The 72,089-nt window shown below is 38.2% G+C and overlaps 2 protein-coding genes and 2 pseudogenes across 2 annotated transcripts in view; 3 read left to right on the plus strand and 1 right to left on the minus strand.

Moving 5' to 3' along the window:
* The window catches only part of LOC114036015, a 12,373-nt pseudogene extending 11,882 nt beyond the window's left edge, over nt 1-491 (minus strand).
* Nucleotides 492-14,275: 13,784 nt separating this feature from the next.
* On the plus strand, nt 14,276-36,689 carry LOC114036053 (glyoxylate/hydroxypyruvate reductase B-like). The gene is made up of 7 exons (XM_027852436.1): nt 14,276-14,605; nt 19,670-19,763; nt 28,969-29,353; nt 29,966-30,137; nt 30,982-31,160; nt 33,221-33,317; nt 36,059-36,689. The coding sequence occupies exons 3-7, from the start codon at nt 28,972-28,974 to the stop codon at nt 36,213-36,215; spliced, it is 987 nt and encodes a 328-aa protein (XP_027708237.1). The 5' UTR covers nt 14,276-14,605; nt 19,670-19,763; nt 28,969-28,971; the 3' UTR covers nt 36,216-36,689.
* A 17,694-nt stretch (nt 36,690-54,383) lies between these two features.
* Nucleotides 54,384-54,953, plus strand: LOC114036075 (annotated as a pseudogene).
* A 5,582-nt stretch (nt 54,954-60,535) lies between these two features.
* The window catches only part of LOC114036049 (glyoxylate/hydroxypyruvate reductase B-like), a 21,316-nt gene continuing 9,762 nt past the window's right edge, over nt 60,536-72,089 (plus strand). Inside the window, exons 1-2 of the mRNA XM_027852432.1 lie at nt 60,536-60,791; nt 71,371-71,755. Coding sequence (XP_027708233.1) covers nt 71,374-71,755 — 382 coding nt within the window. The 5' untranslated portion in view covers nt 60,536-60,791; nt 71,371-71,373. The remainder of the gene's footprint in view (nt 60,792-71,370; nt 71,756-72,089) is intronic.

Raw genomic sequence — 72,089 nt, forward strand, 5'->3', positions numbered from 1 at the left:
CAAGGGAGGCTTCCTTGAACTCCTGGGGGATAATCTCCTCTTGCCACATAACCTGGAAAATTTCAGTCAGCTTCTGTATAAGCAATGGAGCCCCTGCGTTGTTTGTAAATCTCAGCTGGAATAGAATCAGCACCAGGCACTTTGCCACATGAGAGGAGCCCAATGGCATTCCAAACCTCTTCTTCAGTTGGAATTTCAGCTAGGGAGGGACTGACTTCAACCTGAGGTAAACAAATGGTCAATGGCTTCAGCATTGATTGATGACAGACTGTTGAGAACACTATGGAAGTGTTCAGTCCACCTCTCTGGGATCATGTCCTTATCACTCATCAATGTAGCTCCATCAGCACTGAGTAATTGAGATGCACCATAGGTGTTTGGCCCATAAATAGCCTTCAGGGCATCATAAGAGCACTTTGGATTGTTACTATTAGCATAAAACTGAATTTCATCGGCTTTCTTACTGAGCCAAGAATCCTGCATCTCTCCAAGTTTTGCTTGTACTTTACTTCTGATGGAATTAAATGCTGCCTTCTTAGAGATGGATGAACTATCCTGCTGGTACATATAGGTAGGGCAAGGCTGGAGTCAGCTCTAACTAGCTTGTGGGAGTTGACTTAAATTTTCAGTATGAGCATTTACACCTTGGAAATCAGCAAATGCTACAAATTAGGTGATGATTAATTGTTTGTTGATTGTATATACTTAAGAAGATTAGAGAAAATGTTAATAATGCAGATTAAACTTCAAAGTGTCCTGTGTACATTTTTTTTCTTTTTGGAGAGTCAGTTGTTTAACATTTACCAACACATTTCTGCATTTAGGATTTTTCTTTCTGTTATTGACCTTGGTGAGATGTATGGCTAGATGTGGGACCTGGTTCAAAGGACATAAAGTTTTATTTTTTTTTTGAGATAATTCCAAATTGTTTTCCAGAAATGATCAGTGCAATTCATAAGTCTGATGGCAACATATTAGTGTGCCTGTATTCCCATAGGCCCTAAAACATTGACTGTTTCCATTTTTTATCATCTTGCAACAATTTGTTCATAGTTGTTTTGCATTTCTTTCATTATTAGTGATTTTGACTCATCTTTCTTATGGTTATTAATAGTTTACAAATATTCTTTTGAGAAGTGTTCATTTCTTTGACAATTTAACCTTTGGGAAATGGCCCTTAGTCTAATACATTTCTGTCAATTTTCTATGTATCTTGAATATTAAAATATTTAATGTAAAGATTTTCTCATTACAAAGATTTTCTCTTATATTGATTTTGTTCAATGTAAAAGTTTTTCAGTTTTATGTAATAAAAATAATTTATTTTACCTTTTATAATCATCTTTATGAACTCTTGCTTGGTAAAACATTATCAAATAGTCAAAGTTGTAAAATACCTCCTCCTATTTTTGTTGTTGGTTTTTGGTGTCATGATTTCATATTTAGGTCAAGTAACCATTTGGAATTTACTTTCTTTAAAAGATACTTGCTTTAACATGATAGTTTCAACCTAATTTCTGCAAACTACTTTCTGATTTAGTTTCAGTAACTAATAGAATAACAATTAGGTCCCTCAATCAGTTGTATCAATATCCAATTATTCTGGGGGCAGCTCGGTGGCACAGTGGATAGAGGACTGACCTTGGATTCAGGAGGACCTGAGTTCAAATCCGGCCTCAGACACATAACACTTACTAGCTGTGTGACCCAGGGCAAGTCACTTAACCCCATTGCCTAATCCAAAAAAAGAAAAAAACCAACAAAAAAAAAATCCAATTATTCTCACATCATTTTGAAATATTTAAGGACCTTATTCCATACAGACACATATCCAGTAACAGACAGATGACTAGGCCAGTACCCGTTTATTAAGTTGTTGAAGATGTAGAAAGGAATATAATCGTAGGCTGAATAGCTCAAATCTTAAACATAGATTTTATTATAGTAGCTCAGATGTATCCCAGCCTTAGTCTATGGGATAATGATTCAACATTATTCCCATATCATTCAGAAAGAATGTTCTATTCCAGGGACTTACTCTTTCATATGACTATGTAGGAGTACTAATTTACCTAATTGTTTGGGATATGGGATGACTACACATTCAGATTGAAAACAGCAAGATTTCACATACTTGCATTGTGCTCACATCTTTTACTGACCACTTGCTTTGATTACAGAAATTTGCCATAAAAAGGAAAGGCAAGTACATGATTAGATAAAACATCACCATTTTCTAACCATGCAGTATCAATTCCACCTCATAGCCAAACTTGGGAATAGTCAGGTGGGAAACATTTCTTTTCAAAGGAATGTGGAAACTAAGCCAGGAGGATACCATCCTAGGCTGTCCTCTCAGCTTTTCCAGACAAAGACCTCCACCTGTAACATTCACATTCTCTCTGAGTAGCTTGTGGCATTTCTCTCATATGATGGATTATTGACTGTTGATTATTGATGGATTTTTATGATCCATCAAACAACTCAAAACACAATTCTTTATAGTCCCCAAAGTTTTTACCTCAGATGGCAAGTTTCACTAATCAAAAATTTACCAGGCCTCATCTCAAATTTAAATTTGTCCTCGTGTAAAAGTCAATCACTAGAGATCATTTCTATATACTTGCAAATTCTCAGCAAGCCAAGTGCCTTGTTTAGGAACTCCACAACCCAAACAAGCTCCTTAAAGCTGCTGTGGGCTGTACTTTTTGGCTAGCCCTGAGGACCACTCCTTTACACACACACACACACACACACACTCACACACACGCACACACACACCAATTAGAGAATCAGCATCTTATGATTAACATGTTAAAACTACAACTTTAAAAGAGTGGGGTTGGGGGCAGCTAGGTGGCGCAGTGGATAGAGCACCAGCCCTGGAGTCAGGAGGACCTGAGTCCCAATCTGGCCTCAGACACTTGACACTTACTAGCTGTGTGACCCTGGGCAAGTCATTTAATCTCATTGCCTAGCCAAAAAAGAAAAAAGAAAAAAAAAAACAAGAAATTAAATGGGAATTTAAAAAAAAAAAAAGAGTGGGCTTACCCAGTTTGGAAGATGGCTAGCTTCTTTACTTTGACCCATTCCCTTCTCTCCCTTGCAGCTGCTGAGAGGGGTGGGGTTTGGGGTGGGGGGCGGTGGTGAGCAGGATGTGCTGAACCTGGGTGATGCTTCCAGGCTTTCTGGGTTGTCCCAGGACCCAAGGCCATTGCCAGTGGGGCCCACACTGTAGCTGCTGCCCCTTCCCCTCCTTCCTTTCACCAGGTAGGGGAAGATGAATTTGCAGTTGGGGGAAAGGGTAAAACTCTCTTTTCCTAATCTGATTTGGAATGAGAGGGTTTAACAGAAAAACTCCATGACTGTTTGCAATCCTCCAACTAAATTACCCTCTTGACTCAGGGGGAGGGAGTAGGGAAAGGGAAAGACAAGATTGTAAGGAGGTGTTTCAAAACTCCCTAATGATTAATCTCAAAACTTTCGGAAACTGCTAAGAAGTTTAAGCTGTCCTAACTTTTCACAGCCTGGTCAGAGCCAGTCCCACTGAGTCCAGCTTCTAGGATCTGGTGGCCAGGAGGCCAGGACAGAAGGGGGATCCTGCAGGCACGGATGTGGGAACAGAGAGTCTTGGGGTGTAGAGGGAAGGGAGTACTTGCAGTTTCCCTAATTTCCTAGCGCCAAGAAAATCGACAGAATTAGGCATGTGCTTCCAGATAGGGTGTCCTTCCTCTATGCTGTGGAAGGTGTGCCTAGGTCCATGGCCTCAAACCCCTAGTCTGAGAGTCTGTGAGGTCAGATTGAGGGCAAGACAGCATTATAACTGTCTGACCTAACGGGATCTGAAAGGTCAGGCCCAAAAAGCACCTCCAAGCATTCCTAGGTGCTTGGAAAGTGACCCCAACTGCAGGGTGAGAAAGGGACAGGGAGAGGGGGGAGGCTTACATGCCTTTCAATCTTGGCCGGAAAACAGTTATAGTTATAACAACACAGGGCCCAGAGACCCTAAAACTGGGGCACAGGGACCCCCAAAGAAAATCAGGTGTGGAGGCCCACCTAACTGCCTCCCCCAACGTCCCATAGGGGATGTGATATTTGTATAGATAATATTTGTAATTCATGAGACCTTTGTCAGTATTAGGGTAGTTGGAGGGGGAAAATATATGTATATTTTTATATATCTATATATGTTTTATATATCTTTATATATTTTATATATCTTTTTATCTATTTTTATATATCTATATTTTGTATATCTTTTATATATCTATACATATTTTATATATCTATCTATGTATATAGATAGATATATGGCACAAGGTGAGTTGAAAATGAAGGGGTAATATCTAGAGAATAAAATTAAGGGGTGAAAAAGGATTATACTGGGAGAAAGAGAAAGGGAGAGGTAGAATGGGATAAAAAAGACAAGAAGAGGCTTTTACAGTGGAGGAGAAATGGGGAAAGGTGAGAGGGAATGAGTGAATCTTATTCTCATTGGATCTGGCTTAAGGAGGGAATAGCATACACACTCAACTGGGTATGGAAATCTATCTTATCCTACAGGAAAACAGTGGGGAAGGGGCTAAGAGAGGGGGGGGATAAAGGGGAGGACAGGTTGGGCGAGGGGGTAATCAGAAGCAAAAACCTTTGAAGAGGGTCAGGGTCAAAGGAGAGAATAGATAAACAGGGGCAGGATAGGATGAAGGGAAATAGAGTTAGTTTTTCACAACATGACTACTATGGTAGTGTTTTGCATAACTGCACATGTATAACCTGTATCAAATGGCTTGCCTTCTCAGTGAGAGTGGGTGGGGAGGGAGGGAGGAAGGGAGAAAATTTGGAACCCAAAGTTTTAAAAACAAATTGTGCCGGCCGCGCCATACCCTCTCCTCCTATAAGGAGCAGGCTGCCAGAGTCATACTCACTCACAAGTCTTCGGTCCTCAACCAGATAAACACACAGAGATGAGCCATCGGGAGGCGCCAACACCAGAGCTTTATTCAGAGGCCATCACAGCAAGCCATCACAGCAAGGCCAAGCAGCAAGGCCAGAGCAACAGAGCAGGAGCCAAGAGAGAGAGCGAGAGAGCGTGATCTGACCACGCTCGTTCCTAAATACCTACCTAGCCCCTCCTCCCCAGCCCGCTTACTAGCCAATGATTGTAGGGTCAGTTACCGGAAGGGGCTGTCTGAGTTTAGCACACCAAGGGGGAGGGAGTGATGTAGGAGGCTAGGACCGGATACAGGAAGGAGGCGTCTAGGATTAGTGCATAGACAGAGTACGTGACCTAGGAAGTCAGGAAGGAGGCGTCTGGGGTCAGTGCTACACAAAGGGACCCAGAAAGTCAGGAAGGTCACAGGAAGGAGGCGTCTGGGGTTGACGTTGCATTTAGGGAGGGGACTAAGCAAAGGGAATTCGTCCTCTGCCGTCCCACCCCCACGTGGCACCGCCCCTTGCCTCAGGAGCACAAGCTCTGGCTACTTCCTTGCACCCAGCTTATCTCACATAGCACTGCCCACTGCCTCAGGTTTCTCCATACCCAGCCCATCCCAGTTCACCACGACTCTGCCTACCACAGCCCCTGCCTCGACTTCCAAAAATACCCAGATCTTACCCTAATCTTGCCACAGCGCCCACCTGGTAGTTGCTAACATAGACAGTCCCTCACAACAAATGTTAAAAATGGTTTTCACATGCAACTGGGAAATAAGATATATAGGCAATGGGGTATAGAAATCTATCCTGTCCTATAGGAAAATAGAAGGGGAAGGGGATAGGAGAAGGGGAGGAGTGGAGATAGAAGGAAGGGCAGATTAGGGGAAGGGGTATTCAAAATGCACGACGTCCTGGGGTGGGGGGAGGGACAAGATGGGGAGAAAATTTGGAACTCAAAATCTTGTGGAAGTGAATGTTGAAAACTAAAAATAAATAAATTTATTTATTTTTTAAAAACAATGAAGAGTGAAATGAGCAGAACCAAGAGAATGTTTTATGCAGTAACAGCAATATTGTTTTGACAACAACTTTGAGCAAATAAGTCATATTGGCTATTATAAATACCCAAATTAACTACAAAGGACATGTGAAGGGAGACACTCTGCACCCAGGAAAAGTCCCTTAGCATTGGCCATTCATTGTGTTGATCAAAGTTCTCTTTCAAAGTTATTTCTCTTTATAATATTGTTGTTATTGTATGATTGTTCTCTTGGTTCTGTTCACTTCATTCTGCGTCAGTTCATACAAGTCTTCCCAGTTGTTTTTTGTTGTTTTTTTTTTGGTGAGGCAATTGGGGTTAAGTGACTTACCCGGAGTCACACAGCTAGTGAATGTTATGTGTCTGTGGCCAGATTTGAACTCAGGTCCTCCTGATTCCAGGGTCAGTGCTCTATCCACTGTGCCACCTAGCTGCCCCCCCAGTTTTTTTCTGAAACCATTCACTTCATTATTTCTTATAGCACAATAATATTCTATTAAATTCATATGCCATACTTTATGTAACCGTTACAATTGATAGGTACCCCTTCTAGTTTCTACATAGTTACTTGTCACCACAAAAAAAGTTTACTACAAATAAAAATAAAATAAAATAAAATAAAAAGAATTTCTGCCCTAGTTGAAAATTAATGACAAAGACTAACCCACAGAATGTGACCTTTGTAAAAATCCAGAGAAATTGCTCTGTGGTCACCCATGCATTTTCCACCTTCACTGAGACAGTTTCACAGGCACAGGCCTCATTCTTGAAATTGAGAGAGCTAGAGAAAGCAAGGGTTGTAAAGAAATCCCATTGGCTTCCTCACCTAATAGACTTGTTAACAAAAAAATCATAAATCTTAGAATTAGGTTGACTTGCAGTTTCATCTGCTGGTCTGTAGGCAGGGACTGAACTTTGTACTCATTCCATAAGCACTTATTAAGCCTTGCTATGTGCCATGTACTATACTACACAACTGGGAAACAAATAGTAAATACCTGGGATTTGCACAAAGTTTGTTTTTAATAAACGCATATTGAATAAAAGAAGGAAGCCTCAAGGAGATTAGTAACAAAAGTCCTAAATAGGGGAAAATATGAAGACAGTTTGCTGGACTACCATGTATGACTACATTTGGACCATACATTTAGTCTTTCCAACTATAGTGTGATTTTTTTTTTATCTGTAGTGTTTGCTAACTTGCTTTTAACAAATATTTATTAAGGATTTGCTATGTTCAAAACAATGCTGTGTCCCAGGAATCCAAAGGCAAAAAGTGAGCAGGCACTTGAACATACCTTCTAAGGGGAAAGACAATGTATGTATAAAAATACATACATGAAAACACATATATATGTCTATTTATATGTGTATGCTTGTATATATTAATTATATGTTTATACACACACACACATACACATATACACACAATTAATAGGTTCAGGGAAGGAGGATGCCAGCAGCCAGAGCTATTAAAGTGGATAAAGCTCAGAACTTAAATCAGGGAGTTGTTGTTTCAGTCATTTTTCAGTTGTGTCTGATTCTTCAGGACTCCATTTTGGGTTTTCCTGGCAAAGATACTGGAGTGATTTTTTATTTCCTTCTCCAGCTCATTTTACAGATGAGGAAACTGAGACAACAGGGTTAAGTGACTTGCCCAGGGTCACCCAGCTAGTAAGGGCCTGAGGCCAGATTTGAACTCAGGAAGATGAATCTTTCTGACTCCAGACCCAGCAGTCTATCTACCGTGCCACCTAGCTGTCCTGTGCCTGGCCCATAGTGGGTACTGTATAAATCCTCTTTCCCTCTCCAACATCCCCTTTCTGATTCTAAGGCTAACTCTCTATCCAATATGCCATGCTATTTTTCTTTTTCCTTTTTTAAATTGGTCATATTTTCAAATGTTTAATTCTTTTTTAAAAATTAATTTATTTTTAGTTTTCAATATTCACTTCCACAAGATTTTGAGTTCCAAATTTTCTCCCCATCTCTCCTCTCCCCACCACCCCAAGATGGCATGCATGCTAAATACCCCTTCCCCCAATCTGCACTCTCTTCTCTCACCCTGTCCCTTCTTTTACCCCCTTCCCCTTCTATTTTCCTGTAGGACAGGATAGATTTCTATACTCCTTTGCCTGTATATCTTGTTTCCCAGTTGCATGTGAAAACCATTTTTAACATTCATTTCTAAAACTTTGAGTTCCAAATTCTCTCCCTTCATCCCTCCCCACCCACCTTCATTAAGAAGGCAAGCAAATCGATATAGGTTATACATGTGTAGTCATGCAAAACACTTTCATAATAGTCATGTTGTGAAAGACTAACTGTATTTCCCTCCATCCTATCCTGCCCTCCCCCGGTTCATTCTATTCTCTCCTTTGACCCTGTCCCTCTTCAAAGATTTTTGCTTCTGATTACCGCCCCCAACCTGCCCTCTGTTCTATCATGCCCACTCTCTTATCCCCTTCCCCACTATTTTCCTGTAGGGTAAGATGGATTTCCATACCCAATTGAGTGTGTATGTGATTCCCTCCTTAAGCCAAATCCAATGAGAATAAGATTTCCTCATTCCCTCTCACCTCCCCCCTCTGCCTCTCCACTGTAGAAGCTTTTTCTTGCCTTTTTTATGTGAGATTATTTATCCCATTCTACCTCTCCTTTTCTCCTTCTCCCAGTATAATCCTCTCTCACCCCTTAATTTAATTTTTTAGATATCATCCCTTCATATTCAACTTACCCTGTGCCCTCTGTCTATATATATTCCCTTCAACTACCCTAGTACTGAGAAAGGTCTCATGAGTTATCAGTATTATCTTTCCATGTAGGAATGTAAACAGTTCAACTTTAATAAGCTCCTTATGATTTCTTTTTCCTGTTTACCTTTTCATGCTTTTATTGAGTCTTGTATCTGAAAGTCAAATTTTCCATTCAGCTCTGGTCTTTTCATCAAGAATGCTTGAAAGTCCTCTATTTCACTGAATATCCATTTTCTCCCCCTTAAGAATTACATTCAGTTTTGCTGAGTAGGTGATTCTTGGTTTTAATCCTAGTTCGTTTGACCTCCAGAATATCATATTCCAAGCTCTCTGGTTCCTTGATGTGTAAGGTGCTAAATCTTGTGTTATCCTGATTGTGTTTCCACAATACTTGATATTGTTTCTTTCTGGTTGCTTGCAATATTTTCTCCTTGACCTGGGAGCTCTGGAATTTGGCTATAATATTCCTAGGAGTTTTCCTTTGGGGATCTCTTTCAGGAGGTGGTTGGTGGATTCTTTCCATTTCTATTTTACCCTCTGGTTCTAGAATGTCAGAGGAGTTTCCTTGATAATTTCTTGAAAGATGATGTCTAGGCTCTTTCTTTGCTGATGGCTTTCAGGTAGTCCAATAATTTTTAAATTCTCTCTCCTGGATCTATTTTCCAGGTCAGTTGTTTTTCCAATGAGATATTTCACATTGTTTTCTATTTTTTCATTCTTTTGGTTTTGTTTTAGAATTTCTTGATTTCTCCTAGAGTCATGAGCTTCTATTTGCTCCATTCTAATTTTTAAGGAATTATTTTCTCCAGTGAACTTCTGGAGCACCTTTTCCATTTGTCCAATTCAGCTTTTAAGGCATTCTTCTTTTCATTGGCTTTTTGGACCTCCTTTGCCATTTGGGTTAGTCTATTTTTTAAAGTGTTATTTTCTTCAGAATTTTTGTGTCTCCTTTAGCAAGCTGTTGACTAGTTTTTCATAATTTTCTTGCATCACTCTCATTTCTCTGCCCAGTTTTTCCTCTACTTCTCTTACCTGATTTTCAAAATCCTTTTTGAGCTCTTCCATGTCCTGATATCAACTCATATTGTTCTTAGAGCTTTGGATGTAGGAGCTTTGACTTTGTTGTCTTCTGGTTGTACTTTTTGGTCTTCTTTGTCATCAAAGTAAGATTCTATGTTCTGAGTTTTTTGCCTCTATTTGCTCATGTTCCCAGTCAATTATTTAACTTTTTAACTTTTCATCAAGGTAGGCCTGTGCTTCCAGTGTGGAGAGTGTACTGTCCCAAACTTCCAGGGTTTTGTGCAACTGTTTTCAGAGATACTTCTAGGGACCGGTAAATTTTCAGTTCTTCCAAGGTGGTATAATCAAAGGACAGGTGTTTTCTCCTTTCCTGGCCTTTGCTCTGGTCTGTGAGTGACAACAAGCACTCTTTCCTGCCTTGGAACTGTGAGGAGGATTCCCACTCCACCACACTAGAGCTCCTCCTTGCCCCAGGGACTCCTATGACCTAGATCCAAGCATAGGCAAAGCAAGAGAATCCTGCCTGCCAGCAAAGAGATCCCTGCAGTCCACCTCTGATCAGCCACTTGATGCCCCCACCATCTGTGGGCCAAGAGCTCTGGAAGCAACTGTTGCTGTTGTGGCTGCTGCCCTCAGGCTACACTAGGACCACGCTTCTCTCTCACCCAGGTCTGACAGACCTTTCTCACTGACCTTCTAAGCTGTCTTTGGCATTTGTGGGTTGAGAAGTCTAGAAACCACCACAGCTCCCCATGACTCAGTCCCCTGAGGCCTGCTCCGGGTTCACTGAGGCTCGTCTTTGTCTCTGTGGCCCACACTGAGCTGTGCTCCTCTCTCAACCCATCACAACAGACCTTTGCCATCAACCATCCAGGTTGTCTTGGGCTGGAAATTTGTTTCACTCTGTCTTTTTGTGGGTTCTGCTGCTCTAGAATTTGTTTAGGGTCATTTTTTACAGGTATTTGGAGGGGTTTGGGGGAGAGCTCAAGCGAGTCACTGCTTTCACTCTGCCATCTTGGCTCTGCCCCTGCTATTTTTCAATATATAGATAGCATCTTAAAATTTACAGTTGTACAAGTATAAGTAAGGTAAATTTTGGTGTGTGTAAGATGGATTTTTTGTTACTCTTTCTTAGAGTTTTCTTCCCAGGATCCATAGCCATAACAATCTCTACTTTACAGGTATTAGATATGATTTCTCATGATCATGTTCAGTTTCTATTGTGCAGTCACAGTAGGTATAGGGATGAAGTAATGTAAAATTCTGAGGCTCTTGCTGGCAATATGCCTTCTTTGTCTGTTGCCCTATAAAGCAAGTGGGTGCTGGTCAGTGAGTGGGGACCCCCTTAGGGGTGAATGTGTTTTTTACTTAAAGACATTTAAATTTTTAAAAAAGCTTTTTTTTTTGGTGAATTTGACAAACACCAAATACTTTGGGCATTTCCATACACACAGTAAAACAGGAAAAAAAAGAGTTATACATGGTACTGTGAATGGTTATTCTGTATAGCTTCCTTTTCTTTATAAACATGAACTTCATCTGATACATTCAAAGCTGTCCTGATTACCTCTGATTTTTCTACCCTGCCTTCTTTCTATTCTCTTCTGTGTCTTTTTAAAAAAAAATTCTTCAATGAACCACTTTAGTTTTTCTTTTTCTTTTAATGATTAACTTTGAATTCTTCCCCTTTGACCTCCTCCCAACTGAAAAAAAACCCAAAAAAAACAAAAAAACAAAAAAACAAAAACAAAAACAAAAACCAACTCAGCAACCCTGGTAAGAACTAAGCATAGTGAAGCAAAACAAATGCACTGTATGATGGGATTGTTGTTTGCCGGTACTTAGCACTATATTTCTATGAACACAGTCAAGATATATTAGCCTTTTGAAAAATTATAAAAAGACACATCACACTATTGCCTTATCAAGCTGGCAATCAACTGGAACTGGGAAAGGAAGCTTAGATTTTTTCTTATGAACTCTTGACAAGCTACATGTACTTCATTCACACTGTCTTCTAGAGTTGATTTGTTGCACCTAAATGCAAGCCTTTACACATAATTCTTCAAAGTAATACCAGTTTTCACTCACTGTTCTATCTTTTGAGGTAATTTTTTTTTGGGAGGGGGTTAGGCAATGGGGTTAAGTGACTTGCCCAAGGTCACACAGCTAGTAAGTATTATGTGTCTGAGGCTGGATTTGAACTCAGGTCCTTCTGAATCAAGGGCCAGTGCTCTATCCACTGAGCAACCTACCTGCCCCTATTTTGAGGTAATTTTGAAGACGATGTGGTGTATTAGACCTTGATTTGGGAGCCAGAAGTTCTGGGTTCTAACACTGGCTCTCACACTAATTCATCCTGTGTTCTTTTCTTGGGCTGCTAGTTACCTCATCTGTAAAATGAGAATGTTGTACTTGACAGTCTTTAGAGTTCTGTCTGGTTCTAAGATTCCCTTATCACTCCATGAATCAAATAGAATTTTCTTGTATTCTTTTTAAATCTTCCTATGAATATAAAAAAATGAAACTATAGCATAATTTAAAAAAAAATCAAACCTGAATAATGTTAATGCATTTGTATTTCAGATCTCACTCTTTCTTAAAGAATGTTATTTTAACACATCATATCACATAATCAGAACTTATCAATTCCTCAGTCTCATCATGGAAGAATTGATTGAAAGCCTTCTGGCACTCTCAGTGGCCTTCCTATTCCTAATGAAGTACATGTTAAATGATTTGTTTGGGTGGAAAGATCACAGTGATGAAAACGGGACAGACTGAACAACAAAGGTTTATTTTTACTTTGTATACTTTATATCTGCTAGGCATACAGGCATCAATCAGCAAATTGGGGCCTCAGGATGTAGATATCTTCAAGGTGATATAGCAGCTAGTTAGGAGGAGAGTAAGAAGTCCATCTCTTTTCCCACTAATAACTTCATAAATCAAATGTCCATCAGCATCCAAGTGAGCACATAGCAACTGAAATAACAGATTAGACCAGGGGTGGAGAATCTAGGGCCTCCAGGTCTTTGGATTCAGCCTTTTGACTAAGCCCAAATTTTACAGAAGAAATCCTTTTATTAAGGGGATTTGCTCTTTGAAGTTTGGATTGAAAGAGCAGTACTTGAGGAGCTAGAGGACCACATGTCGCCTGAGGCCACAAGTTCCCCAACCCTGGATTAGACCCTCCCTAGTTCCCTTGTTAGCCAACCTTGAATAAATCCAGAAATGTTACTATTTAATGTTCCAGTCCACTTCAGCTGAATACTGAGCCAAAAGTTGTCAGAGAATTGATGTGGAAGTGGAAGCAGCAAATAACATCTTCCTTTTCATCAATGACCATGCTGAATCACCAAAAAGGAAAGAGAACTTCCAACACAGTCAGGGAGAAGTCTTTTCTTATACAAAAAGGGAAAACTGGTAATTCATCTTCGGAGTTGCTGTTCTACCACCACCCCAATTCCTGACTTGGATTTGGAAGGATGTAGCCTCCCCCTAGCCCTCCTGCAACCTTACTTGGTTATACAGAATAATCTTTAATCATTTTTGGATGCATAGGCAGAGAGATTTAAGAATGTAACATCAGTAAGCAGAGATACAATGAAACATTTCCCTTATCAACTAGGGGCATAGCCCTTCACAAATGCACACACACTATCAGTGGGAAGAGTGTTATGTTACTGAAGCTTGGGCTCATACCTAGGGAACACCTGGTCAGGGCAACAATGCTACTGGGAATGTTATTGTTATTCACCTTTCTACATTGAAAAGGACCAATCACATACCAAATCAAGGTCTCAGACACCACATTGTCTGTCACCCCAGTCTAAATCCTATATATTCTAAACCTTCCAGAGCCTGGAGGAGAGGGAGCCACATCTCCTTTTCAGCTCACTATCCTCTACCGAAAGACCTAATAAATTTCTTTCTAAAACTATTTGAGATTTTGGGGTTTGTTCTCACAAACAATACATATTTTCTTCCCATTTTTTCTTTTTTCCCCTTTTGGACAAGAATGATTAAGAGATTTTTTTTTGCAAGAGTACATATATTTCTAACAAGTTTTCATTTTGTTGCCTTCTCAATAGATGTGAAAGAGGGAACGGAATCTGGAACTAAAAATAAAAAAATTGAACTTTTAAAAAGAGAGAAAAACTGTAAAAGTGCTATTTCAGTTTAAAGCCCCGAGATGTTTTATAACTCTCAGAAAAGTAGCAGGTGACCTCGGAGCAGCAGAAAGCCTCCCTTGGTGGGCTTTAAAAGCCCTCCTGGATTTTCTTCTAGGGCTGGTCTGTCTTGAGTCTTTATTTGAAGGGTTGGGTAGAAAGCTTTCCATCCCCAACTGGAGCTCAAAGCAGTGAGAAATTAAGCAGTGCGTCCACTGCCTCACAGCCTAAATCTGTGTCAGAGGTAGCCCTCCCTCCCTTCCCCTCCGCGCCCCGCCCCGAGCCGCCCTCCAAGAGAACAATTTGTTCCAAGGCCAGGAAGGCACAGGAGCTGCAGGCACTTACAGCGTGGTCAGATATCTAAGAGGCCGAGGTCATCCACTGCATCCCATGCCATCGCCAACCTTCTGGACTTCTGTCTTGCCACTGGACTTGGATGACTTGAAGAGAGAGTGAGGCTGAGGACTTTGTGCAATATCAAATGTGTCAGAGGGAAAACCTTGAATCCCAGTCTTCCTGACTGCAAGGGCAGCTCTCTACCCCCTGCACCCTACATCAGCGCCTGAGCCGAGACAGACCGAGACCTGGACTGGAGAAAGAAAGCATCTCCACCTGGGCCTGGAAGAAGAACTCAGCAACACTGTAGCTGTTTGTAACCTGCGAGCACCACCCTCAGCCCCAGGGTGGGTCGCTAGGCAGAACCCACCAGTTAGTGGAGGTGGAGCCACCAACGGAAGTGGTGTATATGAAGGAGGCAGGGAATAGGCCTGGGTGGGCAGGGTGGGGTGGGGAGAGGTGCTGACCCCAGTGTGGCCCTTTTGGTAAAGGGCCTGTTGACCTCTGTGGTTTTGGGAAGTGGCCATCACGAGCTTGCCTCATTTTCTCCCTTTCATATGCCATAGAATGACTGGAGTGGGAACGTCTACCTGGGGGAGACAGAGCCAGGGGCCAGAGAAGGGAAAGGAGATAAATTGAAGAAGGGGGAATTGGGAGGGAAGGGGAGACCGAGGATCTGTGCTGGGGGACATTGGCGCAGAGCTAATGGCAAGAATTTAGGGCGTGGTCGGTGTGTGCTTGTGGGCTTCTGGTCCCACTGGTTGTAGTGTATAGACAGTGGATAGAGCTGGACCTGGAGGCAGGAAAACCTGAGTTCAAAGTCAGCCTCAGACACAAAACTGTGTTCAGTTTCTTCATCTGTAAAATGAGGGGGTTAGACTTGAGGACCTTTGGGGTCCTTGCAACCATAAGCCTATGATCCTGTATCTCAATTGGGTCATTTTAGGGATATGTTTAACAGGAAAGGAAAATTCAGGAAATCCCCAACTTCCTCTAAATCAAACATTTTTGTGTCCTGAATGGAACCCTTTCTGGTAAATCCTGTGGACACCTTCCCAAAATAATTTTTATTAAAGTTAATTTTAAATGGCTATACTACATAAGATTATAAAGAAAGCCAATAAAATACAATTATCAGAATATTAAAAAACAAAACACAAGTTAATGGAGGATCCCAAGTTAAGAATTTGTGCCCTAGTTGAAAATTAATGACAGTCTAACCCACAGAATGTGACCTTTGTAAAAATCCAGTGAAATTGCTGGGTGGTCACCCATGCATTTTCCACCTTCACTGAGACAGTTTCCCAGGTATAGGCCTCATTCCTGAAAATGAGAGAGCTAGAGAAAGCAAGGATTGTAAAGAAATCGCATTGGCTTCCTCACCTACTAGACTTGTTAACAACAACAACGAAAATCATAAATCTTAGCTTTAGGTTGACTTGGAGTTTCATCTGCTGGTCTGTAGGCAGGGACTGGAATTCTGTACTCATTCCATAAGCATTTATTAAACCCTGCTATGTGCCATGTACTGTGTTAAAACAACTGGGGATACAAATAGTAAATAGTTGGGATTTGCACATGGTTGGTCTTTAATAAATGCGTATTGAATATAAGAAGGATGGCTGGAGGGGATTAGTAACAAAAGTCCTAAATAGGGGAAAATGTGAATACAGTTTGCTGGGCTACCATGTATGACTGCATTTGGACCACACATTTAGTCTTTCCAACTACAGTATGATTTTTTTCTGTAGCGTTTGCTAACTTGCTTTTAACAAATACTTATTAAGGATTTGCTATGTTCAAAACAATGCTGTGTCCCAGGAATTCAAAGGCAAAAAGTGAGCAGGACTTGAACATACCTTCTAAGGGGAGAGACAATATATGTATAAAAATACATACATGCATACACATATATGTCTATATGTGTATGTATATTAATTGTATGTATGTGTGCATGTATACATATAATATATGCATGTATATATATACACACATGAGTATATACACATACACACCTATACATACAATTAATAGAAGGTTCAGGGAAGGAGGACGCCAGCAGCCAGAGATATTATAGTACATAAATCTCAGAACTTAAATCAGGGAGTTGTTCTTTCAGTCATTTTTCAGTTGTGTCAGATCCTTCAGGACTCCAGTTGGGGTTTTCTTGACAGAGATACTAGTGGTTTGTTACTTCCTTCTCCAGCTCATTTTACAGATGAGGAAATTGAGGCAAACCTCTTTAAGTGACTTGCCCAGTGTCACATAGCTTGTAAGTGTCTCAGGCTGGATTTGAATTCAGAAGGATGAGCCTTCCTGATTCTTGGCCCAGTGCTCTATCCACTGTGCCACCTAAATGCCCCAAATCAGGGCGACCTGCTTTCAGATTCTTCATATCAGTATGACATTGGACAAATCAAAGAACTCTCAGCCTCAGTTTCCTTTTCTGTAATAATGGAGAGAGTAATAATATCTACCTCAGAGTTATTTTGAAGATCAAACAAGATAACATATATAAAGAATTATGAAGATCGAGTAAGATAACACATAAAAAGTACTTTTGAAAAACCTAAAGTGCCATGTAAATTCTAGTAATTATTTTCAGGAAAGGCTTCATGTAAAGCAGTGGTTCTTAACCTTTTTTGTGTCAGAGATCCCTTTGGCAGTCTGGTGAAACCAATGAATCTGTTTTCAGAATAATGTTTTTAAATGCACTAAAATACATGGGAATACAAAGGAAGCCAATTATAATGAAGTACAGTTATCAAACTATCTAAAAAACAAGTTCATGGATCCTGAATTAAGAACCTTAACTTGGAAATTGGCATTTCAGCTGAGTCTTGAAAGAAGCTAGGAGTTCCAGGATGTGGAGGAGAGGAAGGTTTGTATTCCAGGTATGGAGGACCAGTATGGCTAGATCAAAGCATATCAAAAAGAAAATAATGTGTAAGAAGAGTGAAAGGTGAGAAAGGGTCAAGGGTTTTAAATGACAAACTGTTTACATTTATTAGCGGCCAAAATGATTTTCTAAAGCCAGGTCTGATCATATCATCCCACCTGCTCAAAAAACTTTGGTGGCTTCCTGTTGCTTCCAAGACCAAATAGAATTCCACTGGCATTTATAGCCCTTTGCAGTCTGGCCCCTTCCTACCTTTCTAGTCCTCTTATACTTCACTCCCCTCACCTTATTCTATGATCCAATTACATTGGCCTACTTACTGTTTCTCCCAGTGACACTCTATCTCCCAATTCCATGCATTTTCACTTTCTTCCATGCTTAGAATGCTCTCACCTCTATGTCAAAATAACAGGCCTCCTTCAAGCTTCAGCTCAAATTCTACGTTCTTCAGAAGGTCTTTCTCAGATGCCTCCATCCCTCAGTCCCTTTTCTCTGAGATTGATGAGGAAACTGAGGCAAACACGGGTAAATTACTTGCCCAGGGTCACACAGCTGGTAAGTGTCTCAAACAGGATTTTAACTCGCAAGAATAAGCCTTTCTTACACAAGGACCAGCACTCTACTTCACCAGCTAGTTCACTAATGGCTTCCTCTCTTAAATTACCACCCCTATATTTCTAGATATATCTTTTACGTACCTAGTTCCCTCGTTAGAATGGAAGTTCCTTAAAGGTAGACACTGTTACTGCCTTTCTTTGGATCCTCAGTGCTTCCCACAGGGTTTGACCTATATCAAATGATTAATAAAGGCTCGTTAATTGTCTGACTATGCCCACTTTGCAACAAGACTTCATTCCAGACTTGAATTTGGAAGAATGTAGCACCCCACCCCATGTCTAGAACCCCTGCAGCCTTGGTTCGTGATGCAGAATATCCTTTAACCATTGTGGGGCACATAAGCAAAGGAATTTAATAAAGTAACATCAGTGAGCAAAGATGCAATAAAACATTTTCCTGATAAACTTGGGGCCTCCTCCCCCATTAAATGCACACACACTATCTGTGGGAAGAATGTAGGCCATATGAGGAGAGGCATCTCCCTAGAGGACACCTGGTCAGAGCAACAATGTTACTGGGGATGTGGTTTTTTTGAGACATTGCTCCTCTACATGCTGTCAAGCTTTGTCCTCTTGGACCTGTGATTGTGGAACTTCTGTTTCCTTTCAGTGTCACTTAAAATCATTGGCTATGGTCCTGTCTCTTCTTGACAAGAGTAGGCTCTGCAAAAACATACGAATTTGTTCCTTCCCTTGGACCCAGCTACTAGATCTATATTCCTAAGATATCGAAGAAAGAAGAAAAGACCCAGATGTGTAAAAATATTTAAAGTAGTTCTATTTTGTGGAGGAAAGGAATTGGAAACTGAGGGGATGCCCACCAATCAGGGAATGGCTGAATAAGTTATGTTATATGGATGTTATGGAATACTAAATGTGATGTAAGAAATGATGAAGGGGATCAGTGATATGTGAGTTTTGGAATTCTCTCAGAAATAGTATCAAGATTGATGTCACTTTCATTAATTTCATTTTTTTTATCAGCTTGTTTAGACTATTTGGGTTAGAATTACTATAATTTCAAGCAGTGTCTTCTCATCTGTATCTTAGAATCATAGAAGTTCATTTTTCTTCAAAAAGCAACAAAGTAAAGGTTTGGGGCTTTTTTATTTTAAGCATATGATTCAAGACTGATTTATTTCTCTGACTTAGTAGTTAGTAATAAAAAAAATATGTTTCATTTGTGGAAAATTGTGGTTGGCGATGTTGCTTCTGCATATCACTCAGTCAGGGGGTGGAAGCCTATGTGACAACATTGGAGTCAGTTTAAAATGGGAGGGAATGTGAGAAATAGCTAGTTTTCATTGCTACAAAAATGTAATCTAGGGGCTAGGTGGAAGTTGAACAAAGGAAGTCATAAAGTAGAAGTGGTGGGTGAATAGACTAACCAGGGAATACTGGTTCTGAGATTAGGTATAGATTAACATACTCACATCCCAAGCAGAAGGGGTGTGGGTATACCCAAATAAGGGCAGAGATTCCCAAATTGTGGTGAGTGGGAGGTGTAAACAGGGCAGAGACACATATGGGAAATTAGGCGCTTTCTATAGGCTGTAACCTCTATAGTACCCAGCCAATGGGGAAACAATGGAAGGAAATTTGAATCGAGAAGAGGGAATAAAAAGGTGTCTATCTGTCAACACAGATGCTCTCACATGCACGCTCTCTCATGTCGGATGTCGGGCCTTCCCAGGCCGGTAATAAAGCTTCTCCCTGGTTCAACGATGGCTCTGTGAAGTTGTGGTGAAGCTAACACATTCACTGAAATAAAGTAGTAGTGTTTGATAATGATCTTTTTGCTACGTGATAGCCTATAGTTTCAAATCCTTCCCTCTCACAGTCATTACTAGAAAACTTCTTTAATATAAACCTCTTCTCTTGTTTTTCTCCCTCAGTTTATTTTCCTCTTTGGATAGAAACTTTGCAGTGTCATCAAGTAAACAGCATCTTTAAGAACTCTGAAGTTCTTGAAGACAATTTCAACAAAAGGTAATTTTCTTTTCTTTTGTTAAATTCTTAAATAATTTTACAAATAAGAAAAAAAAGGTTAATCTCTAAAGCAGTCCAAAGTACAAGTTACAATCATCAGTATCATATGTTTAAATACCTAAATTATCATTTGATTAAGCCAAAAAAAAGTGTAAATTCTTTTTTTTTCTAATTTTGAAGTATAGGTTTTAACAATATAGTATAGTCTCACTGTTCTTACTTTTTTACCTTTAAAAAGTGAAAGTATTTACTTTTGTATGTTATTTATCTCAAGCCTATTATTTGGCAGCAGTTAAGAGAACATTGTTGTGTAGAAGGAAATGGCAAACCACTCCGGTCAGTATCTTTGCCATGAAAACCTCAAATGGGGTCAGGAAGAGTAAAACATGACTGAAAAGACTGAACAAGAGCATTGTTTACCTAGCAGAGACACTTTCTGTCCTAGAAGGCAGATTGTAAAGTATGAAAGCCTATAGGATAAAAGGAGAATTTGGAGTAAAGTACGTACTAGACCTTTGCTTAGGAAGAGACTTCTTAAGCAAACATGGGACAGAGGTAAGCATAAAAGACAATATAAACAATTTTCTGAATAACATTTTGTTTTTTTCTCAGTTACATGTAAAAATAATTTTTACCATTCATTTTTAAAAATTTTGAGTTCAGTTTTCTCCCTCTCCTCCCCTTTTCCCTCTTTGAGACAGTAAGCAATTTGATATATGTGATACATAGGCAGTCATGCACAACATTTTTCTGTATTAGTTATGTTGCAAAAGAAAGCACAGACAGAAAAAAACAGGAAAAAAAGAAAGTGAAAAATAATATACATTCAGACTCCTTTCTTTCTCTGGAGGTGGATAGCTTTTTTCATCATGAGTCCTTTGGAATTGTCCTAGATCATTGCTGAAAAGAGCTAAGCTATTCACAGTTGATCATCACATAACAAAGAGTTTTTCTTACACTAAAATGGAAAAGCTTTTACATGAACCAAATCTGTGCAGCTAGAATAAGGGAGACAATGCTATTTGTAAAATGAAATCTTTGCATCAAACATCTTTGGTAAAGCCTAAGTATCCAAGACATGTAAGACCAACAGTTATTCTCCAACAAATAAATGACCAGAAGGTATTAACAATTAAAAAATACTAGAAATGGAAACTATTGAAATCTGGTTTTGTTTTGTTTTGTTTTTATTAATGTTGCTAAAATTTTTTTTAAAAAATTGTTTTTGGGAGCCAAGATGGCAGAGTAAAAGCAGTGACTTGCTTGAGCTCTCCCCCAAACCCCTCCAAATATCTATAAAAAATGGCTCTAAACAAATTCTAAAGCAGCAGAACCCACAAAAAGACAGGGTGAAACAAATTTCCAGCCAAAGACAGCTTGGATGGTTGATCAGAAAGTTTATATTGTGCCGGGCAAGGAGAGGAGCCGCATGCGTGCGCAGGAACAGGCCACAGCAAACCGAATCATGGGCAGCTGTGGCGGTTTCCAGACTTCTCAACCCACATACACTTAGAAGGTCAGTGGGAAAAGTGTTTCTACAGTGGGGAGGGGGGGGGGGGGGGGGGGGGGGTCCCAGCCCCATTCCCTGGGGCGGTGCCTGCTTCCTGAGCTTCTGGCCCACAGGCTGAGGGGGAATCCATTGGCCAATCAGAGGGAGATTGCAGGTATCACTCTGCTGGTGCAGGATTCTCTTGCTTTGCCTTGCTTGGATCTGGGTCACAGTCCTGGGGCAAGGAGGAGCTCTGGTGTGGTAGAGCTTATAGTGGCTGTGGAGAGAAACCCTCCTCACAGTTCCAAGACAGAAAAGAGTGCTCATAGACCAGAGCGCAGGCCAGGAAAGGAGTAAACACCTGGCCCTTGATCATAGCACCTTGGAAGAACTGAAAATTTACAAGTCCCTAGAAGCATCTCTGAAAACAGTTGCACAAAACCCCTGAAGCTTGAGACAGTACATTCTCCACACTGGAAACAGACTCCTACCTTAACAAAGGGTTTATAACTCAAGTAATTGGCTGAGATCAAGAGCAAGCAGTGAAAAAAGAGTCAGACTATATTATCTTACTTTGATGACAAAGAAGATCAAAACATACAACCAGAAGAAGACAACGAAGCTCCTACATCCAAAGCCTCCAAGAAAAATATGAATCGGTCCCAGGCCATGGAGGAGCTCAGAAAGGATTTTGAGAAGCAAGTAAGAGAAGCAGAGGAAAAACTGAGAGTGATGCTAAAGGAGACCCAAAAAAATACTGAAGAAAATAACACCTTAAAAAATAGCCTAACCCAAATGGCAAAAGAGGTCCAAAAAGCCAATGAGGAGAAACCCTAAATTGGCCAAATGGAAAAGGAAGTCCAAAAGCTTACTGAAGAAAATACTTCCTTAAAAATTAGAATGGAGAAATTAGAAGCTAGTGACAATTTAAGAAATCGAGGCACTGTAAAACTAATCCAAAAGAATGAAAAAATAGAAGAAAATGTGAAATATCTCATTGGAAAAACAACTGACCTGGAAAATAGATCCAGGAGAGAGAATTTAAAAATTATTGGACGATTTGAAAGTCATCATCAAAAAAAGAGCCTAGACATCATCTTTCAAGAAATTATCAAGGAAACTCCTCTGATATTCTAGAGCCAGAGGGTAAAATAGAAATGGAAAGAATCCACCAATCACCTTCTGATAGAGATCCCCAAAGGAAAACTCCTAGGAATGTTGTAGCCAAATTCCAGAATTCCCAGGTCAAGGAGAAGATATTGCAAGCAGCCAGAAGGAAACAATATCAAGTATTGTGGAAACACAATCGGGATAACACAAGATTTAGCAGCTTCTACATTAAGGGTCAAGAGGGCATGGAATATGATATTCTGGAGAGCAAAGGAGTTAGGACTAAAACCTAGAATCACCTACCCAGCAAAACTGAGTATAATCCTTCAGGGTAAAAAATGGTCATTCAGTGAAATAGAGGACTTTCTTTTCTTTTTTTTTTTCTTTGTTTTCTTGTTTTTTTTGGGTTGGGCAATGGGGGTTAAGTGACTTGCCCAGGGTCACACAGCTAGTAAGTATTATGTGTCTTAGGCCAGATTTGAAGTCAGGTCCTCCTGAATCCAGGACCAGTGCTCTATCTACTGTGCCACCTAACTGCCCCGAAATAGGGAACTTTCAAGCATTCCTGTGGAAAAGACCAAAGCCGAACAGAAAATTTGACCTTCAAATGCAAGACTCAAATGAAACAAGGAAGAGTTAACAGGAAAGAAAAATCATAAGAGACTTATTAAGGTTGAACTGTTTACATTCCTGCAGGGAAAGATGATATATGTAACTCATTAGTCCTTTGTCAGTATTAGGGTAGTGAGGGAAAAAAATTATATCTATGTATAGATAGATAGATAGAGGACACAGGGTGAGTTGAAGATGAAGGGGTGATATCTGGAAAATAAAATTAAGGGGTGAGAGAGGATTATACCAGGAGAAGGAAAAAGGGAGAAGTAGAATGAGGTAAAATATTTCACATGAAACAGACAAAAAAAGGCTTTTACAGTGGAGGGGAAATGGGGGAAGGTGAGAAGGAATAAGTGAATCTTATTCTCATAGGATTTGGCTTAAGGAGGGAATAACACACACAATGGGGCATGGAAATCTATCTTACCTTACAGGAAAATAAGGGGGGAAGGGGATAAGAGAGCAGGGGGTTGATAGAGGGGAGGGCAGATTGTGGGAGGGGATAATCAAAAGCAAACACTTCTGAGGAGGGACAGGGTCAAAAGAGAGAATAGAATAAATGGGGGGTAGGATAGGATGAAGGGAAATATACTTAGTTTTTCACAACAGGACTACTATGGAAGTGTTTTGCATGACCACACATCTATAACCTGTACCAAGATGATTGCCTTTTCAATGAGAGTGGGTGGGGAGGGAGGAAGGGAGAAAATTTGTAACCCAAAGTTTTAAAAACACATGGTAAAAATAAAAAAATTAAAAATTAAAAAAAATTATTTTTGTGAACTTGACAAACACCAAATTTGGGCATTTTCATACACCCACACACACACACATACATAGTAAAACAGAAAGAGATCGTTATACATGGAACTGTGCACTGATATTCTCTATAGCTTCCTTTTCTTTTTAAATATGCTCTTCATCTCATATTTTCAAAGCTGTCCTGATTGCCTCTGACTCCACTGCCCTTCCTTATTTCTGTTCTCTTCTGTGTCTTAAAAAAAAATACTTCAATGACCCGCTTTAATTCTTTTTCTTTTATTGGTTAACTTATTTGAATTTTTACCCTTCAATCTTTCCCTCAACTGGAAAAGAACTCAGTGACTCTTGTAACAAAAATGTATGGTGAAACAAAACAAATTATTGTTGACTTCAGCTAAAAGTGTCTAGTTATACCTTATTTGGTGTCTAGAGGCTATCACCTCTCTTTCAGGAGGAGGGTAGCATGCTTCATCATCAGCCCTTTGAATTTATTCTTGATTGTTTTATTGGTCAGAGTTCTTAAGTCTTTCAAAGTTGTTTTTCTTTATAATATTGTTGTTATTGTATAAATTGTTCTCATTGTTCCATTCACTTCATTCTGAATCAGTTCATTCAAGTCTTTTTTTTTTTTTTGCTTAGGCAGTTGGGGTTAAGTGACTTGCCCAGGGTCACACAGCTAGTAAGTGTATTCAAGTCTTCCCAGGTTATTCTAAAACCATCTCTTTCATTATTTCTTATGGTCAATAATATTACACTAAATTCTTAAGCCATAATTTATTAAGCTATTCTTCAATTGGTGGGCATTCCTTGATTTCTAGTTCCTTATTACAATAAAAATGACTGCTATGAATTTTGTTTTTGATACATGGATTCTTTCCCTCTTTTATCTCTTCAGATACAAACTTAATCATGGATTAACCTTATTATTAGTAATTTGGAACATTTTTTTCATATAGTTATTTATAGCTTACTTTTCTTCTTTGAGAACTTCCTGTTTCTATCTTTTGATCATTTATCCATTGGGGACAAAAAGAGCTGCTATAGACATTTTTGTGTATATGGATCCTTTTCCTCTTTCTTTGATTCCTTTGGAGTATGGGCCTATTTGTGTTATTGCTATGTTAAAGGGTTTATTACAGTTTAGTGATTTTTTGAGCATAGTTACAAATTGTTTTCCAAAGTGGCTGGACCAGTTAATTCACAGTTCTATCAAGAGTGAATGAATATGTCTATTTTCCTGAAGTCCTTCTAACAATTATCATTCTCTTTTTTTTTTTTTGTAATCTTTTCAGTCTGATTGGTGTGAGGTTGAACCTTGAAGTTGCTTTAATTTGCATATCTCTGATTTGTAATAATTTGGAGCATTTTTTTTTTGTAGAGCTATTGACTGGATTTCTTCTCTTGAGAACTGCTTATTCATATTTTTAACCATTTATCAATAGGTGAATGGCTTTTATTCTTATAAGTTTGAATCAGTTCCTTATTTATCTTGGAAGTGAGATCTGCTGATGGGCCATACTCAGTATCTCCCAAACTGCTTTCCATTACTTCCAGCACTTGCTGTTAAATAAGTATTTATCAAGTAACTTGGCTTTGTAGAATATTATGCTATTGTATTGCTTTGCTTTAAGGTGTGTACCTAGTCTGTTCTACTCTTTATTTTCAAACTCTTTATGTAGGTTTTGTATTACATTTTATATTCAGCCTCTTTATTTTCTAGCCATTCTCAAATCCTTTTACTGATTAATGCTTTTTAGTAGTTTGAAATTAGTACTGCTCGGCTCTATTACTTCCCATCCTTTTCTTAATTTCCCTTGAGATTCTTAACCTTTTGTCCCTTTAGCTCATGGGTCAGCCAACCATAGCCCAAGGTCAAAATCCACTTTACCTATTTTTGTAGAGCTAAGAATGGTTTTTGCATTTTAATATCTCTGATGAGATATTTAAGGTACAGAGAATATTGTTATACAAAATAAAATTATAAATTTACATGTGACATAACTTTTTCAAATAGCAAGTTTCCTTGAAGTTCTTCCTCACCCTTTCTTGCTCCATAAGTAATTTTTAAGGTTTTGGTATATAGCCATTTTTAATATAACCATGCCATGATAAAAAAAAATTGAGATAAAAAACACTGAAATTTTTAAACTTAATTTTAAAATTTGAAATTAAAAAATTTAAAAACCATTCTTAGCTCACTGGCCATACAAAAATATGCAGTTGGACAGATCTGTCTGGCAGGTAGTTTGCTGATTGCTGCTCTAGATGAATTTCATCATTTTTCTAGTTCTATAAAGTAATCTTTAAAAATATTTGATTAGTATGGCACTGAATAAACAAGTGAATTTAGGTAACATTTTTATTATATTGACTCACCTTATCTGTGAACTGTTAGTTATTTCTTCAAGTATTTAGGTCTAGTTTTTTCCCCTTAAAGCATGTTTTGTGTTCATATAGTTTTTAGGTGTATTTTAGTAGCTAAAGTCACAAGTATTTTATATGTCATAATTATTTTCACATGGAAGTTCTCTTATATTGAGATTTATAGGTAATATAGGGAATGATGTTGATTTCCATGGCAGCTCAGTGGTACAGGGGATAGAGTACTGAGTCAAGAGTAAGAAAGACCTGATTTGAATTTCTGTCCTCAGAAATTTATTAGCTATGTGACCTTGAGAATGTCACTTGACCTTTGTTCACTGCAGTCTCCTCATATGTAAAATGAAGATAATAATAGTATCTACCTCCCAGGATTATTATTTGGACCAAATAAGATCATCACAATGCACTTAACGCAATGCCTGGCACATAGTAAGACCTGTATACATGTTAGGTACTATTATTATTGTTATTATTCATTTTATATCTTCCAACTTTGCTGAAGCCATTGCTTCAATTAATTTTAAATCAGCTCTTTGGGGCTTCATAGTATCTTCTACAAAAAGCAATAGTTCTCTTTCTTCTTTGCTTGTGTGTATTTCTTTGATTCATTTTTCTTGACATTTTCATGGCTAGGATTTCTAGCCCTGTGTTAAGTAATAATACTGATAATGAATATCTTTGTGTTACACCTGATTTTATTTGAAAGGATTCTACCTTTCTGCATTACATATAATGTTGCCTCTGGGTTTTAGATAAATACTACTCATCATGTTGAGGACAGATCCATTTATTCCTATGTTTTTTAAAGTATTTTTACTTGAAATTGGTGTTGGATTTTTCAGCTTCTGTTGGTACAATAATGTGTTTTTGTTAATAATATTGTATAATATGCTTACAGTTTTTATTATATTGAACCAACTCAAGAATGCGTACTTGGCATAAATCCAAAGCAAGTCATAGCTTATAGTCATTTTATTAGGTTAATTTAGTTGTTTTTTAAAATAACATTTTATTAATGTGTTCTGTTCCTTACATCATAGTTATCCCCAGTATCCTTTCCTTTCTCCTCCCAAAGAGATATTCCATAGAACAAGTAGTATATCTTTAAAGAGTAAAAAAAAAATCAACACAACTGATAAACACACTGAAAAAATCTGAAGACGTGTGTAACATAGATGTGTAACATCTATGGACCTTCTACTTCAACTAAGACATGGGTTGGAAGATGTCTTCATATCTCTTCATTCAAGTCATCCTTGATCTTTATTATTTTGTAATTCTTTTTTTTTTTTACTTTTTGTTATGTGGTTGTTCTTTCCATTTACATTGTTGTAGATATTGTGTATGCCATTTTCTTAGCTCTGCTTACTTCATTCTGCATCAGTTCATGTAGATCTTTCCATGCTTCTTTGTATTCATCACATACATTATTTCTTACAGCACAGTAACATTCCATTATATACATGTACCACAATTTTGTTAGCCATTCCCCAATCAATGGCCATCTACTTTGTTTCTATTTTTTTTCTATCACAGAAAGTGTTGCTATAAATATTTTGGTGTATATGGGGACTTTCTTCTTGTTAATAACTTCCTTCAGGTTGTTTTGGTTTGTATTCCTCTTATTACTGGCAATCTGAAGAATTCTTTCTTATGGTTGTTTGCAATTCATCCTTTGAAAACTTTATGTTCATAATCTTTGATGACTTATCTTTTGAGAAACCATTGTAGGCTGCTTGCCAATATTTCATTTAATCTTGATGTTCATTAGGTTTTTTGGTTTATAGGGGTTTTTTTGCGTGCTTTGTCTCTACCGAGTTTAGTTGTCAATACCATATTTGTATCATAGAGTCTAGAAGGGATCCTTTTCCCCAGACCCTTATTTCTGCAAATAATTGGCATAATAGTGGAATTGTTCCTTGAATGTTTGATACAATTCACTATGAAATCCATCCGATTCTGCCTCTAGATTGTCTCTGTAACTTAATTGATGACACATTTAATTTTTTCTGATATTGAGTTTTGTAAATAATCTAAATCTATGTCTTGTTCTGTTAACTTGCATATTTTGTTTTTGTATTCATCCATTTTCTCTGTTATCTTTTTTTTGCCATAGAATTAGACAAAATAGTTTTTGATATTTTATTTCATCTTCATTTGTCATGAATTCTCTTTATTCACTTTTGATTAAAATAATTTCATTTTCTTTTTAAAACATACTAGTGTTTATTTAATTAGTGTTTTTAAATTTTAAGCAGCTCTTCATTTTATTTATCAACATGATTGGAGCTTTTCTTGCTTTCAATTTGTTAAGCTCTTGCTTGGCTTTCAAAATTTAATTTCAAAAATTGAATGCTCAATCCATAACTTGTGTTATCTACACTAACAGACACAGTTTTCTGTGTTAGTACCATGAAAGCAGTGTAGGACACTGGAGAGATCACTAACTCTGAAGTCAGAGGAAAAAAATAAAGATGATTTTTTCATTAAGCTGCACTTAAAAAAAAGAATTTCTTATTTAAGATATAAAATGTTCTATTTGGTGACTTTTAACACAAGATTTTATTTAGTAAATTTAAGAGACAATGAAAATATTCTTCATTTTAATGGCATGGCTAGTTTTAGAACAGAGAAAGGTCAAGGTGGGAGAAAGTAAAGAACACATGTACACTTAGGGTAGTATGAGCTCCTAGGGACCTCTGAGCTATTCTAGAAATTTTGCTAAAACCTCCAAACAATTCTATTCCATTCTTGTAATTCAGGAAGTCAATGATTAACTAAAAAACACTCTATACTCCTGAAGATTTTTTTCCCTTTACTAGAGAGACCCTTTATTTTTCTCCACAGGTCATGCAAGATCAAAAGCTGCCCTGTGTTTTGATAAATAGTTTTGAAGGACCATCTGGTATGAACGAAGAATACATAAAAGATCTTAAGAAACATTTTAATCTTATCACCATGCGAGAATTTCTTGAAAACAAAATACATTTCAGTCAAAAGATACAAGCAATATATATATGGGGAGGGAAACCACATATTGACCAGGAGCTCCTGCAGAGCTTGCCTACCTTGAAGATTATTGTAAGCCCAGGAGCAGGCCTGGATCATCTGGACCTGAACTTGATTGCCAGCTTTGGTGTGAAATTGGCCAACACTTCACGTGCTGTTACTAACAGCACTGCAGACTTGGGAATGGCCCTACTTCTGGCATCAGCCCGGAGAATATTAGAAGGTAAAATGACCTTTTATGCCACTTAATTTCATGGCAATTGATAACCAGAGAGACTTTATTTGTAAAATAATGAAAAAGTATTTAAACTGATATTTAAAAAATGAAAATTCTTTTCATATTGTCCTGATTCCTAGATAATGTCTTATGAAGTTTATGTAACCCTTCTCAGAATAATGTTTTTAAATGAACAAATTAAAATACATAGGATCACAAAAGAAACCAATTCTACTGAAATAGTTATTAAAAATTTTAAAACAAGTTTCCAGACCCAAGGTTAAGAGCCCAGCCTTTATGTGACAGAAGATTGCTAGTTTAGAACAAATGTTATAATATAACTTTTTTTGCCAGGATATTCTGGTTTATACTATGAGGAAAGCTACTACCTGTTACCAATGTGTGATGGTTTATTTTTTGTTGAAAATTTTGTTTTGTTTCATGTAGAAATGGATGAGTCGTGTATTCCAGAGCATGAGTTTTCAGAACTAATTTTATCAGAGATTGTGCAGCTAGATGCGAATCAAAACTTGTTCTTTCATTTCTTTGTCTTAAAAGCATAATAGAATTGTTTGTGGAGACAGTTTCTTGGCTTACTTTTGCATCTTTGACTTTCAGGGAATGAGGTAGCTACTTCACCAGACACTAAGGACTTTTCTTTTACCTGGATGGGACAAGAAGTTACTGGATCTACTCTGGGAATCATAGGTATGGGCAAGATTGGCTATAAGGTTGCTCAGCGAGCCAAAGCATTTGAAATGAAGATTCTGTACCACAATAGGAACCGCAGGTAAAACTTCCAAAAAATGAATTTCTAAACTTAACTGAAGCTGTGCCTCTCTAAATGAAACCCATGATTCTATTTACTGCCACATCACAGTATAATGATAAAATTCCTCCTATTTCTCCCTCCATAGACCTTCAGTCAGATGTTCTCTCCATCCTTCCCTATTCCAATTCCTGAATTTTCCCTCAAATGTCTACCTTCCTCAGACATATAACACTTACTAACTGTGTGACCCTGGACAAGTCACTTAACCCCATTGCCTAGTCAAAAAAAAAAAAAGGTATATCTTCTTAGTATACAGTATTACTTCTATCCCTCTTTACCTATCCTGTTCCTCCCAGATAAGTGGTTGTAAAACGGAGGAGTATTTTAACAGCAAATCATGTCCTATAAAACTAGTTTTGACCTTGCAGAACTCTTTCCCTCCCACCCCCAAAAGGGTATTGGGAATCCCTCAGTTTCTACAGATAACACTTGAAAAATTGCTACTCTATGTTATCTGTCTTGATGAATATAGGCCGTTTTCGCTCTCTTCTATCTTTATTTTAAAGTCCCTTTGATTTACAATGCACCAACTGGATCTAGGATTTGAACACAGTTTTTCTGACTCTAACTCCAGTTCTTTTTCCAGTATGCCACACTGTCTCCATGCTTCTTTTATCTAATCTGAACTTAATTGGCAGCCCTTAGCCTAAATAATGTTCCTGAATTATTTTACCTTGTTTTAAGTTCCTTTTCAGTGACTTTTTCCTGGATTTTGTTCTTGGTGACTTGAGGTTTCTTTGGACATCTTGGGCTATTTCTGATTAGGAAACTCACTGTATTTTTTCTTGGTTAATTCTGACAGGAAGGTGGAAGAGGAACAGGCAGTTGGAGCCCATTATTGTGCAAAGTTGGATGAGCTACTGCAGCAATCAGACTTTGTAATGCTGGTCGTCAATCTGACACTCCAGACTCATAAGTTGATTGGAAAGAGGGAACTCAGACTAATGAAACCCACTGCTACTCTTATAAACATTGGCCGAGGTAATAGATACTAAAAGATATGACTACCAAAACAATATTTCTTCCTTCACTGAAAAGATGCAGCAATAAATCTCAATAAATCTCTTGCAGTCTCTTGGTTCAAAGTATAACTTAGATCGGTAAACAAGGGAGTTAAAATGTACCTTCTTATATGAATTCTTGATCTTTTTGTGAATGTATTTTAACACAAGTTATTAATAAGTCAAGAAAAAGATTTTTTCAATTCAGATTTTTTTTATACCTTTTGTGGGAAAGAACTGTACCATGTTGGGTATCTTCTAAGTTCAACTAAGTATATGTTTCTCAGTGTTTAGTCATTATTTTCTCAGCAAAATCTTTGTTTTTCTTCCTTAACATTCTTATAATACCTAATTTAAATATCTACACATAGTAGACAAAAGTAAGTCATGGGTTGATTATTGAACTTATAAAACTGAGAACTCTAACAGAGTTTTTACTATAGAGAGACAAAGTTTTGTTGACATTGAAATGACATAATTGAAATGAATGGCAATTGCATGTGTCAATATTAATTTATTGATAATCAGAAAACAGATAGTGGAGTTTAGAAGACAGAATTCTAGGATTGGCTCTGCTATTAACCATGACCCTGAGTAATCTTTGTGCTTTCATTCCTTTATATATATATATATAGTAAAGATAATATCTGGAATTGTAACTCACAAGTATTAATAAAGGTAAAATTTCTTTGGAAATTAAGAATTTCATATTATGAAGACATTAAGAAAAGTATATGACTATATAATCTTCATAATTGTATAAATAAAATATAAATATATATTATATATATAGCATTGTCATTCTGCATGATATCAGTCTTTATGCCTAGTGCCTAGGTGACCATCTTAGGTAAGCAGAAACCTATTCCTCATGGAAGATGCATTAAAGTATAAAGGTTGCTTCCGTAGCAATAGCACTAAACACTAGACATGTAAATAATCTCAATCCTGGAAACTATTATTAGGAGACTATTATTACAACAAACAGAAGAACAATATTTTAAACAATTGGTCTTCAAAAGAAAAGTATCCTTATCAGAGCATCTCACTAAGCTTTCTTACTCTAAGCTTTGGAGTCAGGCATTTACTGAATATTCATTGACATTCAGAAAGAGCATCATGAATCTTTCTGCAAGTCTGTGAAGGTTCTAAGCATAGATGGGACATGGGCATATCATTTTGAACCTAAAATGAAATGAGAGGATCATGATCTAGAGGATTTGGAGTCAACAAGACCTGGGGTTAAATCCTGTCTCAGGGGCAGCTAGATGGTGCAGTGGATGGAGCACCAGCCCGGATTCAGGAGGATCTGAGTTCAAATTCGGCCTCAGACATATAACATTTACTACCTGGGTGACCCTGGGCAAGTCGCTTAACCCGCATTGCCTAACCAAAAAAAAAAAAATCCCGTCTCAGACACTTTCTGGTTGTATGACCCTGTGTAAGTCACTCAACCTCTTTGACCACCCGTTTCAATATCTGCAAAATGAAGTAATTGGACTACATGACCTTTGAGATCTATCCCTTTCAGTTCTAAATCTATGATATTGAATTATCATAATCAGTAGCTGACATTTTTCTAGCACTTTAAGGTTTGCAAAGTACTTTTATACACGTCATCTCATTTTTTCCTCTCAACCTGATTTTGTACATGAGGAAACAGAAAACCCAGAAATTAAGTGACTCACTCATAGACACACACTAGGCAATGTGAGAGAAACTGAATTAAAACCCAAGTCTCATTTCTAAGGCTGATCTTCCTTCCGCTAGAACATTCTTTCTCTCAACTATGTTTTAAATGTGAAGTTCCTCTTGAGTCATAAAAAATATCCTTTTGCACTAAGTTATGTGGCCATACTTATTGTTTTCTAGGCTCCATTTTAAATTTTCTATCACTTGTAGATCCTATGTAATCTAATATTCATGAGTTTTTGTTATTTGGTAAGACATGGATAACTATACAGTTTTAAAGACATTTCTTCTCTATTATATATAGTCTAACTATATGATAGTGACAAAGATACTGTTCCATTAATTCAGGTCAATTGGTTGATCAAGATGCCCTAGTTGAAGCTCTTCAAACTGGGATTATTAAAGCTGCAGGACTGGATGTGACTGACCCTGAACCCCTACCAAGGTAAAAAACAAAAATTAAAACAAAATTGTTTCTGCAGAGTTTTTTGGGGGCAGCGAGATGATGCAGTAGATACAGCTGAATAGAGCTCCGGCCTTGGAGTCAGGAGGACCTGAGTTCAAATCTGGCCTCAGACACATGATACTTACTAGCTGTCTGACCCTGGGCAAGTCACTTAATCCCAATTGCCTCACCAAAAAAACCAAAAAACAAAACACAAAAGTTTTTTGAAAAATAAAAATAGAAGGAAAGTTGCCAAACCATGTTTGAAGATAAAAGTTTTCTTTGGCTGATATCTCACACACAGACTTACAGGGTTTAGAGGTCTTCTAATTCTGGTTTCCTACTTGGCTGCCATCTTTGGGCCTTCTCCAACTTCTTCATGGCCCCGGATCAAATACCTTTTTCCCTCCCTCCCAAATACATTTTCCATCTTTCTTTTTTGTGTTTTCTTCTCCCATCAGATGATTAGCTCTTTAGGGCATGGACTTTCTTTTTATCCTCTTTTTATCCCCAGCACTTAGCACAGTACCTGGAACATAGTAATTAATAAATGTTCATTGACTTTTGACTATCCAATCTCCCACCCAATATAGGAATTCTTCCTATAGCATCACTGAGAGTTATTTGGCTGGCTTATAATTGAATATCTGCAGTGACAGTTTGTTTGATACTCCTATGAGTCAGTCCATTCAATTGTTTAACAGTTCTAATATTTAATTCTAATTAAGTTCTAATATTTAAACAGATTTTTGGCTCAATATAAGAAATAACTCTTGTCACTTCTTCCCAATGGTCCTAGCTCTGCCATTTTTAGCAAAACAAATCTATCATTTCATCTGTATATAGTTCAACTTTCTGAAATCAGATTTTGTGTCTCTAGCCTTCTCTTCTCCAGGCTGACTACCTAATTTCCTCATCTGCAAAGTGAAAATATTTGACTAGATGAATGTTTCTGAAAATTTTTTGGTCTCAGTCCTTCTTTAGGTACTTAAAATAATTGATGGTTATATCTATTAACACCTTACTGTATTTGACACTAAAACTGATAAAAATGATAAAATCTTTATCAATTCGTTTAAAAATAACAATAAACCCATGCCATGTTAACATAAATAACATACTTTTATGAAAAATAACATTTTACAAAACAAAAATTTGTTTTGGAAGAGTGGAATTGTTTTCCATATAATGTCTGACTCAATAGAAGACAACTGGATTTTTATATATGTTTTTGTATTCAATATTTTGTTTTGGTTGCTTCTCACAGATTTGGAGTTGGAAAATGAAGGAGTATTTTAACAGGCAAATAACATTTTAATAGTCAAATAGCTGTGACCTTGTGGATACCTCAAATAGGTCTCAGGAACTTTCAAAGGGTTCTCAGACCACACTTTAAGAACTTCTAGACAAGAAAATCTTTCAGGTCTTGTCTGGTTCTAAGATTGGATGATTTTTCCATGAATCAAATGGGATTTTCTTGAATTTCTTTTCAACCTTCTACATTTTTATCTATGTATCAGTATTAAAAATATAACTACAATTTGATAATAATTCTAAAAGAAACCAATAAAAGTGGTATAGCATTTTTCAATGTAGGGTATTTCAGATCTCATCTTTTGCTTTGGTTTTTGTTTTATTTTGCTTTTTGGTGAGGCAATTGGGGGTAAGTAACTTGTTCAGGGTCACACAGCTAGTGTGTCTGAGTGTCTGAGGCCGGATTTGAACTCAGGTCCTTCTGACTCCAAGGCTGGAGCTCTATCCACTGCACCACCTAGCTGCCACCTCATCTTTTGGTAAAGGTAACAAAATTATGCTAATACCTTATGTGTGTAGCACAACTCTTCAAACTATATGTCTATAATTAAAATTTAACACATTTGTCACTTCCATCTATTGATCTTAGCTTTGCCATCATTAACAACATAAAACAAATGCATTACTTCATCTATTAATACTATAAATATTTGAATTCAGATTTTGTGTCTCTATTTAGTCATTTCTTCTCCAGGCTAATTACCTGCATTCATTTTAACTCTTCCTCAGGTGATAGTTTACAGACCCCTGGCCCTGCTGGTCACCATGTTCTGGTTACTGTTTGGTTCATTGAAGTCCCTCTTAAAATGGGCAGCAAGAACTGAACATGTGAAATGTGACTAGTGTACTGTATGATGCGATTGTTATTTCCCAATACTTAGCACTATATTTCTATGAATACGGCCAATAATGGTATTAACCTTTTAAAAATTATGAAAAGTCCCATCACAGTGTTGGCTTACTAAATTTGTGGGCAACTAGAACTGGGAGTGGAAGCTCAGATTTTTTTCTTATGAACTTTTGACAAGCTACATGGACCTCAACCTGTTTTGAATGGTTCATTTATTGCATTTAAATGCATGCCCTTACATTTAATTCTTTAAATTATAACTAGTTTTCACTCAGCATTCTATGCCTTTTAGGTGGTGGTCTACCAGAGCCTTGACTTAGGAGCCAAGGGTCCTGGGTTCTTGCATTGTGTCCTTATTCTGAGCCTCTAGTTTCCTCATCTGTAGACTAGGCAATCTTTAAGGTTTTGTCTGGTTCTAAGATTCTGTTATTACTCCATGCATCAAATGGAATTTTCTTGTATTCATTTTTAACATCTTATAAATTTTTATGTTCCTACAACTATAAAAATGTAACTACAACAAAATAATTTTTTAAAAAATGGAACCTAAATAATTTTTAATGCATTTGTATTTCAGATCTCATCCTTTATTAAAGTTGAAGAAGGTAATTGTAACACCTCATATGGGAGGCAGAACTCATCAATGTCTTCATCTCATTAAGAAAAATATGGTTGAAAGTATTCTGGCTGCTGTCAATGGCTTTCCTATTCCTAATGAAGTACATCTAAAATGATTTCTTTGGACGGAAAGACCGTAAAGATGAAAACGTGGCAGACTAAATGACAGAGACTTATGTCAACTTCTTATACTTTACGTCTGTTAGTCATGCAGTCATCAATCAGGAAATTGGGGCCTCAAGGTGTAGATATTTTTAGGGTGATACAGAAGCTGGTTAGGAAGAGGGGAAGAAGTCCAGACAATGAAGTTGGAAGAAGTCCTCCCTCTCTTCTCCCAATAATAACCTCATTGATCAAGTGTCCATCTGTATCCAAATAAACACCTAGCAACTGAAATCGTAGATTAGACCCTACAAAGCCCCCTTCTTAGCCAATTTTGAATAAATCTGCAAACATTACCTTTTAATATTCCAGTTCCCTTCAACTGGTTACTACACAAAAAGATACCAGAGCTTTGATCTAGAAATGGAAGTAGCAAACAATGCCTTCTTTCTCATCAATTACCACCAATAAACACTCAATAATGAACAATAATAATAATAATAATACAATAAAACAATAAAAATAATAATAAACATTTATTAAGTGCCTAATGTGTGCCACACTGCTAAGCCCTGGAGATACAAATACAAATAAAAACAAAGACAATTCCTACCCTCAAGGAATTTACAATCTAATGGGGGACTCACAACACTCAAAAAGAAGCTGTGTAAAGGTTCCCAAACTTACTTGGCCTACCACCCCTCTTCAAAAAAAAAAAAATCACTCAGCTCCTCCCTGGAAATTTACTTTTTTAAAAATTAATTTATTTTCAATTATTAACAATCATTTCCACATGCTTTTGAGATTAAAATTTTTCTCTCCCTTCCTCCCCACCACCCTCCCCAAGGCAGCGCACAATCTGATATAGGCTATACATATACATTCCTATTAAACATATTTTCACATTGGTGATGTTGTAAGTAAAAATTAGAACCAATAGGAGGAACCACCAGAAAGAGGAAACAAAACTCAACAGAAGAGAAAAAAAATAGCAAATAATATGCTTTTATCTGTATTCAAATTCCATAGTTCTTTCTTTGGATGTGAATAGCATTTTCCATCACTAGACCTTTGGAGATGTCTTAGATCCTTGTATTGCCAGGAAGGGTTAAGTTTATCTATGTTAGTCATTGCACAATGTGGCTATTATTGTGTACAACGTTCTCTTGGTTCTGCTCACTTCACTCAGCATCAGACTATACAAGTCTTTCCAGGTTTTTCTGAAGTCAGTCTGTTCATCATTTCTTATAACACAATAGTATTCCATTACATTCATATACTACAACTTGCTCAGCCATTCCCCAATTGATGGGCATCCTCTCAATTTCCAATTCTTTGCCACTACAAAAAGAGCTGCTGTGAATATTTTTGTACATGTGGGTCCTTTTCCCATTTGTATGATCCCTTTGGGATATAGCCCTAGAAATGGTATTGCTGGGTATGCACATTTTTATAGCCTGTTGGGCATAGCTCCAAATTGCTCTCCAAATGGTTGGATCATTTCACAACTCCACCAACAATGCATTAGTGTTCCAATTTTCTCACATCTCCAACATTTATCATTTTCCTGCTTTGTCATGTTGGTCAATCTGATAGGTGTGATGTGGCAGCTCAGAGTTGTTTTGATTTGCATTTCTCTAATCAATAGTGATTTAGAGCATTTTTTCATATGACTATAGATGGCTTTAATTTCTTCATCTGAGAACTGCCTGTTCCTACAGGAAGGAGAACTTTTAATACACATCAGGGATGAGACTTCTCTATACAAAAAGGGGAAACTGGTAATCCACCTTTGGAGCTGCTGTTCTACCACTACCCCAATTCCAGACTTGGATTTGGAAGAATGTAGCATGCCACGCTCATCTCTAGCCTTCTTGCAGGCTTGGTTGGTTATATAGGCTATCCTTTAATCAGTTCTGGACACATAAGCAAAGGAGTTTAATGAAGTAATGTCAATGAGGAAAGATCCAATAAAGCATTTCCCATATCAACTTGTGCATACCCCTCCATAAATTCCCATACACTATCAGTGGTAAGAGTGTAGGTCATAGAAGGAGAGGCATATCCCTAGGGAACAGCTGCTGGGGACAACAATGTTACTGGGGATGTGGTCTTGGTTAGATTTTGCTCCTCTAGATACCGCCAGGCTTTGCCCCCTTGTGCATATGATTGTGGAGCTTCTGTTTGCTTTCAGGGTCAATTAAAGTCTTTAGCTATGGTGCTATTTCTTCCTCTTAAGTAAAGTGTCTCTGCAAAAAAGTATGAAATTGTCCCTTCCCTTTGACCCAGACGCTAGGTCTATACCCCAAACAGATGAAAGAGAAAAGACTCAGATGCATAAAAATGTTTATAGTATCTCTTTTTGTGGAGGCAAAGAATTGGAAATTCAGGGGACACCCACCATTTGAGAAATGACTGAATAAATTACATGAATGTAATACAAAACTAAATATGCTGTAAGAAATGATAAAGGGGATGAGCTCAGTGATTCCTGAGTTTTGAGACAGTTATTTTGGAGTTCTTTCAGAAATAGTAGTAGTAATAGTGGTAGTAGTAGTAGTAGTAGTAGTAGTCTAGAGGTTTAGGGGTGCTGGGACCCCCCCCCCAGATCATGACACGGGCCCTATCTGAATGAATTCAACCCAAATCTGTTTCCAGAGATAAGGTTTATTAGAGATAAATCATATAGGCCAAGTGACCCTATAGCCTTGAGTTTCCAAGAAATTAAGCACTCCTGAGACAGTGGACAAAGAAGCCTCCTGGGTAGGGCTACAAATACAGAGATGGGAAAATATTTTAGGGTCTTGGAGGTGAACAACGGCTGGGGTGGCGGTGGCAAGAGTAGCTCACCCAGGAGCTCCCAAACTGTCTCCCACACTTCCAGGGGAACATGGGGAGGTCTGGCACACAGAGGGAAAAGGGAGATGGGAGGCTTAACTAGAGAAAATTGGCTCCCCAACTTCACCATCGGATCCCTTCCCAACAAGGGAGCAGGGCAAGAGGAGAGTATAAGGGAGGAGTGTTTAAACAAATTCTCAAATAGGTAGTGGAAGGGGTATGTTTGGAGACATTCCTTAGTTCTCCCTTCATTGCCCATGACCTGATGGGTCAAGGGGCGAATAGGGCCAGAGTAACTGGTTAAAGCAAAGAACATAGCCAAGATAAAGCGGGTAACCTTACCTTCAGCCTCTATTTCTGCCCAGGGCTTGGCGAGAGAGATGGAGAAAGTGGGAGTGTTGCCAGGACCCAGGCTCCCACGGTTTCCCCTGGTGGTCTAGTGGTTAGGTAACCTAGTGGTTAGGTTACCGCCGTGGCCCGAGTTTGATTCCCAGTCAGGGAACCATATGATGAAGTCTAGAGGTTTAGGGGTGCTAGGACCTCCCCAAGATCGTGAAGTGGGCCCTGCCTGAATGAATTCAACCCATATCTTTTTCCAGCCAGAGAAAAGGTTTATTAGAGATAAATCATATAGGCCAGGTGATTCCAGTAAGGAGGAATGGGCATGAGAAAAGCTCAGCCTCTGGGCATGAGAGATTCTCAGCATTTGAATGGAGGCCAGGGTGGATCTTATATACACTAAAGTAACTTTGGGTGGCCAGAGAAGGGGCTGGGAAAAGGGTCTAGATGAGAATTCTGATTGGAATGTCTAAGAGATTGAATAGACAATGGGAATAGATAATGAAGGGAGTTTGAAAGGCATCTGCATAAGATCAAAAGGTGGGGCTAGGGCTTTCACAGGGACATAAAAAGCTGGCGCCTGTAGACAAATGAGAGCCAGATTCCCTTTGGGGCAAGGGGTGAGGATCGCAGTTTGGGCCCATACCCCATCAGTACCAGGCTTGATGTCACTTTCATTAATTTCGTATTTTTTTTTCATCCACTTATTTAGACTGTTTGGTTTGGAGTTACTATAGTTTCAGGCAATGTCTTCTCATCTGTATCTTACAATCATAGAATCTCATTTCTAACTCTGATAAAAACAGAACGACCAACCACAATTCCAAAGGACTCTTAATGAAACGTGCTATCCACCTCCATATAGAGGTGGACTTAGATTGCAAATTGAAGCATATGTGGGGAAAAAGATTTATTGTTTGGGAAAAAGTGGTGAACTGTTTAAATCTAACCTTATATAATTAAAGACTGGCTTCCCCTAAATGTCACCTGACTCAGGTAACATTTAGGAATGGGGGAGATGGCTAGAAGGTGGTGGTGGTGGTGGTGGTGGTGGTGGTTTATTCCCCTACATCTTGGATCCACCCAAACCATTTTTATTTTGGGTTTCCACACCCAGGACTTGTGATCCACTGAAGCTTCTACTTTGGGTTCCTTTGTGTTTGGGCCTAACCCAAATTTTATTGAATGTTTACATTTAATCATTTCTATCTCAATCTACCTTGCTTTCAAGTTGCCCTGTCTCTTCAACTTTGTTTTAACTGTGTATGGGTGATAATGGAGTAGTTTGCCATTTCCTTCTCCAGCTCATTTTACAGATGAAGAAACTGAGGTAAATAGGGTTAAGTGACTTGCCCAGGGTCACATAGTAAGTGTCTCAGGCTGGACTTGAACTTGTCTTTCTGACTCCAGACCCAGTGCTGTATCCACTGTACCACCTAACTGCCCCAAATCAGGAAGACCTGAGTTCAAATCCCACCTAACTCACTCCCCTATCCAATGAGCTCCACGATCAAATAACAGGTTTTCTGCTGGACATTTAGAGCTCTTCACAGCTGACTTCTTTTTATCTTTCTCGACTTCTTTAAATTTTCTACCCTCCAACCACTCTATCATCTAGCAGCACTTACTTGCTATCCCTTGAATGTGACACCATCTCTACTTTCCTTTGCATCCCTTTGCATGACACTGGCTGTGCTCCATACCCACAATGTTCTCCTCTGCCTCTTAGTTTCTTTCTTTTAAAATCCAGCTCAACTACTAACATGTGCAAGAGGCATCTCCCAGTTCATTGTTGTTGTTGTTGTATTTTGGAGTCAATTGGGGTTAAGTGTCTTGCCCAGGGTGACACAGATAGTAAGTATCTCAGGCCAGATTTGAACTCATAAAGACAAGTTTTCCTGACTCCAGGCCCACTGCTCTTTATCCACTGCACCACCTAGCTTCCTAATGATTAATACCTTCCTCTCCTGAATTGCCACCCATCTACTCTGGATATATCTTTTCTGTATCTAGTTATTTGCTGTCTTACCCATTAGAATGAAAGCTCCTTAAGGGCAGAGAATGTTACTGCCTTTCTTTGTATCCCTAGTGCTTATCACAAGATTTGACAAGTATTAAGCGCTTAATAAAGGCTTATTGACTGACTATGGCCACTACACAACACCACACTACCTTATCCTCTTCCATAGACATTTAATATGTATTCTATTCCCAGCTTCTCTATTAATTTTTTAAGTGTCCCAGGAAAATTATTGCATGACTTCTTTTGACTGGATCACTTAACAACCTCAGGAATTAGGGATATGTGGAAGCATTCTTGTAATTTTTTTAAATAAATAGCTTTACTAAGTAGAACAAAGCTGCAGGAGAAACAACAGTTCTCTATATATAACACATGTGTATCTCTTTATTGAGATATATATGTACATATTATTTCAACTACTGTAGTTGGATGGTTAATTTGAAAGACAATTTTAATCACCACACACTGTGTATCTACGATACTGCATAACACTGTGATATATAAATTGTTAAGGGGTCCCCTGGACTTGTCCTTTTTAGTTGCCACATTTTCCAGAAACACTGGAACCAGAGTATGCAAGAGGTCCTGAATATGTCAAGGACAAAGTCCCCCCCCCCACCCCAGCTGACATAATTCATTGTTTGCACCCCAAGTGGGACTCTCTGTATGTCCCTGGGAGTCAAGATAGGCACCAGTCAGTAGGCACTAGAGTGACAAACTGGTTGTGCAGCTAGGACTGCTGTAGATAAGCAGACCATTCTATCTTCATGGACTTGCAATTCCCAATGGAAGAAAACATTGTTTTTGCCGTCTTAATTACTCATGATTTCTCCTCCTCTGCCACTCCCTTTAGGTAGAGATTCTGTTTCTCCTCCTCTCTTTGCTGCAATTTCGTAAATATGCAAGCTTCTGTTTGGATTGTGAACTCTATGTGTTTGCTTAGGGCTCCACATGCATGTTCATTTCTCTTTTAATGTAGTTGTGACAAAATGTCTCATGGAATTGTGATATTGTTTTTGGTTAACAAAATATATCTAAAAATGTGTCTATATATACACACATACACACACACACATATATATACATTTTAAATATACATATGTACACACACACACACACACACACACATATTTACTACCTTTTGCTCCAGACCTCTGATTGGCAAACTCCCAGTGTGGAAACCCCTCCTGCAATGCAGATCAGCCATTTGTCTGCTACTTAGAGCTGCATGGTAAACTGAGAAATTAAGTGGCATGCCTGTGGCCTCAAATGCAGAACTTCAGACCAAGTTTTCTAACTTTGATGTTAGTTCTCTATCCATTGTGCCCTGGTGCAAGTTGTGGGACAAAATCCTGGTGGAACTGAGGAGACTTGTTTTAACCCATCACAAGTTCATACTATTGTGAGCAAGGAAGCTGGGATATCACTCTGAGGCAATTTAGGTTAACTTTGCTTTCAGGTGAACTGATCTAAGATCCAGTCTTTGGGTCTTTGGGGCAAGAAGAATAAAAACGTGGTTTCTAAAATTTGGCAGAGACCTCCTGATTCAAGGAACCACCTTGATGTGGCTTTTATTTGAACTGCTTATTAACTGTCTCAGAAATTACTTTGACCTGAGGGTATTGAAATATGTTTTAGATAAAAATACTTCATTTTCAGAGAAATTAATATTATACCATTGTATTAGTAAATAACTAATAAATAATTATCAACTTATGATCCATGTTTTTTCCCTTTTTTTAATGTTTTGGCCAGTCCAACTCCTGAAAAGGTCAGTCAGTCTCATGGCTGACTGGTGAGATTGCTTCTGACCTCAAAGTACTTGCTCATTAACTTTAGGCAGGACCCCACCCAACTGGGAGATTTTAGAGTATAAACAGAATCCAATCTGGGGGAGCTTTTGCCTGGGGGACGAAGCCCCTGTCCTTGTTTCCCTCCATTAGAGTTTAGGGTGACCAAGTTTCTGAAGGAGGAAACAAGTCAGAGAGGTTTGGATGGAAATGGCTCCATTATCCAGATGGCTGGAAGCTGCTGAGTCTCATGATCAAGCCAAGTTCTCAACTAAAAGAGCTGAAGACTTTTAGCCCACCTTCTCATTAAATGTCCACTAATCAAGGTTGATTTTCACTTGTCAGGGTCAAGTTCCCTTTCAGAAGGGATATAAAGCATTTCAGGGTCTCCCTTGGCTACTTTGGCTACCAAAAGAAACCACTGACCACCAATTAATTGATTACTAGCTAGCCTAATTAATAAATTAATTGTTAATTACCCAGAAATTCTGTGATCCATTGTACCAGATGTGGAACAGGGACTGGTATACTGGTTCTCCCATACGTGCAAAGAAACATTCATGTACATTATAAAGTTAAATAACTTGATTTTTTTAAAGAGTCTGTCATAGTCAAAGAGCCTCTCTGGATTTGAAGCCTAGCTTCTACTGTGGCAGGTTACATTGCTTTGCTGTAAGTTTTCTCCTCCTCCTAGCTGATATCACCTTTTGCTGCCCTTTTACAAAAACTTGACTGTCCCATTCTCAGAAGGGAAAGAGTTCCCCCAGGCAATCTCCAGTGTTTTTCTGCCTGTGACATCTGAGATGAGGGACCAGTCATAAATGTCTACTACATCTGGAGTGCAATGATTCATTTCATTATACCCGACTTGTGTTTTATACATCAGTTTCTTATTTGGTGTACAGGGATATAGCTGTGGTTTTTTGTGTTGTTTGTTTTGTTTTGTTATTGGAAGACATATCCTGACTCCCAGGGATACAAGTGATCAATTTTGCTTTTTGTAAAATACATATATACATATACAATTTTTAGATAGCTGAATTAATAAGTAAGATCTTTGATCTTACTAAGTCTAGCAATAGACTCTATGTGTCTTAGAAACTTATTTGCCTTCACCTATGGAATATGAGTTAGCATTTGTCATGTAAAATCTCAAGAGAAAGCATCAGCCCTTTGATTCTTCCCTTAAGATAATAATCCAAGACCATTCTTTTGCCATTTGCCAGGTAATTTAAGAAACATAACTCCTTGGGAAGATTTATGCATATGTCACTTGAATGTTTCCTGTAAGTTTTAATTGTCACTTGTTTTTGTCCCTAAAACCTGCAGAGAGTTAAAGCATTAATTAAACTCTTACTAAATGCCAGGTCCAGAGCTAACCTCTAGTGATAGAAATGCAAGCAAGTAAGACAGTTGTTACACTCAAGGGACTACTGAGGGGAACCGCATAAGGGAACTAAAATGAAGGTTTGGGGAGGGGGAGGCAGTTGACGTGGAGGCGAAAAAGAAGTCCAAAGACTGCAGTTGGAAATGGGGTAGAGATTTGCTAGAGCTCTACTGAAATAGTACTCTAGTCCTCTAGTCAGCAACCAGGAAATTGGGCCCTCAGGGTTGGTGGGTTGATTGGTTGGTTGATTGTCGGCCTTTGTTCTCAAAGAGGACCAAAATGATAACATTATATTGGAGTCAAGGTACACACATAGTGCTGAACTGTGGCTGATCAGACCAATACAATCTTGGAAGGCTGTACCACAGGTCAGGCAAACGTAGTCCACATAAAAATTTGGAGTCAAGACATCTCTTAATTTGCATATACAACATTTCTTTTGAGCTATTGCAATTTTGCTTCATTCATAGAGCACAGTGCCTGCATTGATGCAGGCACACCATACTGGGCAGTCCTGGTCTCCGTGTCCCACGCTTGATTCCAAAGTTCTTCAGAGAGACTTTAAGAGTGTTGTTGTATGGCTACTTCTGACCTCCATGTGAGTGCTTGCATCATGTGATGTGATGCATCTCCATAAAACAGTCTTTTTTAGGCAAACATACATTTAGCATTTGAAAAGTGTTGCCAGCCCACTGGATTTGCACTCTCTTTTTATTTATTTATTTTTTATTTTTAGGCAATTGGGGTTAAGTGACTTGCCCAGGGTCACACAGCTAGTAAGTGTCAAGTGTTTGGTTTGAGGCCAGATTTGAACTCATGCCCTCCTGACTTCAGAGCCAGAGCTCTATCCACTGCGCCACCTAGCTGCCCCAGATTTGCACTCTCTACAGTAGAATTTGAACGCTTGGCAGGTTAGCTCAAGAAAGGACCTCAGTGTCCAATACCTTATCTCCTCAGCTGATCTTCAGAATCGTCCTAAGACAATTTAAATGGAAGCCTTTCAGTTTCCTGGCATGGTTCTAATGTGCTGTCCAGGTTTCACAGGCATACAAAAATGAGGTCAGCACAATAGCTCTGTAGACCTTCAGTTTTTTTGGCACTCTAATATCTCTTCTATCCCACACTTTCTTTTAGAGCCCTATTCTCCACGTGCTGTAACTAATAGTTTCATGTATGGATGGTGCAGTGCTGGCTGGTGAAGACCCTGTTTTCTTGGTGTTGTTAGGCCGAAATTAACACAAGAAGCAGACAATCAATCCATACTTCATTGCATCTCAGCCTCGAAGGCTGCACTGTGTGCACAATCATTTGTAAACAAAAAATCATGCACCAGAGGCAGAGCCAAAGTGGTGGAGAAAAGGCAGAAACCTGCCTGAGCTCTTCCAAATTTTCCCTCCAAATATCTTTAAATAATGCCTCAAAACAAATTCTGGAGCAGCAGAAGCCACAAAAGGACAGGGTGAAACAATTTTCCCGTCTAAGATAACTTGGAACATCAGCAGAAAAGGTCTATTGCACCAGAGGGACAGTGAAGCACAATTCTGTGCAGGCTGCACCCCAGCAAACTACCTGTAGGTCCTGGGGGTCACTGAACCAGAGGCAGCAGCAGCGGTTTCCACACCTCTCAGCACACAAATGCTAAGAGGTCAGACAATTGGTCAGAAAGAGATTACAGGGCTCCCTTTGATGGCACCAGGGTCAGGACTCTGGGGCACTGCCCATATTAGATCTGGATTGCATTTCTGGGTCTCAGTCCCAGAATGAGGAGGAGCAGTAGCACACCAGAGCTTGCAGCCACAGGGGAGCCAGGACCCTAGTCACAGCTCCAGGGTTGAAAAGAGTGCTTGTGGGGGCAGCTAGGTGGCGCTGTGGATAGAGCACCGGCCCTGAAGTCAGGAAGACCTGAGTTCAAATCCAGCCTCAGACCAAACACTTGACACACTAGCTGTGTGACCCTGGGCAAGTCACTTAACCCCAATTGCCTAAAACAAAAACAAACAAACAAAAAACCAAACAAACAGAAAAGAGTTCTTGTGGTCACTCACAGACCAAAGCACAGAACAAGAGTAGTAAACACACCTCTCTCCCTTTATCACACCCCTTACAAGAACCAAAAACTTACAGGTCCCCAGAATTACTTCTGAAAACAGCTTGGACAGTGACCTCTCTGCTCTGGAAGCGGAGCCCCACTTTAGCATAGAGTTAAAATTCTCGAAGTTAACAGGCTGGAAGAATGAGCAAACAGCAGAAAGATCCTGACTATTGAAAGTTACTATGTTGACAAGGAAGATCAAAACAAAGCCTCCCTTGGTGGGCAAAAAACCCCTCCTGGCTTTTCTTCCATGGCTGGTCCGTCTTGATGCTGTATGTTAAGAGTCTTGGGTAAAAGGCTTTCCATCTGCAACAGCTGCTCAGAGCACTGGGAAGTTAAGTAATGTGTCCAGTATCTCGAAGAGTATGTGTGTGTCAGAGGAAGGTCTTGAATTTTGAAGTTTTCCTGACTACAATGCCAGCCCTCTAACCCTACAGCAGCATTGGTTGTTGTATTATCAGTCATTTATCAACTTTGAGGTAGTTTTTTTGGAATCCTCTCAGAAACAATACCAGGATTGATGTTACTTCCATATTTCATATTTTTTCATCAGTTTGTTTGGAATACTTGTATCAGAGTTACTATAATTTGAGGCAGTGCCTTATCTCTATCTTAGAATCATGGAATCTTATTTTTTTTTAAAAAAGCAACTAGAGGTTTAGGGCTTTTTTTTTTTTTAGTTTGTGATTCAAGACTGATTTATTTCTCTGGCTAAGTAGTTGCAATGAAAAAAAATTATATTTCATGCACTAAAGAAATAGCAGTGTTACTTGAAATGATTTTTTTACCCCATGATAATCTATAGTGCAAATCCCTCCCCCTCACAATCATTACTAGAAAACTCCTTAAATATAAACCTCTTCTTCTCTTGTTTTTTTTTCCAGCTTATTTTCTTCTCCAGATAGAAACTTAGCAGATTCAGAAACAAAGATGACATCTTTAAGAACTCTGAAGTTCTTGAGACCATTTCATCAAAATGTAATTTCTTTTCTTTTTTTATACTTCATTTTACAAGTAGGAAATTAAAAAGGTTAATCTTTAAGCAGTCCAAACTGCAGGTTACAGTCATCAGTATCACATGTTGTAAATATCTAAATTATCATTCAGTTAAGACAAAAGAGTGTGCATAAATTCATTTTTTTCTTCCAATTTTGAACTACAGGTTTTAACAATATAAGATACTGTCTCACTGGTGCCCATACTTTTTACCTTGAAAATTTGAAGATGTTTATTTTTGCATATTCATTGTCTAAAGCCTATTATTTAGCAGTTAAAAGAACATTCTTCACTTAGCAGAGACTTTCAGTCCAGTGGATGAGCCAGAAGCCAGACTGAAAAGGAGTACAAAACCTGTAGGTTTAAAAGTGAATTTGGAGTAAAGTACCCACTAGATCTCTGATTAGAAAGAGACTTCTGAACCAAACAAAGGATAGAGGTGAGCATAAAAGGAATATAAGCAATTTTTCTTATATTAAAATTAAAAACTTTTTGCATGAATCAAATCTCTGCAGCTAGAATAAGGGAGAAAATGCTATTTGATTAAAAAAAAGGAAAGAAAGAAAGAAAAGAAAAAAAGAAAGAAGAAAAGAAAAAGAAATCTTTGCATCAAAAATCTTTTGTAAAGCTGAGAATCCAAAAAATGGAAGACTAAGAGTTATTCTCTAGCAAATAAATGGACAAAAGGTATTAACAATTTTTTAAACTAGACATGCAAACTATTGACAATCATTTTTTTGCTTTTTACTTAAAGGTATTTAAATTTTTAAAAAAGCTTTTTTTTTGGTGAATTTGACAAACACCAAATAATTTGGGCATTTCCATACACACAGTAAAACAGAAAAAAAAGTTATACATGGTACTGTGAATGGTTATTTTGTACAGCTTCTTTTGCTTTTTAAACATGAACTTCATCTGACACAGTCAAAGTTGTCCTGATTGCCTCTGGTTTTTCTGCCCTTCCTTCTTTCTATTCTCTTCTGTGTCTTTTTAAAAAAAATTCTTCAATGAACCACTTTAATTTTTTTCTTTTTCTTTTAATGGTTAACTTTGAATTCTTCCCCTTTGACCTCCTCCCAACTGAAAAACAAAAAAACAAAAAAAACAAAAACCAACTCAGCAACCCTGGTAAGAACTAGGCATAGTGAAGCAAAACAAATGCACTGTATGATGGGATTGTTGTTTGCCGGTACTTAGCACTATATTTCTATGAACACAGTCAAGATATATTAGTCTTTTGAAAAATTATAAAAAGGCACATCACACTACTGCCTTATCAAGCTGGCAATCAACTGGAACTGGGAAAGGAAGCTTAGATTTTTTCTTATGAACTCTTGACAAGCTACATGTACTTCATTCACACTGTCTTCTAGAGTTGATTTGTTGCACCTAAATGCAAGCCTTTACACATAATTCTTCAAAGTAATACCAGTTTTCACTCACTGTTCTATCTTTTGAGGTAATTTTTTTTTTGGGAGGGGGTTAGGCAATGGGGTTAAGTGACTTGCCCAAGGTCACACAGCTAGTAAGTATTATGTGTCTGAGGCTGGATTTGAACTCAGGTCCTTCTGAATCAAGGGCCAGTGCTCTATCCACTGAGCAACCTACCTGCCCCTATTTTGAGGTAATTTTGAAGACGATGTGGTGTATTAGACCTTGATTTGGGAGCCAGAAGTTCTGGGTTCTAACACTGGCTCTCACACTAATTCATCCTGTGTTCTTTTCTTGGGCTGCTAGTTACCTCATCTGTAAAATGAGAATGTTGTACTAGACAGTCTTTAGAGTTCTGTCTGGTTCTAAGATTCCCTTATCACTCCATGAATCAAATGGAATTTTCTTGTATTCTTTTTAAATCTTCCTATGAATATAAAAAAATGAAACTATAGCATAATTTAAAAAAAAATCAAACCTGAATAATGTTAATGCATTTGTATTTCAGATCTCATTCTTTCTCAAAGAATGTTATTTTAACATATATCATAATCAGAACTCATCATTTCCTCAGTCTCATCATGGAAGAATTGATTGAAAGACTTCTGGCACTCTCAGTGGCCTTCCTATTCCTAATGAAGTACATGTTAAATGATTTGTTTGGGTGGAAAGATCACAGTGATGAAAACGGGACAGACTGAACAACAAAGGTTTATTTTTACTTTGTATACTTTATATCTGCTAGGCATACAGGCATCAATCAGGAAATTGGGGCCTCAGGATGTAGATATCTCCAGGGTGATACAGCAGCTGGTTAGGAGGAGAGGAATCCTTTTCCCACTAATAACTTCATAAATCAAATGTCCATCAGCATCCAAGTGAGCACATAGCAACTGAAATAACAGATTAGACCAGGGGTGGAGAACCTAGGGCTTCCAGGTCTTTGGATTCAGCCTTTTGACTAAGCCCAAATTTTACAGAAGAAATCCTTTTATTAAGGGGATTTGCTCTTTGAAGTTTGGATTGAAAGGGCAGTACTTCAGGAGCTAGAGGACCACATGTCACCCGAGGCCACAAGTTCCCCATCCCTGGATTAGACCCTCCCTAGTTCCCTTGTTAGCCAACCTTGAATAAATCCAGAAATGTTACTCTTTAATGTTCCAGTCCACTTCAGCTGAATACTGAGCCAAAAGTTGTCAGAGAATTGATGTGGAAGTGGAGGCAGCAAATAACATCTTCCTTTTCATCAATGACCATGCTGAATCACCAAAAAGGAAAGAGAACTTCCAACACAGTCAGGGAGAAGTCTTTTCTTATACAAAAAGGGAAAACTGGTAATTCATCTTTGGAGTTGCTGTTCTACCACAAACCCAATTCCTGGCTTAGATTTGGAAGGATGCAGCCTCCCCCTAGCCCTCCTGCAACCTTACTTGGTTATACGGAATATTCTTTAATCATTTTTGGATGCATAGGCAGAGAGATTTAAGAATGTAACATCAGTAAGCAGAGATACAATGAAACATTTCCCTTATCAACTAGGGGCATAGCCCTTCACAAATGCACATACACTATCAGTGGGAAGAGTGTATGTTACTGAAGCTTGGGCTCATACCTAGGGAACACCTGGTCAGGGCAACAATGCTACTGGGAATGTTATTGTTATTCACCTTTCTACATTGAAAAGGACCAATCACATACCAAATCAAGGTCTCAGACACCACATTGTCTGTCACCCCAGTCTAAATCCTATATATTCTAAACCTTCCAGAGCCTGGAGGAGAGGGAGCCACATCTCCTTTTCAGCTCACTATCCTCTACCGAAAGACCTAATAAATTTCTTTCTAAAACTATTTGAGATTTTGGGGTTTGTTCTCACAAACAATACATATTTTCTTCCCATTTTTTCTTTTTTCCCCTTTTGGACAAGAATGATTAAGAGATTTTTTTTTGCAAGAGTACATATATTTCTAACAAGTTTTCATTTTGTTGCCTTCTCAATAGATGTGAAAGAGGGAACGGAATCTGGAACTAAAAATAAAAAAATTGAACTTTTAAAAAGAGAGAAAAACTGTAAAAGTGCTATTTCAGTTTAAAGCCCCGAGATGTTTTATAACTCTCAGAAAAGCGGCAGGTAACCTTGGAGCAGGAGAATGCCTCCCTTGGTGGGCTTTAAAAGCCCTCCTGGATTTTCTTCTAGGGCTGGTCTGTCTTGAGTCTTTATTTGAAGGGTTGGGTAGAAAGCTTTCCATCCCCAACTGGAGCTCAAAGCAGTGAGAAATTAAGCAGTGCGTCCACTGCCTCACAGCCTAAATCTGTGTCAGAGGTAGCCCGTCCTCCCTCCCTTCCCCGCCCCGCCCCGAGCTGCCCTCCAAGAGAACAATTTGTTCCAAGGCCAGGAAGGCACAGGAGCTGCAGGCACGTGGTCAGATATCTAAGAGGCCGAGGTCATCCACTGCATCCCATGCCATCGCCAACCTTCTGGACTTCTGTCTTGCCACTGGACTTGGATGACTTGAAGAGAGAGTGAGGCTGAGGACTTTGTGCAACATCAAATGTGTCAGAGGGAAACCTTGAATCCCAGTCTTCCTGACTATAAGAGCAGCTCTTTACCCCCTGCACCCTACATCAGCGCCTGAGCCGAGACAGACCGAGACCTGGACTGGAGAAAGAAAGCATCTCCACCTGGGCCTGGAAGAAGAACTCAGCAACACTGTAGCTGTTTGTAACCTGCGAGCACCACCCTCAGCCCCAGGGTGGGTCGCTAGGCAGAACCCACCAGTTAGTGGAGGTGGAGGGAGGCAGGGAATAGGCCTGGGTGGGCAGGGTGGGGTGGGGAGAGGTGCTGACCCCAGTGTAGCCCTTTGGCAAGAGGGCCTGTTGACCTCTGTGGTTTTGGGAAGTGGCCATCATGAGCTTGCCTCATTTTCTCCCTTTCATATGCCATAGAATGACTGGAGTGGGAATGTCTCCCTGGAGGAGAGAGAGCCAGGGGCCAGAGAAGGGAAAGGAGATAAATTGAAGAAGGGGGAATTGGGTGGGAAGGGGAGACCGAGGATCTGCGCTGGGGGAAATTGGTGCAGAGCTAATGGCAAGAATTTAGGGTGTGGTCGGTGTGTACTTGTGGGCTTCTGGTCCCACTGGTTGTAGTGTATAGACAGTGGATAGAGCTGGACCTGAAGGCAGGAAAACCTGAGTTCAAAGTCAGCCTCAGACACAAAACTATTCAGTTTCTTCATCTGTAAAATGAAGGGGGTTAGACTTGATGACCTTTGGGGTCCCTTCCAGCCCTGAACCATGAGCCTATGATCCTGTATCCCAATTGGGTCATTCTAGGGATATGCTGAACAGGAAAGGAAAATTCAGGAAATCCCTAATTTCCTCTAAATCAAACATTTTTGTGTCCTGAGTGGAACTCTTTCTGGCGAATCCTGTGGACACCTTCTCAAAATAATTTTTATTAAAGTTAATTTTAAATGGCTATACCACGTAAGATTATAAAGAAAGCCAATAAAATACAATTATCAGAATATTAAAAAACAAAACACAAGTTAATGGAGGATCCCAAGTTAAGAATTTGTGCCCTAGTTGAAAATTAATGACAAAGACTAACCCACAGAATGTGACCTTTGTAAAACTCCAGGAAAATTGCTGTGTGGTCACCCATGCATTTTCCACCTTCACTGAGACAGTTTCCCAGGTATAGGCCTCATTCCTGAAAATGAGAGAGCTAGAGAAAGCAAGGAGTGTAAGGAAATCCCATTGGCTTCCTCACCTACTAGACTTGTTAACAACAACAACAAAAATCATAAATCTTAGTTTTAGGTTGACTTGGAGTTTCATCTGCTGGTCTGTAGGCAGGGACTGGAATTCTGTACTCATTCCATAAGCATTTATTAAACCCTGCTATGTGCCATGTACTGTGTTAAAACAACTGGGGATACAAATAGTAAATAGTTGGGATTTGCACATGATTGGTCTTTAATAAATGCGTATTGAATATAAGAAGGATGGCTGGAGGGGATTAGTAACAAAAGTCCTAAATAGGGGAAAATGTGAATACAGTTTGCTGGGCTACCATGTATGACTGCATTTGGACCATACATTTAGTCTTTCCAACTATAGTGTGATTTTTTTCTGTAGTGTTTGCTAACTTGCTTTTAACAAACACTTATTAAGGATTTGCTATGTTCAAAACAATGCTGTGTCCCAGGAATTCAAAGGCAAAAAGTGAGCAGGACTTGAACATACCTTCTAAGGGGAGAGACAATATATGTATAAAAATACATACATGCATACACATATATATGTCTATATGTGTATGTATATTAATTGTATGTATGTGTGCATGTATACATATACATATGCATGTATATATACACACACATGAGTATACACACACACACACCTATACACACAATTAATAGAAGGTTCAGGGAAGGAGGACGCCGGCAGCCAGAGATATTATAGTACATAAATCTCAGAACTTAAATCAGGGAGTTGTTCTTTCAGTCATTTTTCAGTTGTGTCAGATCCTTCAGGACTCCAGTTGGGGTTTTCTTGACAGAGATACTAGTGGTTTGTTACTTCCTTCTCCAGCTCATTTTACAGATGAGGAAATTGAGGCAAACCTCTTTAAGTGACTTGCCCAGTGTCACATAGCTTGTAAGTGTCTCAGGCTGGATTTGAATTCAGAAGGATGAGCCTTCCTGATTCTTGGCCCAGTGCTCTATCCACTGTGCCACCTAAATGCCCCAAATCAGGGCGACCTGCTTTCAGATTCTTCATATCAGTATGACATTGGACAAATCAAAGAACTCTCAGCCTCAGTTTCCTTTTCTGTAATAATGGAGAGAGTAATAATACCTACCTCAGAGTTATTTTGAAGATCAAACAAGATAACATATATAAAGAATTGTGAAGATCAAGTAAGATAACACATAAAAAGTACTTTTGAAAAACCTAAAGTGCCATGTAAATTCTAGTAATTATTCTTTTCAGGAAAGGCTTCATGTAAATCAGTGGTTCTTAACCTTTTTTGTGTCAGAGATCCCTTTGGCAGTCTGGTGAAACCAATGAATCTGTTTTCAGAATAATGTTTTTAAATGCACTAAAATACATGGGTATACAAAGGAAGCCAATTATAATGAAGTACAGTTATCAAACTATCTAAAAAGCAAGTTCATGGATCCTGAATTAAGAACCTTAACTTGGAAATTGTCATTTCAGCTGAGTCTTGAAAGAAGCTAGGAGTTCCAGGATGTGGAGGAGAGGAAGGTTTGTATTCCAGGCATGGAGGACCAGTATGGCTAGATCAAAGCATATGAAAAAGCAAGTAATGTGTAAGAAGAGTGAAAGGTCTTTCCCCCAAGATGGCGCCAAAGGCAAAGAAGGAAGTGGTTGTCCCCCCCAAGACAGAATAAGTCCAAGGCTTTGAAGGCCAAGAAGGCAGTACTGAAGGTTGTTCACAGCCACAAAAAGAAGAAGATCTGAACGTCTCCCACATTCCGGCGACCCAAGACACTAAGACTTCGACAGCAAACCAAATACCTTCGGAAAAGTGGCCCTTGGAGGAACAAGCTTGACCTCTATGCCTTCATTAAGTTTCCCTTGACCACTGAGTCTGCTATGAAGAAGATCGAGGACAACAACACCCTGTTCTTCATTGTGGACGTCAAGGCCAGCAAGCATCAGATCAAGCAGGCGGTCAAGAAGCTCTATGACATTGACTTGGCCAAGGTGAACACACTGATCTGGCCTGATGGAGAGAAGAAGGCCTATGTCCAACTTGCTCCAGACTATGATGCTTTAGATGTTGCCAACAAAATTGGAATCATCTAAACTATGTCCAGCTATTCCACTCCACTTACAATAAAAAGTTTTCCAGTAAAAAAAAAAAAAGTAAAAAAAGAGTGAAAGGTGAGAAAGGACCAAGTTGTGAAGGGTTGTAAATGATAAACTGTTTACGTTTATTAGCTGCCAAAATGATTTTCTAAAGCCAGGTCTGATCACATCATCCCACCTGCTCAGAAAACTTTGGTAGCTCCCTGTTGCCTCCAAGACCAAATAGAATTCCACTGGCATTTATAGCCCTTTGCAGTCTGGCCCCTTCCTACCTTTCTAGTCCTCTTATACTTCACTCCCCTCCCATTATTCTATGATCCAGTTACATTGGCCTACTTGCTGTTTCTCCCAGTGACACTCTACCTCCCAATTCCATGCATTTTCACTTTCTTCCATGCTTAGAATGCTCTCACCTCCACCTCAGAATAACAGGCCTGCTTCAAGCCTCAGCTCAAATTCTACCTTCTTCAGAAGGCCTTTCTCAGATGCTTGCATCCCTCAGTCCCTACTCTCTGAGATTGCCTTCCACTTAGACTGTGTCTTGGATGTACTTAGATATTTATTTGCATGTTATCTCTCCTTTGTCATCAGGGAATATAATTTCTGCCTTTATGTCTCCAGCCCTTAGCAGAGGGCTCAGCACATAGTAAGCACGTAATCAACACTTCTTGGCTTGGAGGTTTGATTGGAGAGGGGAAAGACATGATGTGCGGAAGCCAGTTCCATTCCTGTTGTAATAGTCCAGATGAGAAATGATGAGGGCTTGTACTAGGGAGGTGACTGAGCAGACAGAGTTTTCATAGTATATAGAACATATTATATTTGGGGGGTTTGTTTCTCATATAGGATCATCTGTTGACATTGATACTCATAATCACATATAATATAATAATATAATAACAATATACTCAATAGGTTTTTGAAGGCTGTGCCATCAAAGTATAAACTTTAGGGACTTTGATTTGGAGTCAGGGGATAGAGATTCAAGCCCTGACAGTGCCACTTACTGTCTCAGAGATCCCTTTCAAGCTCTAAAGCTGAACTTCCAATCCTATCATTCTGAAAGGATTTTGAGTATAGTCACCCTTAAGAGACTGCTTCCAGAGAAGCAGCCCAGCTAAATACATCACCAGGAGGTTGGCCACTAGGTGATGAATTCTTTGTACATGGCAACCTACCAAATAAAGAACACTACAAAATGTCCTTCTATCCTATGCAGACCCTTTTCACTTTTGAACTAATGGTGGCAGGAGAATGGGTTGAGAATACTAGGAATTGAAGTTTTTAGAATGATATTTAAATAGGGATAAAGATTAGGTCTGGTGTATCATTGGTCCATTCCTGCTAGCTATTTTCCCGTATGTCTCCTCCCTTTAATGGTTAAACTCCTGAAGTAAACTGTCTACATTAGGTGCAGGTAGGTGACACAGTGGCTAGAGCATGGGCCCTGAAGTCAGAAGGACCTGAATTCAAATCTGACCTCAGACCAAACACGTGACACTAGCTGTGTGACCCTGGGCAAGTCACTGCACCCCAATTACCTTAAAAATAGAAAAAAAGAAAGCAAGCTTTCTACAATCAGTGTTTCCACTTCCTTTTCTCACTTTCTGTTGACTTTTTGCAGTTTGGCTTCCAAGTTCATCATCTTTCAACTGAAATTGCTTTCTCTACACTTACTAATGATCTCATTTTTTCTTTTCTCTTAATAGGTTTGTATTGATGTCTTCTGTTTCTTCCATCACCATAGTTATCCCTAGTATCCTCTCCTCTTTACTCCCCCTCACAGAGAACCATCCCATATAACAAAGTATTTTTTTAAAAAAGAAAAATAATCAGCATAACTGATCAATACATTGGAAAAATCTGAAAACACGGGCAATGTGCAATACCAGTGGATCTCCTGTTTCCATGAATGGGTGGGTTGGGGCTGTCTTTTCATATCTCTTCATTTGAGTTATGAGTACCAATGCTCTGTTGATTGCCAAATCCAGTGGCTTTTTCTCAACCCTTATCTTTCTTGTCTTTTCTGTAGCCTTTGACACTATCAATCACCTTCTTCTCCTTGATACTTTCTTCTTTCTAGGTTTACATGACACTGCTCTCTCCTAGTTCTCCTCCTATCTATATGACCATTCCTCAGTTTACTTTGCTGGATCTTTTTCCATGTTGCACCTGCTAATTGTGGGTGACCCCCAAGGATCTGTCCCAGGCCCTCGTCTCCTTTTATGCTATTTTGATTGGTGATCTCATCAGCTCCCATAGATTCAATTTTCATCTCTATGCTGATGATTTTCAGATCCATTTATCCAGCCCTAACCCTTCTCCTGACCTCTGGCCTTACATTTCCAACTGTCTATTGGACATCTCAAACTGGATGTCCTCTAGACATCTTAAACTTAACATGTCAAAAACTTGAACACGTTTTCTTTCCCCTAAAACTCTACCCTCTTCCAAACTTCCTTATTCCTGTCATGGACACCACCATCCTTGTTGAATGACTTGGGCCCAAGCTCCCAATGTAAGTATGCTTGACTTCTCACTTTTACCCCCCTACATCCAGTCTGTTGCCAGGTTCTGTCATTTCTACATAACATATCTCATTTAATCCTTTCCTCTTATAGTGCCACCACCCTAATCCGTGCTCTCATCATCTCAGACCTGGACAATGATAATGCCCTCCTGGTTGGTCTCCCTGTCCTAAGTCGCTTCCCACTCCATTCCATCCTCCACTTAGTTGACAAAAATGATCTTCCTAAAGGATAACTCTGACTGACTACAACCTTTTTACTCAATAAATTCCAATAACTCCCAGAATCAAATATAAAATGCCCTTCATAATCTGGCTCTCTGCTACCTTTCAGGTATTTGTACACCTTACTCCCCTCTATGTATTTTGCATCTACTGACATAGGTTTGTTGATATTCTTCCAATAAGACACTTTAATTCCCAACTCTGCTTTTTTCCACTGTCTCTTCCCCCTTCCTGGAAAGTTTTATCTTGTTTTTGCCTCTTGGCTTTCCTGACCTCCTTCAAGACTCAAATCCTGCCTTCTGCAAGAAAGTTGTCCCAATCTTCCTCAATGCTAGTACCTTCTGAGATTACCTCCAATTTATCTTGTTTATATCTGTTATGTACTAATTGTTTGCATGTTGTCTTCCCCTTTAGGCTGTCTTTTGCCTTTCTTTGTACTCTCACTACTTAGCACAATGCCTGCAGCATGACTTATGTAGGAAACTCTAGGGTAAGGAAATTCTACCAGTGCAAATTAGTACCATCTCTGCAATTTGTTTGTAAGGAGTTGTCCAACAACTCTCCTGTGTGTGTCTGAATTAGATTAAAATGTAGTTTCTATTACCTTGTAATGTGTTGTTGGATTAAAAAAAGGAAATAAATGTATGGTTCCTAAGTCAATATACAGCTGCAGGGATCCTTATCATTATGTATAGTTTAGTGACCAACTTTTCTATTTGATACCTCTGACCTAGTGCACCAAGAGTTTAAGGACGCATCTAGGGACACACAGGTGTTACCTCTCAGAGGCAGGACTTGAAAACAGGTGCTGAGCAAGTCACTTAATCTCTGTCTCAGTTTGCTTAACTGTTTCAGAATAAAAAATAAACTGTGATAAAGAGAAACTGAGGTACAAAGTTCAGAGCATGATCAATTTATTAGCAAGGCAAGCAATTGCCAATAAGTGGGATCCAAGGCCTCTCAAAGGTCAAGGACCTCTCTGACAGGGAGAACAACTCTTTAATGCGGTTGGTTACCTAAGGTACCAGTGATGCAAACTAAACTAAGACTGTGATTAGTTTAACATGAAGATGAAGGGTGGGCTTAGGTTTGGCTTGACTCAGAGAGGAGATTTCCATAACCCAGGGCAAAAGGGAAAAATACAGGGTTGACTCTCATCCTGTGGAAAATCTCGTGGTGGGCAAACATCCTATAATGAGGTTGATTTGTGTTCCCTTTCCCCTCTCTCCCTTCCAAAAACTTACAAGCTTTGAGTCTTTGTGGTCAGTCTGTAGTCTATAGGAATAAGGAAGTTAAACTCTTACAAACTCTCCCATTGAGACCTATATAATCAAGTTCAGATCTCATCCATAAGTATTGATACTTTGATTAGATGCAATTCTCAATCAATAATTAATAAGTAATACAAAATAAAGTAGGGTGTCAGTTTTCAATTATATGACTATAAAACGATGATAACAATAGTACCTCCCAGCATTGTTGCAAGGATCAAATGAAATAATTGTTTTAAAAAAAAGCACTTAGTACAGTGCATTGCACAGTTTTGTTGTTGCTATTGTTCTGTCATTTCAGTTGAGTCTGACTCATCTTGACCCCATTTGGGGTTTTCTTGGCAAAGATTACTGGAGTGGTTTGTCATTTCCTTCACCAGCTCACTTTACAGGTGAGGAACTGAGGTGAAAAGGATTAAGTGACTTGCCCAGGATCACACAGCTAACAAGTGTCTGAGGCCAGTTTTGAATTCAAAAAGATGAATCTTCCTGACTCCAGGCCAGAAATCTATCTGCTAAGCTACCTAGCTGCCCTGTGCCTGGCACATAGTGGGTGCTGTATACATGTTTATTCCCTCTCCTCCATCCAATTTCTGACTCTAAGGACAGCTGTCTATCCAATATGCCATGCTGTTTTTCAATATATTGATAGTATTTAAAAATTTACAGGTGTACAAGCAATCAAAAAACACTAAGTACCTATTATTGTATGCTAAGCACTATGCTAGGCATTGAGTTAAAGCATTTATTAAGTGCTTACTGTGGTGAAGATACTATACAAACCTCAAGAGACAGAAAGACATAAAAAAAGTCTGCTCTCAAGGAACTTACCTTCTACTGAGAAAGATGAAGGATACAGTCAACATTTACACTCATAAGTAGTTGCAACCTAATTTGAGCATTGGGAAACAAAAAAAAACCACACTAGCCAGGGTGATCACAAAAGGCTTCTCAAAATGAAAAGCACCTAAGTTGGAGCTTGAAGGTTTTTAGGACAGAAAAGTGAAGGAATGCCGTCTAGGAGTGGGGAGGAAGGGCACCCTATGTAAAGTTGTGGAGTCAGGAGATGGATTGTAGAGTTTGGAGGCTATCAAATAGAGTAATTTGAGTGGACAGTAGAGTGGGTAAAGTGGAATGTGTGAAATGAGTCTGGAGAGGTGGGCTCAAGTCAGACTGTTAAAGGCTTTAAATGCCAAGCTGAGCAATTTGTGTTTTACCACAGAAATAATTGCCTCTGGAGAGCAGGGAAGGGACAAGGTCAGATTTCTGTTTTACAAAGATTATTTTGGCAGCTCTGTAGGGGATTGTTTGGGGAAGGGAGAGCCTGGAAGCAGGAAGACCAATTTTGAGTCTAGTACAATCATAGTCTAGGTGGGCTATAGGTATCCACCTGAAATGAAGAAGACTATCAAAGTAGGATCTTTCATCAACACAAAGGATTGGCAATTTGGGAGCTCACACAGCCCCAGAGTACAGGAGTGCCCAAAGAGAGCAGAAGGGGTGGGGTTTAAATGCCCGTGAACTGGGAGGAATACTTTGGAGCTACAGCAACTGTGAGGAGTTAAGTTGTTTTGCAAAACAGCCAAAGGGTGAAGAGCAGCTGACATTGGTCAGAATATGGACTGCAGGTGCAACAAGTTTCCAGCGATATCACAAGACCTGCTGCAACCATGGGGTCAGTGAGGGTAGCTCCTTCTGATTACCACCTTCAGCATAGGTACTGAGGGCCCAAGCAGTCCCTGTTACTGGAGAGAAGAGAATAGATGCAAGGTGTTGGGGAGGTGGAAAAGACAAGACTTGAAACATCTCATTTGTCACTGATCCTGTGAGGTAGGTATCATGATCCTTATTTTACAACTGCAAAAACGGAGGTTCAAAAGGCTTGCGATTATTGCACCAGCTGCTAAGTGTCAGAGACGTAATTTAAACTCAAGTGTCTCCTGGCTACAGGTGCCAAGATGATTTTCCTAACGTCTTAGTCTAACTATGTCATTGTCTTATCCAGTGAACTCCAGGATCAAATGCCCGTTTCTTTGCTGGGCACTTCACAAAGTAACGTCTTTCTATCTTTCCCAACTTCTTTGAATTTTCTCCCCTCTAGCCTGTCTACAATCTAACAGCACTGACCTACTTGCAATGCCTTGAACATGACACCAACTTTAGTCTCCTTTGCATGGCACTGGCTTTCCCCTTACCCATCTGCCTCTTAGCTTCCTTTAATATCCAGCTCAAATACTAATTTTTGAAAAGGTGTTTCCCCCATTTGTTGTTGTTCATTCGTGTGACCCCATTTGGGATTTTCTTGGCAAAGATACTGGAGTGACTTGCTATTTCCTTCTCCAGTTCATTTTATAGATGAATAAATGGGCAAACAGGGTTAAGTGACTTGCCCAGGGTCACACAGCTAGTAAGTGTCTCAGACTGGATTTTAACTCACAAAAGTAAGTCTTTCTGACTCCAGGACCAGGACTCTACTTCACCAGCTAGTTCACTAATGGCTTCCTTTCTGAAATTACCACCCGTCTATTTCTGGATATATCTTTTATGTACCTAGTTCCCTCATCAGAATGGAAGTTCCTTAAGGGTAGACACTGTTACTGCCTTTCTTTGGATCCTCTGTGCTTCCCACAGGGTTTGACATATATCAGATGATTAACAAAGGCTCGTTAACTGTCTGACTCTGCCTGCTTTGCAACAGGACACCATTCCAGACTTGGATTTGGAAGAATGTAGCACCCCACCCCATCTCTAACCCTCCTGCAGCCTTGGTTCATGATACAGAATATCCTTTAACCATTTTGGGGCACATAAGCAAAGGAATTTAATAAAGTAACATCAGTGAGCAAAGATGCAATAAAACATTTTCCTGATAAACTTGGGGCCTCCCCCTCCATTAAATGAACACACGCTATCAATGAGAAGAGTGTAGGTCATATGAGGAGAGGCATATCCCTAGGGAACACCTGGTCAGTACAACAATGTTACTGGGGATGTGGTCTTTTTGAGACATTGCTCCTCTACGTGCTGTCAAGCTTTGTCCTCTTGGGCATGTGATTGTGGAGCCTCTGTTTCCTTTCAGCGTCACTTAAAGTCATTGGCTATGGTCCTGTCTCTTCTTGAAAAGAGTAGGCTCTTCAAAAACAAGAAATTGTCCTTTCCCTTGGACCCAGCCACTAGATCTATATTCCAGAGATATCAGAGAAAGAAGAAAAGACCCAGATGTGTAAAAATATTTAAAGTAGCTCTGTTTTGTGGAGGAAAAGAATTGGAAACTGAAGGGATGCCCATCAATCAGGGAATGGCTGAATAAGTTATGTTATATGGGTGTTATAGAATACTAAATGTGATGTAAGAAATGATGAAGGGGATCAGTGATATGTGAGTTTTGAGGTAGTTGTTTTGGAGTTCTCTCAGAAATAGTACCAGGCTTGATGTCACTTTCATTAATTTCATATTTTTTTATCAGTTTTTTTAGGCCATTTGGGTTGGAGTTACTATAATTTTTTTTTTCTTTCCACAATTGGAGTTAAGTGACTTGCCCAGGGTCACACAGCTAAAGTGTCAAGTTTTTGGTCTGAGGTCGGATTTGAACTCAGGTACTCCTGACTTCAGGGCCGGTGCTCTATCCATTGCGTCACCTAGCTGCCCCTGAGTTACTATAATTTCATGCTGTGTCTTTTCATCTGTATCTCAGAATCATAGGATTTCATTTTTTTTTTAAAAAAGCAACGAAGTAACAATTTATGGCTTTTTTTTAGCATGTGATTCAACATTGGCTTAGTAGTTAGTAACAAAAAATATGTTTCATTCACCAAAAAAAAAAAGAGTAATATTATTTGATAATGATCTTTTTACCAGATGATAGGTTATAGGTTCAAATCCCTCCCTCTCACAGTCATTACTACAAAACTCCACCTTGAATATAAAACTCTTCTACTCTTGTTTTTCCAAAACCCCAGTTTATTTTCCTCTTTGGATAGAAACTTTGTGGAGTCATCAAGTAAATAACGTCTTTGAGAACTCTGAAGTTCTTGAAGACAATTTCAACAAAAGGTAATTTTCTTTTTTTAATTCTTAAATCATTTTACAAAGGAGAAAAAAAAAGGTTAATCTTTAAGCAGTCCAAAGTGCAAGTTAAAATCATCAGTGTCACATGTTGGAAATACCTAAATCATCATTTGGTTAAGCCAAAAGAATAAGTATAAATTCTTTTTTTTCCTCTAATTTTGAAGTGCAGGTTTTAACAGCATAATATACTGTCTCACTGTTGTCCTTATCTTTTGATATTTAAAAACTGAGAGTATTTAGTTTTGCATGTTATTTGTCTAAAGCCTATTACTTAGTAGCAGTTGAGAGAACATTGTTTTGTAGAAGGAAATGGCAAACCACTCCAATATCTTTGCCATTGAAACCCCAAATGGGGTCAGGAAGAGTAAAACATGACTGAAAAGACTGAACAAGAGCATTGTTTACCTAGCAGAGACACTTTCAGTCCTATAGTGAGACATAAGGCAGATTGAAAAATACTGAAAGCTGATAGGATTAGGCATGAATTTGGAATAAAGTATCTATTAGACCTTTGGTTAGGGAAGAGAGTCCTTAACCAAACAAGGAAAAGAGGTAAGCATAAAAGAAAATATGAACAATTTTTTGAATAATATTTTATCTTTTTCTGTTACATGGAAAAATAATTTTAACATTTATTTTTTAAAATTTTGAGTTCAGTTCTTCTCTTCCTCCCCTTTCCCCTTTCTGAGAGAGTAATCAATTTGATATGGGTGATAACGTGCAGTCATGCAAAACATATTTCTGTATTATTCATGTTGCGAAAGAAAGTGCAGACAAAAAAAGGGACAAAAAACAAAGTGAAAAATAATATGCTTCAATCTGCTTTCAGACTCCCCATCAGTTCTTTCTCTGGAGCTGGATAACTTTTTTCATCGTGAATCCTTTGAAATTGTCTTAGATCATTTTATTGCTGAGAAGAGCTAAGTCATTCACAGTTGATCAATGCATAACAAGGCAATTTTTCTTTCACTAAAACAAAATGGCTTTTACATGAACCAAATCTGTGCATCTCGAATAAGGGAAAGAATGTTATTCATCAAAATTAAGTCTTCGCATCAAACATCTTTGGTAAAGCCTCAGTGTCCAAGACATGTAAGATCAAGAGTTATTCCCCAACAAATAAATGACCAAAATGTATTAATAATAATTTAAAAAAAGAAAACAGAAATGGAAACTATTCACAATCTTTCTTATTTAATGATGTTTACATTTTTTAAAAAATTATTTTTTTGAACTTGACAAACACCAAATAATTTGGGCATTTCCATATGTATAATAAAACAGAAAGAGATGGTTATCCATGGAACTGTGAATTGATCTAGCTTCCTTTTATTTTTAAATATGCCCTTCATCTCATATTTTCAAAGCTGTTCTGATTACTTCTGATTCCACTGCCCTTCCTTATTTCTGTTCTTTTCTGTGTCTTTAAAAAAAAATACTTCAATGACCTGCTGTAATTCTTTTTCTTTTATTGGTTAACTCATTTGAATTTTTCCCCTTCAATCTTTTCCTCAACTGAAAAAGAACTCAGTGACTCTTGTAACAAATATGTATGGTGAAACAAAACAAATTGTTGTTGACTTGAGCTAAAAATGTCTTCAGTTATACCTTATGTTGTATCTAGAGGCTATCACCTCTTTTTCAGGAGAGTAGCATGCTTCATCATCAGTCCTTTGAATTTATGTTTGATTGTTTTATTGGTCAGAGTACTTAAGTCTTTCAAAGTTGTTTTTCTTTATAATATTGTTGTTATTGTATAAATTATTCTCATTGTTCCATTCACTTCACTCTGAATCAGTTCATACAAGTCTTCCCAGGTTATTCTAAAACAATCTTTTTCATTATTTCTTTTGGTGCAATAATATTACATTAAATTCTTAAGCCATAATTTGTTAAGCTATTCTTCAGTTGGTGGGCATTCCTTGGTTTCTAGTTCTATGCTACAATAAAAAGCTACTACTGTGAACATTAGAGAGATTCTTTCCCTCTTTTATCTCTTTAGATATAAGCTTAATCATAGAGTAACTTTATTAATAATTTGGAGCATTTTTTCATATAGTTATTCATAGCTTACTTTTCTTTTAAGAACTTCCTGTTCCTATCTTTTGACCAATTTATCCATTGGGGACAAAAAAGGCTGCTGTGGGAGGGGCGGAGCCAAAATGGCAGAGTAAAAGCAGTGACTTGTTTGAGCTCTCCCCCAAACCCCTCCAAATACATGTAAAAATGACTCTAAACAAATTCTAGAGCAGCAGAACCCACAAAAAGACTGAGTGAAACAAATTTCTAGCTGAAAACAACCTGGATGGTTGATTAGAAAGGTCTATCGCACTGGGCTGGGAGAGAAATGCTGTTCAGTGTGGATGCGCAGACAAAACAGGCCTTAGCGAACCTGGAGCAGGCCTCAGGGGACTGAATCACAGGCAGCTGTGGTGGTTTCCAGACTTCTCAACCCACAAACACCAACGACAACTTAGAAGGTCAGTGAGATAAATCTGTGACCACAGAGAGAAGCTCCATCCTAGCCCCAGTCCTGGCACAGCCCCAGGGCAGTGGCTGCTTCCTGGACCTTCCAGCCCACAGACTGAGGGGGAATTGAGTGGCTGATCAGAGGGAAATTGCAGGGATCTCTTTGCTAGTGCTGAGGCAGGATTCTCTTGCTTTGCCTGTGCTTGGTTCTGGGTCACAGTTCTGGGTGGAGATCCTGGGGCGAGGAGGAGCACTGCTGTGGTAGAGCTTGTGCCCTGGTGGAGAGGGAATCCTCCTCACAGTTCCAAGGTAGAAAATAGTGCTTGTGGTCATTCATGGACCAGAGCACTGGCCAGAAAAGGAGTAAACACCTCGCCCTTGATCATACCACCTTGGAAGAACTGAAAACTTACAGGTCCTTAGAAGTATCTCTAAAAACAGCTCCACAAAAACCCCCAAAGCTTGGGACAGTACATTCTCCACACTGGAAGTAGACTCCTACCTTAACAAAGAGTTTAAAACTCAAGTAATTGGCTGGCATCATGAGCAAGCTGCACAAAAAAAACTTAGACCATAGAATCTTTGGTAACAAAGAAGATCAAAACATACAACCAGAAGAAGACAACAAAGTCAAGCTCCTACTTCCAAAGCCTCCAAGAAAAATGTAAATCAGTCCCAGGCCATGGAAGAGCTCAAAAAGGATTTTAAGAAGCAAGTAAGAGAAGTAGAGGAAAAACTGGGAAGAGAAATGAGAGTGATGCAAGAAAATCATGAAAAAGTAATTAACAGCTTGCTAAAGGAGACTCAAAAAAATACTGAAGAAAATAATACCTTAAAAATAGCCTAACCCAAATGACAAAAGAGGCCCAAAAAGCCAATGAGGGGAAGAATGCCTTCAAAAGCAGAACTGGCCAAATGGAAAAGGAAGTCCAAAAGCTCACTGAAGAAAATATTTCCTTAAAAATCAGAATGGAGCAAATGGAAGCTAGTGACTATGAGAAATCAAGACATTGTAAAACAAAACCAAAAGAATGAAAAAATAGAAGATAATGTGAAATATCTCACTGAAAAAACAAGTGACCTAGAAAATTGATCCAGGAGAGAGAATTTAAAAATTTTTGGAGTATTTGAAAACCATGATCAAAAAAAGAGCCTCGACATCATCTTTCAAGAAGTTATTAAGGAAAACTGCCCTGATATTTTAGAACCACTGGGTAAAATAGAATTTGAAAGAATCCATCAATCACCTCCTGAAAGAGATTCCCAAAGGAAAACTCCCAGGAATATTATAGCCAAATTCCAGAGTTCCCAGGTTAAGGAGAAAATATTGCAAGCAGCCAGAAAGAAACAATTCAAGTATTGTTGAAACATAATGAAGATAACACAGGATTTAGCAGCTTCTACATTAAGGGACCGGAGGACTTGGAATATGATATTCTGGAGATAGGATTACAGCCAAGAATCACCTACCCAGCAAAACTGAGTATAATCCTTCAGAGGAAAAATGATCATTCAGTGAAATAGAGCATTTTCAAGCATTCTTCATGAAAACACCAGAGCTGAATAAAAAAATCTGACTTTCAAATATAAGACTCAAGAGAAACATGAAGAAGTAAACAGGAAAGAGAAATCATAAGGGACTTATTAAAGTTGAACTGTTTACATTTCTACATGGAAAGATGATATTTGTAAGTCATGAGACCTTTGTCAGTATTAGGGTAGTTTAGTGATTTTTTGAGCATTGTTACAAATTGTTTTCCAAAGTAGCTGGACCAATTAATTCACAGTTCTATCAAGAGTGAATGAATATGCCTATTTTCCTGAAGTCCTTCTAACAATTGTCATTCTCATTTTTTTTGTCATCATTATCAATCTGATTGGTGTGAGGTTGAACCTTGAAGTTGGTTTAATTTGCATATATCTGATTTGTAATGATTTGGAGCATTTTTTTTTTTGTAGAGCTATTGATTGGATTTCTTCTCTTGAGAACTACCTATTCATATTTTTAACCATTTATCAATTTTAACTATTTATCGATTGTTGTTTGTTATCAGTTGGTTTTATTCTTATAAAATTGAATCAGTTCCTTATTTATCTTGGAAGTGAGATCTGCTGATGGGCCATACTCAATATCTCCCAAACTGCTTTCCATTACTTCCAGCAGTTGTTGTTAAATAAGTCCTTATCAAGTAACTTGGCTTTATAGAATGTCATTATATTGTATTGTTTTGCCTCTGTAAGTTGTGTACCTAGTCTATTTTCCTTTTATTTTCAACCTCTTTATGTATGTTTTGTATTATATTTTATACTCAACCTCTTTATTTTCTACCTGCTCTCAAATCCTTTTACTGATTAATGCTTTTTAGTATAGTTTGAAATTAGTACTGCTAGGCTCTATTACTTTCCATCCTTTTCTTAATTTCCCTTCAGATTCTTAACCTTTTGTTCCCTTAGCTCCTGGTTCAGCCAACCATAGCCCAATGTCACAATCCATTTTACCTATTTTTGTAGAGCTGAGAATGATTTTTACATTGTAAAAATATAATAAAACTTTATTTAAAAAAATAAAAAAAAACTATTCTTATTTCACTGACCATACAAAAATATGCAGTGGGACAGATCTGTCTGGCAGGTAGTTTGCTGATTGCTCCTCTAGATGAATTTCATCATTTTTCTAGCTCTATAAAGTAATCTTTAAAAAATTTGATTAGTATGGCACTGAATAAACAAGTGGATTTAGGTAACACCTTATCCATAAACCATGAGTTATTTCTTCAGGTATGTAAGTCTAGTTTTTTTCCCTCCAAAGGATATTTTGAATAAGATTCATATAGTTCTTATGTATATTTTGGTAGCTAGAGTCATAAATATTTTGTATGTCATATAATTATTTTACATGGAAGTTCTCTTATATTGAAATGTATAGGTAATATAGAGAAATGATGTTGATTTCTATTTCTGTAGTGTAGGGGATAGGTTAACTGGGCCAAGAGTCAGAAAGATTTCATTTCGTTTTCTGACCTTAGACATTTTTTAGCTAGGTGACCTTGGGCAAGTCACTTGACCTTTGCTTCAGTTTCTTCATCTGTAAAATGAGGATAATAATAATATCTACCTCCCAGAATTGTTGTTTGGACCAAATAAGGTCATTGAAATATACTTAGCACAGTGCCTGACACATAGTAAGTCCTATATACATGTTAGTTACTATTTTATTATTTATTTTATATTTTGCAATTTTGCTGAAGTCATTGTTTCAATTAATTTTTAGTCAGTGCTGCAATAGTTCTCTTTCCTCTTTGCTTGTATGTATTTCCTTGATTCATTTTTCTTGACATTTTTTATGGCTAGGATTTCTAGTCTTATGTTAAATAATAATGATGATAATGGATACCTTTGTGTTATCACTGATTTTATTTGGAAGTCTTCTACCTTTCTCTATTACATGTAATGCTCCCTCTGGGTTTTTGATAAATACTACTTATCATGTTAAGTACAGACCCATTTCTTCCTATGTTTTTTAAGGATTTTTATCCTTAAATTTATGTTGGATTTTTCAGCTTCTATTGGTATCATAATGTCTTTTTGTTATTAATATTGCCTATTATGCTTATACTTTTTGTTATATTGAACTAACCATGCGTTCTTGGCATAAATCCAAACCAGGTCATAGCTTACAGTCATTTGAGTATGTTAATTTAGTCTCTTTTTTTTTTAAAGTGTTTATTAGTGTTCTTTTTTTTAACATCATCATAGTTATCCCTAGTATCCTTATCTTTCTCCTCCCGAAGAGTCATCCCCTATAAGAAATAGTATGTATTTATAGAGTGAAAAAAAAATCAACACGACTGATAGATACATTGAAAAAAATCTGACGACGTGTAATATTAACACTGATGGACCTTCTGCTTCAACTAAGACATGGATTGGGGGATATCTTGATACCTCTTCATTCAAGTCATGCTTGATCTTTATGATTTTGTTACATTCAATTTTTTCTTTCTTGGTATGTGGTTCTTTCCATTTCCGTTGTTGTAGATATTGTGTATGTCATTTTCTTGGCTTAGCTTATGTCATTCTGCTTTAGTTCAGGTTAATCTTTCCATGCTTCTCTGTATTGATCACATACATTATTTCTTATAGCACAGTAATATTCCATTGTATACATGTGCCACAATTTGTTTGGCCATTCCCCAATCAATGGCCTTCTACTTTCTGTTTCTTTTCTATCACAGAAAGTGTTGCTATAAATATTTTGGTGTATATGGGGACTTTCTTCTTATTAATGATTTTCTTGAGGTTGTTTGGTTTGTATTTCTCTTATTACTAGCAATCTGGAGAATTTTTTCTTATGGTTGTGAATACTTTGCAGTTCATCCTTTGAAAACTCTACGTTCATAATCTTTGATGACTTATCTTTAGGGAAATCACTGCAGACTTCTTGCCAATATTTCATTTAACATTTTATCTTGATGATCTTAGGTTTATTGGTCTATAGGTTTGTTGTTTTTGTTTTTTTTTTGTCTGCTTTGTCTCTACCTAGTTTAGTTGTCAATACCATATTTGTATCATAGAATCTAGAAGGGATCTTTTCCTCCAGGGCCCTATTTCTGTAAGTAGTTTGTGTAATAGTGGAATTAATTGCTCTTTGAATGTTTGATAGATTTCACTTGGAAATCCATCTGGTTCTGTCTCTAGATTTGTCTTATACCTTAATGGCACATTTAATTTTTTTCTGACTTGAGTTTTGTAAATAATCTAAATCTATGTCTTGTTCTGTTAATCTGCATATTTTGTTTTTATATTCGTCTATTTTCTCTATCATTTTTTTTGCCATAGAATTGAACACAATAGTTTTTGATAGTTTATTTCATCTTTATTTGTCATGAATTCTCTTTATTCAACTTTGATTCAGACAATTTGGTTTTCTTTTTTTAAATCACACTAGTGTGTATTTTTTTTATTAGTTTTTTAAACATTTTAAGCAGCTCTTCATTTTATGATTGGAGCTTTTCTGGCTTTCAAGTTTGTTAAGCTCTTGCTTTGTTGCAGTTTCATGGTGTATTGTGGCGACGCTGTCACAAACAATTCAGAGTCAGCTTAGCATTCAAAATTCAAAATTTTGGCTTTCAAAATTTAATTTCAAAAATTGAATGCTCATTCCATAACTTGTGTTATCTACACGAACAGACACAGTTGTCTGTGTTAGTACCATGAAAACAGTATAGGACACTGGACAGACCACTAACTCTGAAGTCAGAGGAAAAAAATAAAGGTGAGCTTTTCATTAAGGATTCACAAGTAAACATTTTTCTATATTAAATGTAACTTGATTTTATATATATTCTGATTGTTGTATACTGTATTTATTATAATCTGAAGAGATTTTCAACTCATTAATTATGTTATACTTTATTTCCTCAACGGAATCTTACAAAAAATCCATAGAAAACAATGGTTTTCCCATTAAGAGCCAGTGAGACAAAGGCAGAAATTATTCACTCACTACACTTTTAAAAAAAGAAAATTGCTATTTAAGATATAAAATTTTCTAGTTATTGATCTTTAAGCATCAGGAATACAGAATTTTATTTAGTAAATTTAGAACATCATGAAAATATTCTTCATTTTAATGGTAAAGCTAATTTTAGAAGAGACAAAGGCCAAGGTGGGAGAAAGTAGAGACGTGTACACTCAGGGTAGTATGAGCTCTAGGACCTGTGAGCTATTTTAGAAATTTTGCTAAAACCCCCAAACAGTCCCATTCCATTCTTGTTGTAATTCAGGAAGTCAATGATTAACTAAAAAACACACTCTATATTCCTAAAGATTTTTTCCCTTTATTACAGAAACCCTTTATTTTTCTCCACAGGTCATGCAAAATCAAGAACTACCTTGTGTTTTGATAAGTAGTATTGAAGGACCGTATGGTGTGCATGAAGATCATGTAGAAGATCTTAAGAAACATTTTAATCTTATCACCATGCAAGAATTTCTTGAAAACAAAATACATTTCAGTCAAAAGATACAAGCAATATACATGTGGGGATGGAAACCACATATTGACCAGGAGCTCCTGCAGAGCTTGCCTACCTTGAAGATTATTGTAAACTCAGGAGCAGGCCTGGATCATCTGGACCTGAGCATGATTGCCAGCTTTGGTGTGAAATTGGCCAACACTCCACAAGCTGTTACTAACAGCACTGCAGACATGGGAATGGCCCTACTTCTGGCATCAGCCCGGAGAATATTAGAAGGTAAAATGGCCTTTTAAGCCCTTTAATTTCATGGTAATTGGTAACTGGGAAGACTTCATTTGTAAAAATAATGAAAAAGTATTGAAACTGATATTTTAAAAATATAAATCCTTTTCATATTGTCCTGATTCCTAGATAGTGTCTTATGAAGCTTATGTAACCCTTCTCACAATAATGTTTTTAAATGAATAAATTAAAATACATAGGATCACAAAAGAAAACCAATTCTACTGAAAATACTGTTATCAAAAAAGTTTTTTTTAATTTTTTTTAAAACCATTTTAAAACAAGTTCCCAGACCCAAAAGTAAAGAACTCCAGCCTTTTTGTGACAT

Source organism: Vombatus ursinus, unplaced genomic scaffold (genome assembly GCF_900497805.2).
Source record: "Vombatus ursinus unplaced genomic scaffold, bare-nosed wombat genome assembly UNPS02009573.1, whole genome shotgun sequence".
Classification (NCBI taxonomy): domain Eukaryota; kingdom Metazoa; phylum Chordata; class Mammalia; order Diprotodontia; family Vombatidae; genus Vombatus; species Vombatus ursinus.

Bases quoted from the DNA above. Each gene is read 5' to 3' on its own strand.
- LOC114036053 (XM_027852436.1), top strand. From the start codon at position 28,972: ATGCAAGATCAAAAGCTGCCCTGTGTTTTGATAAATAGTTTTGAAGGA. The intron at 31,161-33,220 runs GTAATAGATACT...CCATTAATTCAG, and splicing joins TCTTATAAACATTGGCCGAG to GTCAATTGGTTGATCAAGAT. The intron at 33,318-36,058 runs GTAAAAAACAAA...TTTGTATTTCAG, and splicing joins GACCCTGAACCCCTACCAAG to ATCTCATCCTTTATTAAAGT.